The sequence below is a fragment of the Ambystoma mexicanum genome, chromosome 3p (assembly GCF_040938575.1).
Source record: "Ambystoma mexicanum isolate Mex_15411 chromosome 3p, UKY_AmexF1_1, whole genome shotgun sequence".
NCBI lineage: Eukaryota > Metazoa > Chordata > Amphibia > Caudata > Ambystomatidae > Ambystoma > Ambystoma mexicanum.
The window spans coordinates 294,393,591-294,465,679 of record NC_090925.1 but is presented as its reverse complement, the minus strand read 5'-3'; positions in this window follow the sequence as shown (position 1 = coordinate 294,465,679).

Below are 72,089 nucleotides of genomic sequence, written 5' to 3'. Positions count from 1 at the left end.
GACAACACCATCCTCTGGCTCCATTGCATCATCATCTGAAAAGTAGAGAGAAAAAAGGTCACTATACATGTTAGAAGCACACAACACACACACAAATAGACATCACACAGGCACCAAACACATCAAGCAGACATGTCACACACAAAAGAGAACCTGCCATGCATGCTGGGTCAACTTGACATTGCTTCTGTGATTAGGCATGTAGAAGGGTGTTATATCGCTCAGAAGTGGGTTGATGCAGTGCAGCAAATTTGTACGTTACTCACTATCTACATGTACAAGTACTTCATGATGTGTATCAGAAAATGTGAAGGCAGTGCAAGGTCAACTTCAGGCATCACGTGCAATGTACATGCAATGGGTAGCATGGCTACAAGCCAACAAGCCCTCCCCCCAAGTGCAAATGCAGGGATGCCTTGCATGGTATCAAAAGGATGACCATAGACCTGTGTATTGACAGACAGTGTTGACTAGCATCAATTGCATCATGTGAGTCAAGTGACAACACAGCAGATGATGATGGGACAGTAAGCAGGACACAGGATGAAACCTCCGGAGTACACCCACGTGTGAAGAAGACAGTACACCAGTTGGACAGAGTCATTGGGCATGAAACAGGCTGAGGCCTGTGACCCACACAGACTGTCACACCCTAAACATGTGTGCAACGCAGGACTGAGCCACAATCGCCATGGGAAGGCTGATGAAATGCCATGTAATGTAGGTCACCCTGGACACCTAATGATCATCCAGTCAAGGACACATAGGGGCATACATGGAATGCACATGGAGCATGAATGGCCACTCATGTCCCTGCGGAGCATCTGACATCTGCACAGTCCAAGTGAGACACCCTGCATCAAGTACAAAGGATGTACCACACAGCATATGTCTTGCAGGTTGGCTGGTGGAAGTTAGCATGTAGACAGGACGCATGAACAGGCAAGTACTTAACAGCAAAATTGATGCAGACCAGTGCAAAGGTGAAATTGGGGTGCAGAGGGGGGGTCGAGGGGCAAGGGAGCATGCATATGTGGAGTAGCCGCATGCAGGCAGAGGCCACATGCACGTCAGTCACGCTATGACATAGTCCCAGGGCTGAGAGGAAGGTCCCCCCAGGCTACATGCAGAAGGGCCAGTGAGCTGGAACATGGACCGGAGGGGCATCCTGGTGACCAGCATATGAGTAGGGTCAATAGTGGTGATGCGGACAGTCCTCGTCTGCTCCACATGTCCACCACCCTGCAGAGCAGCCATGCATCAGTGAAGCATTGCATTACTTGCACATCAGGACCATGTACACATGACATGTAGTGGCAGTCATGCACAACACATCACACAAGTAAAACACACATGTCCTCAACAAACACGCAGCAACACTCACTGAACTGGGCATCAAAGTCCGGCATCTCTCCCACTCCTTCAACCGATTCAGGTGGTATGAACTCCGCAACGAGTGGCTCGAGCAGAGTGAGGTCTTCCTCTTTAGGTGCAGGCCCACTGCCAGTCACCAGGGTCAAGTTGTAATTTGAGGCGCGCTTAGCCTTAGCGCTGCGTTTGAGGTCATTCCAACGCTTTTGCACTCTTGCGCCGTGCGCACCTCATGGCCGAATGCACTCACATGTTCCGCAACCTGCTTCCAGTGGGTATCACGGTGGGCAGCCGCAGTCTGACAATTAGGCCCCACTAGCATGTCACGGCTGTGGTCCCGCACATAGTCCACGAGGAAGTCCAGTTCCTGGTTGCAGAAAGGCTTCTTCCTCGACATGCAGGAGGTCGTGGCTGTGTGTGGGGTCCCAGCCTGTGCTGCAGGTGCAACCTTCCTCCTCTTGGATTGTGGTGCAGACCCTGGCTGGCAAATGCTGCCCTGATCAGTATGGCCAGTGGCACCGGTGGATTGAGCCAAGGGAGTGGCAGGTGGCGGGATGACAAAGGCCTGACTTGCGTCAGTGGCAGCTGGGTGCCCTCTAATGGACCCTGCGCAGCAACATCCGCTGTGGCAGGGTCATTGACCGTGACTGTCCTGGTTGGTAGACTCACAACCGGGGTGTTGTTGGCTGCATCTGCCCCTGCACTTGCCAACACCTGGCTGGTCGAGCAGCAGATGATATTACTGCCCCAGGAACACGTGTCTCGGTCAGGGCAGCCCTGCGTGCACCTATGGTTTGCCTCCTGCCCTGTTGGAAATCTTCCAAGGACTCTTCAGGTGCCAACACAGCCTGCGCTGGCAGACCGTGAGCCTGGGTGGTGGTGTCCACAGCTGCACCTGCAGCTACCACTACCCTTGGGCCCGTGGCAGTCGATGAAATGGACTGCTGGGTCACATGGGTGCCAGTGCCAGATGCAGAAGCTGCATCTCCCGGAACCACAGGGGGGGGGGTGGCATGACTGCACCGACACATGGCACAACATCGTGCACAAGTGGCACACCCCTGCCTCTTCCCCCTCTGCGGCCACCCTGGACACCCTGGAGTCCCCGTACTCCCTGGTCACCCCGGCCACGTCCCTGACCACGCCCGCCACGAGGAGTAGGCCCAGCTGAGGCGCCCCTCACCTTTGGTGGCCTCCCAACCATGGCACAGATGGCGAAGTGCCAATGGGAGGTGTACACCACAATTGTCCTGGGCAATTGGGGTCAAGGGGTTGGGATGCAAGATATTAACAGCACCCGTGCACCTGCAAGGCTGTATGTGACCCCGGTGATGAAGTGACGGGTCACGCAGCGCTCAGGCACCCCAAAACTGCACTAAAACCGTGCATGCAACCCCTGCAGCCTACGTGCGTGGAATTACCCTCTTGCAGTACACGGTGGCACCCAGGAACACGAAAAACACGTACGCGTGGGACAAGCAGGCTAATATGACCTCGAAAACGGGTATGCGATACACAGGGGCACCCGCAGTGGGAAAAATAGCATGCGCGACTCACCGTCAGACTAGCGCGATGATGAAAAACACGTGTAGGCAATACCCCCACCAAAATAAGAGATACGTCCTTAATCCGCTGTGAAGTTGTGATGGCTCGCGAAACAACACGAAGTAGCAACACACACGTCGGTCTCCAGGAAAGGCACGTACAGCAACCTGCTGGCCCCGCTCACCTTTAACTCGTGCTGAGGGAAACGCCCGCGCGTGTCACGTCAATTACGCGCTTAGGCCCTTTCCTCGATTTTACACACATTCACACACGGACGTGTGGTTTTTTCACGTGCTGATCCACTATGCACCCATGTTGAGGGAAACGCCTGTGCGCGCTACGTCACAGACGCGCTTACGCGCTAAGGGCCTTTCCTCAAATTACACGCTGACATGCACTTTTTTCACGTGCCAAATCACTCCGTATCAAGCTGGCCATGCAAAAACACACGGAAGACCACGCTCCTGCCCAAAAGGCCATTTTCCTGCCCCCAAGAGCCCCAAGCACACTCCCACCTGCCATCTGCCGCTGCCTGCCTGCTGCCCAAGTACCCTGCTATTTGGTGCCTGCACGTCAGCCATCTGCAGGGGTCCAGTTGCTGTGTCCAACCCTGCTGGAACAGAAGACTCCCGACTGGGATACCATTGCTCCACAGCCCAGCCCCAGGACCCAGTTGACCACCCACACCTGCCTCGGGGGTCGCCATGTCGGGGCAAACACCATCCGAGACCACTGGCAACCCCCAGCCAGAGAGGCAGAGGGCCACCAGCTTCAGTGAGAAGAAAGTTGGTGTCCTGGTGGAGCATGTCCTGGGGCATTATGATACCCTCTTCACACCATCGCATGCCGACAAGGAAGGACGGGAGAGTATCTGGGAGGACGTTGTGGTTGCCATCAACACGGAGGGGGTGGCAACCAACGACATCAAGCACGTCCAGAAGCACTGGGAGGACTTCAGGTCCAGGACCCTCAACAAGGCCCGGCGCCTCGAGAATGCAGAGGATGCAGAGGTGTGCCAGTTCCACCTGAGCAACATTCACATGAAGGTCCTGGAACGCATAAGCCCACGCCCAGATCCTTCGGAGGAAGACCCGTCCGGAGTCGAGCGGTAAGTGGCCATGCATTGCTGTGTGGAACAGGGCATGTTGCAGTGTGCTGGTAGTCAGCTACTTGCCTGTATGTGTAACATAGGCCATGTATGGATGTGTGTGCGCCGCGACAACATGGTAATGCATGTGAGACCAGTAATACGTGAACCACATGGATGGTGCATGTGTTCCAATGAGACATGGGGAGATGCATGCGGAATGCACACATGAATGCATGCCAGTCCCTATTCTTGGACATGGATGGGGTGTGAAGGATGGGTGATGCTCTCATGTACATGTATGGTGTGCATGTCTGTGTGTCTGAGAAGTGTGTGTGTGACTTTGAAACGCCATGGATGCATGACACATGTCCGTGACGATGTGTAGATTCGCTCATGCAGTGCGGTCACCGTTGTATCCACTGTGTCTGTGGTGTAGGAGCCATGATGCATGACCCTCCAGTGATGTGTGTGCATGGGATCAGTATGAGCCATGATGCATGTGAGTTTTAAGGCAACATTTTTGTTAACAGAGGCCCTTGTACATGGATGCTGATGTTGATTGCATGCGCTGTGCCTGTCTCTGCATGTGTGTTGCGTGCATTGACCCATGTGTTGTGGAGGGACAGGATGGAAGTGACGTTTGGCAGTGCCACTCATGTGTTATTGGTTCCTGTCTAGGGCACTATTGTACGGTACCCCGATGCTTGTGTTCTATGTCTCCCTCTACGCAGCGTCGAGTGAAGAAGAGGGCGGAGATGGCACTGTGGAGCTAAGCGGCGGGGATGCCTCCACCGGGCGGCAAGGCAAGGCCCAGCCACCCTCCCAGGAATTCCCATCATCCGGGAGAAAGGGTACTGGTGCCGCGTCTGCCACTACGGCTGTAGCGGAAGGGCCGGGTGAGCCCCCACAGGGGCTTGCAATGGCGGAAGATGGTGCGGAGACATCCAGGTTGGTGGTCTCCACAGAGGAGGAGGAGCCCGCTACTGAGCCGCACATGGGGCCTGGTGGGGGTAGTACCACTGGTGCGAGTGGTGCAGTCCAGGGCCAGGGTCAGGAGGCAGCACAGGTTGCCCGTCAATGCTGGGTGGGTGGGGGTCCTGGGGGACATGAGTCGGGGCCTGCTGGCAGGTGCCCGGCAATGCTGGGTGGATGGGGGTTCTGGGGGACATGAGTCAGGGCCTGACCCTCAATGCTGGGTGGGTGAGGGTGCTGGGGGACATGTGTCAGTGCTCACTTGTGCGTGGTGACATGTGGGCTGGCTGGGGGGCTTTGACAGGGTGGATGGGCTGCCCGTGGGGCATGGCCAGGGGTGCAGTGTGTTCCCCTGTGTTGTGGTCTGCCTGCAGGCCCTGGGGAGGGGGGAGAGGGCACACCTGGGAGGACGCACACTGGCAATTCGTTGGGGCACCCCCGAAATACACGTACCACGCTCGCACAGGGCCAATCGCGTGTGAAACTTCCCGTGCACCCCCGTAATACATGTACCCCGCTCGCACAAGAACAATTACGTGTGAAACTTCCCGCGCACCCCCGAAATACATGTACCCCGCTCGCACAAGGACAATCGCATGTAGAACTTCCCGCGCACCCCCGAAATACACATACCCCGCTCGCACATGACCAATCGCGTGTGAAACTTCCCGTGCACCCCCGGAATACACGTACCCCTCTCGCACAAGGCCAATCACGTGTGAAACTTCCCGCGCAACCCCGAAATACATGTACCCCGCTCGCACAAGGCCAATCGCATGTAAAACTTCCCACACAACCCCGAAATACACGTACCTCGCTCGCACAGGGCCAATCGTGTGTGAACCTTCCCGCGCACCCCCGTAATACACGTACCCCGCTCGCACAAGAACAATCGCGTGTGAAACTTCTTACGCACCCCCGAAATACACGTACCCCGCTTGCACAAGGCCAATCGCATGTAGAACTTCCCGCGCACCGCCGAAATACATGAACTCTGCTCGCACAGGGCCAATCGCGTGTGAAACTTCCTGCGCACCCCCGAATACACATACCCTGCTCGCACGAGGCCAATCGTGTGTTAAAACTTCCCGCGCAACCCCAAAATACCTGTACCCCACTCACACAAGGCCAATCATGTGCAAAACTTCCCGCGCACCCCCGAAAAACATGTACCCCGCTCGCACAAGGCCAATTGGCTGTAGACTTCCTGCGCACCCTGATATACACGTACCCCGCTCGCACAGGGCCAACCGCATGTGAAACTTCCTGCGCATCCCCGAAATACACGTACCTCGCTCGCACAAGGCCAATCACATGTAGAACTTCCTGCACACCCCCGTAATACATGTACCCCGCTCGCACAGGGTCAATCGCGTGTTTAACTTCCTGCGCACCCCTGAAAAACACGTACCCCACTCGCACAGGGCCAATCGCGTGTAGAACTTCCTGCGCACCCCCGAAATACACGTACCCCGCCCGCACAGGTCCTATCGCGTGTGATTCTCCCCGCGCACCCCTGAAATACACGTACCCCGCTCGCACAGGGCCAATCTCGTGTGAAACTTCCTGCGCACCCCCAAAATACACGTACCCTGCTCGCGCAGGCCCTATCGTGTGTGATTCTCCCCGCGCACCCCCAAAATACACGTACCCCGCTCGCACAAGTCCAATCGCGTGTAGAACTTCCCGCGCACCCCCGAAATTCACGTAGCCCACTCGCACAGGGCCAATCGCGTGTGATTCTCCCCGCGCACCCCCGTAATACACGTACCCCGCTCGCATTTGTGGTTGGGGGGCTGTATGCTGGTCCACTGGCCTGTGCGCCATGTACGGGATTTGTGCGCTGTTCATGGCACACAGGGAGGGGTTGGGGGCCGTAAATGGCGCTGCTGCAGGGTCGCTGCGCCACTCTGCACCATGGCTGGTAATGGATGTTAAAATCCATGAATAAGTTGTGCGCGGAAGTGGATTTTGGCGCACGTGGCTGGTGCAGATTTCTGCACGCGCACACTGTGCGCCAGCCGCGTGCGCCACTTGTGCGCTGAATTCTATGAATTACCCCCTGTGAGAGCCTGATTCCTGGAATTTTTTGCCTGGCGCAAAATGACTTTTCACTTGTGCAAAGTGAGTTTACACTGCCAACAAACATGCTGATTCATGGAAAAGTGCAAAGTGTCTTTTTGGCATGCAAGTGACTTTGCATGGCAAAAAGAGACACTTGGCTCTGTTCTTAATATTTTGGGAAAAAATCCATGAATCGGGCCCTTAGCTTAGTGTTCACAAATAATTGAAGTTACTTGCAAATTGCAAAGAATGGAGAACAGGTGCTATTGGCCCTTCCCTTTGACAATCAGGAGAATGCACTGTAATCCTCCCTAATACCCAGGTCCACACACCCTCCTCCCCCAACCTACCCTGACGCAGCGCAATCTGCTCCCTCGGTTTCCTCTCCTGGTTGCTTGTAAATCATTTAATGCCCCAGGGTCTGCCACCCCTGCCCGCCCCCTTGTTGGCTCGTCACTCCCTCACATCACCGTGTCCTTCCCCGTATGACTGGTAAAGCGCTCCGTTGCTTCCGTAAACTAGGTGCGCGCTCAATACATATTGCAATAATAATAATTCTAGTTTCAGATCGCAATGCTTTAACGTTTGTCAATTGTGTCCTCAACTTTTATGTTCACAAAACCCGTGTTTTTGTCGTATACTTGTTTAAAAGTGCACAACCTGCTGACTTGTAACTCAACGTGCCAAATGTACTTGTGACTATGAGGAAAACATTACCTAGTTGGTAATATGTTTACTCGATGCAGTAATTATGTTTTTATCACACATGTGTCTACGCAATGGTAAACTTATACTAAGCCCTCTACCCAAAGAATGCCATCCAGACGTACTGCATTTGTGGGCCTTTTGTGAAATATTGCTTACTCATCAGGAACTACTGAGTTTCTAGCCTCATTTTTCCCACTATGTGAGCCCACGCCTCTCGATGCTTTGAGCAACAAACTGTGGCGCTGCCCGATGACGGGCATAATAAACGGGGCGTTTCCCGGCCGCGCAGAGCGACCGGGAAGCCCGAACAGCAAGGACCTCTGTAAGGTGTCGTCCTTGTTAGTTGGGGGCTATGGGACCGCATGGGGGCATGGACGAACCCCCAACAGTGGCGACGAGCATGGGATACGATGCCCGGACCCGGCGGTGAATATTAATACAATTTTTTTCACAGAAACGAGGTGGATGCAACACTTCGTTTCTTTGCCGCGGGTAGTGCGTTACCCACGCGGCTGGCGGCCATTTTGGAACACAAGCTGTGGGACTTCACGAGGCTCCGGTTTCGGCTCAGAAGCGGCCCCAAGCTTAATTTTTGGAACCCCTGACAGCAGGAAGGCATACCTGCAGGAATATGTGCCTATTTTCAATTTTGGCTTTTTTTTGGGTTTACTACGTCGAGTGGAAGCAAGGAGGAAGGCTTTGGGCCTAGGATCTATATGACCCACACACTTTTTCCTCTTCTAATTTTTGGAACTTTTGAAGGCTGAACAGGTCATCCTCATCTCTTTCATCATCAGGCTGATGGACACACTCTGTTTCATCCTCTTCATCATCAAGGTGGTGCATCTTCATCAACAGGTGGGTGGCCATGCTGATTTCACCCTCTTCATCATCACAAGGTGCTGCAGTGACTGTGGAGTTTGAGTTGCGGCCCCGGGGTTCCATGCTGGGGTGCCTGTGCGCTCAGACTCATGAGTGACACTGAGGACCAAGGTGGCGTAGCGGCAGTTCAGCGGCCTCCTCCACCCCCACCACGTGCGCCACCTCAGGGGCAGTTTGTGCAGCAACCTCCACTTATTCAGGTGGCTCCTCAAGGTCTTCCACCTTTGGTACAGCCAGCGGCGGGGCCCGTTGCTCCACAGAACCCTCTGGTCATGGCCCAGGTGCGCACCCAAGCGGCTCTGCAGCCCATCCCCGAGTTTGATGTGTCGGGCCCACCATCTAGCCTAGGGCCCAGATGGAGAAGGTGGGTGGGCCGTCTGGACATGTACTTTCGAGCGGCCCAGGTGGTGGATGATGACACCAGGCTGGCTGTCAAGACCGGTGGGGGGTCTGTACTTCCGCTCTCTATATGGTAGAGGAGAGGCACAGAGGACCCCAGCCAAGATTCTCTAATACGGTAGCGATGGACGAGCAATCAAGGCCTAGCTTCTCAGGAGGTGATGCAGGCTGGTTCTTAAGTACAGTGTATCCCCAAGCCCCCCACAAAGGAATGTCCACACACTGTATTACTGAAAACACAGTCTTTATATAATTAATATTCAAGGGTTATGTACACTTATCACAACAACGCACTTTGTGCTCAGGAAAACCAATAATGATAAATATCTACAATTCTAAAGTGGTACCACTAATATTAGACCTCATTAAAGTGCATTCACAATACTGTAAAAATGGCACACAGATCAATAAGAAGGAAACCAGCAATAGAGAGAGGAGAGATAAAAGATGGTTGAAACAATAGGCAGAATACTGGCCCTAGCTACTGGACACAGTTCTGTGTGGAGATCCCCCCACCTGGGCAACCTGTAAAATAAAGGGATATGACACAAGCCCAGTCCATATATTGTTCAACAGTCTTATTCTCTCCTACAATGTTTTTACCCCCCCAATGTACCTGGTGGAGTCGAGTTCTTCGAAGAGGCGTCGACAGATCCTTCTTGAATGACCCCCTTTTAAGCAGGAGTCACGGATCGTCGAGAGGCGTCGAGAAACGTCGAAGACCTCGGGGTTCGGCGACGGGGAATCGACGGCCCTTCTTGAATGCCTTCCCTTTCAAGCGGGAGGCACGGGGCGTCGAACGTCCGTCGACAAACGAGGTAGAACGATGTCGAAGAGGCGGCAGCTTCGTCCGAGCGGTGCTCGTCGGCGTCGGGGCGTCGGCGTCCTGCAAGGCGGAGGTGTGCGGGGCACCTCGATGACAATAGTTCGGGACCGCAAAGATTGTAGAGACGGGAGCCCAGCAAGGGCGTCGAGTCGCTCGAGTCTTTGGGATCGTGAGGTGGCGGGAAACCCACCGGCGGATTCTCCTCGGCGCGTTGGTCGTCCTCGACTTTCTCCGGCAGGGCAAAAGCGGTCGACGGTGCGGACGAGGGAGTCCTTCGAGTCAAATGTTCTTAGGCAAGGAGCGGACGGCTCCGGTCGTCGGCGGCACGGCGTTAAGTGGTTCCCACGGCTGGGCAACACAACTTCGACGGGCCTCCAGCGGTTACACAGACCTGCGAACCCTGGTCGACGGCAATGGACTTCGACAGCGTCGAGGTCCGGGTGCTTCACTTCGATCTCCTCGGCGGTCCCGTCTCGGGTCGGCAGCCTTTCGAGGGTCTGACTTCCAGGGCGCTTCGGCGAAGATTCAGCGGTGCTCGATGGTCCCTCGGAGCACGGGAAGAGGGCGCCTAGCCAGGTCCTCTCTCGGGTCAGTCCTCGACGATGTCGACAACCTTCAGTTTCTGTCGAAGCAAATGCCACAGCAAGTCTTCTTCTTCCAGTTGGACGTCGAGGATCAGCAAATCCAGTTACTCTTGAGTGGAGACTCAGCTTCTGAATGCTTCTGAACAATTTCCAGTGGTGAGAGGTCCCCAGATATACTATTCTGTCTCTCATCCACACTGCTGGCACACACACAGCAGCCAATCACACAGAAGGGCATTCATGCAGTCAGTCAGCCAATCAGGCACACAGTGCATTCAGGCCACACTCCTCCCTTTCAGACACTCACAACAAGGAATGTGGATTGGGACAAGTACCCAGCCATTCAACACTACACACTGCATTCAGGCCAGTTTCGGGCAGGGCTGTCTCAGTCTTTGTCTCTCATGCCAGAAACCAGACAACCACAACAAGGAGTGTATATTGGTCACACACTCCATTCACCCAGGTCCCACCCACAGGAGGTACCCACAACATACAGTCACTGGGAAGGCTCCAGTCAGTCTAGCTGGGCCTTCACAACAACACCATATATGGAACTTCCACCCAATAGCCAGTCAGGGGGAAGGGACAGAGTCAGGGCTTCCCAGGACTTTGGGAAAAACAAGATAACAGGCAATAGAAAGCAAGAGGCCACAGGGGCCATCTTGTTTCCTATCAGGAATCAACTGATTCCAATGGCAGGGCCTGGGTATCCCAAAATGGAGGACACCCAGAGCACCTGTCAAATTCAGCATGGAGCTGCCACCAGCCCATACCCTGCTCTGTGGGCCACCCACAGGTGCCCAAAAACATACACTAGGGGCACAGGGTTGTACCCCTACCCATGGGTGCCATAAGGGTATCCCATGGGTCTGTTCACCAAACCAAAAGAGAGCTGCACTGCCAGGAGTCCCTCATGGACTCCTGGGCAGAAAACATGACAGAACACACGGTAAAAACAGAAAAAGGACAAGGATTCAGAGGCCCTGTCCCTCAGATGCATTTCCGGCATCACAGTCGCCCCCCCCAGACTGAGGTGGAGGGTGCCTAATCTCCCACGGGATAGACACCCTCATCCAGACAGTCAACATACCTTCTGGAAAGGCCATCTGCATTATCGTGACTCTTCCCTGGTCTGTGCTCTATGGTGAAGTCTAGCCCTTGTAGGCTAATCGACCACCTGAGCAATTTCGGATTCTCACCCTTCATCTGCATAAGCCACTTCAGGGGCTTATGATCTGTTTGGACCTTGAAGGTGGACCCCGTAAGGTAGGGCCTAAAACGCCTAAGGCTCCAAACTATACTAAAACATTCCTTTTCAACAGTAGCCCACCTAAGTTCTCTACCCTTGAGTTGTCTACTGATGAATATGATAGGATGTTCTCTCCCTTTGTCATCTAACTGGGACAAGACAGCTCCAATTCCGGTGTCGCAGGCATCCGTCTGGACGATAAAGGGTCGGCTGTAGTCAGGCGCACTCAACACAGGTGCCCTACACAGACTTTCTTTCAAGCCATCAAAGGCCCTCTGACAGTCTTCAGTCCAATTAACCTTCCTAGGCTGTTTGGGTGAAGTTAGAGCTGTCAGGGGTGCAGCTATGGTTCCATAGTCTGCCATGAAATTGCGATAGTACCCAGTGAGGCCCAAAAAGGCTCTCACCTGGGTTTGAGTAGTGGGAGTCTCCCAGTTCTGTACGTCCTGTACTTTACTGGAGAGAGGTTGGATTTGACCCCCTCCTACCTCATGACCAAGATAGGTAACTTTCCCCTGAGCTATCTGGCACTTGGTGGCCTTGATAGTGAGGTTAGCCCTTTTCAAGGCCTGCAACACCTTATCCAGATGTGTCAAATGCTCTTCCCAGGTGGAACTGTAGACGGCAATGTCGTCTAAGTAAGCCACACAAAAGGCTTCCAGCCCACTGAGCGCATGGTTGACCAATCTCTGGAAGGTGGCAGGGGCATTCTTCAACCCAAAGGGCATGACCCTAAACTGGTAGAGTCCCTCAGGTGTGGAGAATGCCGTCTTTTCCTTGGCATGGTCCGTCAGAGCTATTTGCCAATAGCCTGAGGTAAGGTCAAAGGTGCTCACAAATTTGGCAGCACCTATAGTGTCCACGAGCTCATCAGCCCTGGGCAATGGGTGCGCGTCAGTTTTGGTGACGGCATTGACTCCTCGGTAGTCCACACAGAACCTCCAATCCTTGGTACCCGCCGGGGAACTTGCCTTGGGGACAAGGACCACTGGACTGGACCAGGGACTGGTGGAGGGTTCAATAACACCCAGATCCAACATCTTGACGACCTCAGCCTGGATGTGGTTTTTGACGGTATCTGACATACGATAGCTCCTGCTTTTGACAGGCACACTGTCACCAGTGTCAATTTCGTGCTTACACCACGGTGTAAGGCCCGGTGTCAGTGAAAACAGAGGGGCATACTGCTGGAGCAAAGCCCGGCAGGCCCTCTGCTGCTCTGTTGTCAAATCGGGAGAGAGTTGTACTCCCTCCACTGAGCCATCCTGAGGGTTGCTATGCAGCAAATCAGGAAGGGGCTCACTCTCATCCTCTTCTTGCCCTGAAGCTAGCAAGAGACATGAGACCTCTGCTCGCCTGTGGAAAGGCTTGAGCCTGTTGACATGGAATACCTGGGGGGCTACCCCAGAGGCTCCCATGTCCACCAGATAATTGACTTCGCCCATCTTGGAGATGATCCTGAAGGGTCCAGTCCACTTGTCTGCCAAAGCTCTAGGCTTGGTAGGCTCCATCACAAGGATTTCCTGTCCCGGAGTCCAATCCACTTGCGAAGCTTTCAGGTCATGCCAGTACTTATTCAATTCCTGGCTGGCCTTGAGATTTGCTGTTGCCTGACCCATCATTTGTGTCATCCTCCGCCTGAGGCCTAACACATAGTCCCCCACTTGCTTGGCGGGACCTGGAGGGGTGGCTTCCAAGCCTTCTCGGATCAAGGCGAGGGGCCCCCTCACGGGATGTCCAAAGAGTAACTCAAAGGGGCTGAAACCAACACCCTCTTGAGGTACCTCTCTGTAAGCAAACAGCAGGCATGGCAGGAGGAGATCCCATTTCCTCCTTAGGGGCTCTTCCAAAGCACCTAGCATGCCCTTGAGAGTTTTGTTAAATCTCTCAACCAGACCATTGGTCTGGGGGTGGTAAGAGGTGGAGAACTTGTAGGTTACCCCGCACTCTTTCCACATGGTTTTCATGTAACTAGACATGAAGTTGGATCCTCGGTCAGAGACAACCTCCTTGGGGAATCCAACACGGGTGAAAATGCCCAGGAGAGCCCTGGCAACCACCTTGGCAGTAACAGTCCGAAGGGGTATTGCCTCAGGGTACCTGGTGGCATGATCTACCAAGACCAGGATGAACCGATGTCCACCTGAAGTGGGAGGGTCAAGGGGACCGACGATGTCGATGCCCACCCTCTCAAATGGTGTGCCAACCACTGGTAATGGCTGCAGTGGGGCAATGACCCTGCCTCCAGTCTTGCCAGACAACTGACAAGTTGGGCAGGTCCTGCAGTGGGACTCCACCTCTACTCCCATCCGTGGCCAGTAGAAATGGGCAGAGAGCCTCTGCTTAGTCTTCTTGGTCCCAAGATGACCAGCCAAGGGCACCTCATGCGCCAACTGCAGTAGGAAGGGCCTGTAAACCTGGGGTACCACCAACCTCTTGCGGGCACCAGGTTCGGGCTTAGTGGGCTCACTAACAAGGAGCTCACCCTCCCAATAAATCTTGAATGTCCTAGGCACTTCACCTTGTGCCTGGGACAGGGCCTGTTTCCTCAGGCCCTCGAGAGAGTGGCACTCTCTCTGTCCCTTACAGAAGTCTGCCCGGGAGGGTCCCCCTTCAGCTAACAAGCATTGAAGGTCGGGGTGCTCCTCTGGGTTAAGAACCTCTCCCACAGGAGAGTCTTCTGTCTCTTCTCCCACAGGAGTTGAGTTTGGGTTTTCCGCTGGACCCAGCCCGTCCGGAGCATGGATCCCAATGGGTGCTGTCGGAACAGCAGGAAAAGAAGGTGTTCCCTCCACAGAGGTGGCCTTCTTGGTCTTCCTTCTTCTTGCCTTAGGCCTCGCCTTTGGCTCGGGTACCTGACTCACAGCCAGACCCGGTGTCACCTGTGACCTAGTGACTGCAGCAGCAGTCATGGGAAGACCATCCGAGATCAACCCCAACTCTACTAGATCATTTCCTAACAGAATGTTAGCAGGGACATTGTCCTGAACCAGGACAGGAAGCTTTGCTGTCTTGTCTCCAATCATGAGTGTGACTAGGGCTACAGGCGATAATTTGGGAGGCCCACCAGCTAACCTGGTGGTTCTCAGAGGAGCACCTACATAGTCCTCTGGCTTGAGCAGGGTCCTGTCCACCACTGTCATGCTTGCCCCAGTGTCTCTCAAACCAGTAGAAGGCTGGCCATTCAAGAGGACACTTCTCAAAAACCTACGGGTGTTCTGCGGGATAGTTGCCAGTACTTCTGCGTACTGGTCCCAGGCCCCAAGGGACACTAAGGAAATCTCTACCGGAGCACCAAATGTGATTCCTGTAGAGGAGGGGAGGACAGTGGCCTCCACCTCAGCCACGGGGTAAGGGTAGGTCAGGCTGACAGCCTGTACTCCAAGTGCCTTACCTTTACACTTGGGGTCACCCCTTTTGTGATCCAGAGCCCCACAATCCCAACAAGTGCCAGGAGTGCGGGGTACGGTACTGGAACCACTGGGAACCTGCTTTGCAGCAGGTGGACCACTACTCTTATTCCCACCCACAGAGGACTTATCCCCACCAGATTTTTGGGTCTTAGGAGAGGAAGGTTTTGGTTTACCCGACTGTGATTGCTTTTGGGACTCCTCAGCTTTCTGAGAGGTCCCCTTTTCTTTGTCCTTGTCCTTCCCACTGGAGTCCTTAGGGGACACCCGGTGGGAGACCCACTTGTCAGCCAACCTAGCCAGCTTAAAGGGGTCCAAAATGTTCTGGTCAGCCACATACTGACGCAGCTCTGGTGAACAGGCTTCAGAAAAATGCTCAAAAAACAAGAGGTGGGACAACTCAACAAAAGTTTTCACCTTGTAACCGTCAATCCACCCCATCATGTTCATGTGCGCAGTACTCACCCAGTCAACCCAAGACACATTCTCTCTTTTCTTAAAATCCCTGAACCTTTTAAGGTATTGGGTAGGTGTCTTGCCAAACTTGGCAATCAAAGCAGACTTCATACACTCATACTGACCCCTTTCCTCCACACTCAGCTTCAGAATACAGTCATATCCAGTTTGAGGCACTCTGCTTAACAAACACTTAGCCCAATCTCTTTTATCTACATCATGAATTGCACAAGCCATTTCAAACGCTTCAATCCATTGGAGGATATCTGAACCCTCCACAAACACACCAACCAAATCTTTCATAAACTTGGTGGCTGGGGACCTGCCACTCTCAATTGGTCTAGCTGAAGTCTCCACTCTAGCTCTCTCTAGCTGGATTCTCTGACATTCAGTGTCCTTGTCTTTGAGCGCAAGATCCCTATTCTTGAGTTCCACTTGCTGTGCCAGCTCCTCTTTCTTAAGCTCAGCTTCTATTTCCAACTTGCGATATTCAAAGGCCAATTTCATCCTTAATAACTCAAGTTCCATGGAATTGCTGGGGTTTGGAACAGAGGCAGCAGGAATGGTGGCATTCCCAGAAACAGATTCAGCGACAACCCCAGGGGCAGAGTCCTCACTGGTTGCATCCCCCCCTTCATCAAGGGTTTCACCATCAGTCTGGTAGTCCACCAGGGCAGCTATCAGCTCAGCCCTAGACTTATCCACAAAGTCCAACTCCCTGGCTTCACAAGCACTCTGGAGAGCCTCTAAGCTCATCCGAGTCAATTTACCATTTGCAATGGGCTCCATTGCCTGTAATGCAGTTATTTGGTACACACCCAAACCTTAATCTAATAAAGTGCGGATATTTTGTAAGTGGCACGGTTATACACTGAGTCTTAAAACCATAAGCATCCCACCGCTGCCACCAGCTTGTCAAGACCGGTGGGGGGTCTGTACTTCCGCTCTCTATATGGTAGAGGAGAGGCACAGAGGACCCCAGCCAAGATTCTCTAATACGGTAGCGATGGACGAGCAATCAAGGCCTAGCTTCTCAGGAGGTGATGCAGGCTGGTTCTTAAGTACAGTGTATCCCCAAGCCCCCCACAAAGGAATGTCCACACACTGTATTACTGAAAACACAGTCTTTATATAATTAATATTCAAGGGTTATGTACACTTATCACAACAACGCACTTTGTGCTCAGGAAAACCAATAATGATAAATATCTACAATTCTAAAGTGGTACCACTAATATTAGACCTCATTAAAGTGCATTCACAAAAATGGCACACAGATCAATAAGAAGGAAACCAGCAATAGAGAGAGGAGAGATAAAAGATGGTTGAAACAATAGGCAGAATACTGGCCCTAGCTACTGGACACAGTTCTGTGTGGAGATCCCCCCACCTGGGCAACCTGTAAAATAAAGGGATATGACACAAGCCCAGTCCATATATTGTTCAACAGTCTTATTCTCTCCTACAATGTTTTTACCCCCCCAATGTACCTGGTGGAGTCGAGTTCTTCGAAGAGGCGTCGACAGATCCTTCTTGAATGACCCCCTTTTAAGCAGGAGTCACGGATCGTCGAGAGGCGTCGAGAAACGTCGAAGACCTCGGGGTTCGGCGACGGGGAATCGACGGCCCTTCTTGAATGCCTTCCCTTTCAAGCGGGAGGCACGGGGCGTCGAACGTCCGTCGACAAACGAGGTAGAACGATGTCGAAGAGGCGGCAGCTTCGTCCGAGCGGTGCTCGTCGGCGTCGGGGCGTCGGCGTCCTGCAAGGCGGAGGTGTGCGGGGCACCTCGATGACAATAGTTCGGGACCGCAAAGATTGTAGAGACGGGAGCCCAGCAAGGGCGTCGAGTCGCTCGAGTCTTTGGGATCGTGAGGTGGCGGGAAACCCACCGGCGGATTCTCCTCGGCGCGTTGGTCGTCCTCGACTTTCTCCGGCAGGGCAAAAGCGGTCGACGGTGCGGACGAGGGAGTCCTTCGAGTCAAATGTTCTTAGGCAAGGAGCGGACGGCTCCGGTCGTCGGCGGCACGGCGTCAAGTGGTTCCCACGGCTGGGCAACACAACTTCGACGGGCCTCCAGCGGTTGCACAGACCTGCGAACCCTGGTCGACGGCAATGGACTTCGACAGCGTCGAGGTCCGGGTGCTTCACTTCGATCTCCTCGGCGGTCCCGTCTCGGGTCGGCAGCCTTTCGAGGGTCTGACTTCCAGGGCGCTTCGGCGAAGATTCAGCGGTGCTCGATGGTCCCTCGGAGCACGGGAAGAGGGCGCCTAGCCAGGTCCTCTCTCGGGTCAGTCCTCGACGATGTCGACAACCTTCAGTTTCTGTCGAAGCAAATGCCACAGCAAGTCTTCTTCTTCCAGTTGGACGTCGAGGATCAGCAAATCCAGTTACTCTTGAGTGGAGACTCAGCTTCTGAATGCTTCTGAACAATTTCCAGTGGTGAGAGGTCCCCAGATATACTATTCTGTCTCTCATCCACACTGCTGGCACACACACAGCAGCCAATCACACAGAAGGGCATTCATGCAGTCAGTCAGCCAATCAGGCACACAGTGCATTCAGGCCACACTCCTCCCTTTCAGACACTCACAACAAGGAATGTGGATTGGGACAAGTACCCAGCCATTCAACACTACACACTGCATTCAGGCCAGTTTCGGGCAGGGCTGTCTCAGTCTTTGTCTCTCATGCCAGAAACCAGACAACCACAACAAGGAGTGTATATTGGTCACACACTCCATTCACCCAGGTCCCACCCACAGGAGGTACCCACAACATACAGTCACTGGGAAGGCTCCAGTCAGTCTAGCTGGGCCTTCACAACAACACCATATATGGAACTTCCACCCAACAGCCAGTCAGGGGGAAGGGACAGAGTCAGGGCTTCCCAGGACTTTGGGAAAAACAAGATAACAGGCAATAGAAAGCAAGAGGCCACAGGGGCCATCTTGTTTCCTATCAGGAATCAACTGATTCCAATGGCCCGGCCTGGGTATCCCAAAATGGAGGACACCCAGAGCACCTGTCAAATTCAGCATGGAGCTGCCACCAGCCCATACCCTGCTCTGTGGGCCACCCACAGGTGCCCAAAAACATACACTAGGGGCACAGGGTTGTACCCCTACCCATGGGTGCCATAAGGGTATCCCATGGGTCTGTTCACCAAACCAAAAGAGAGCTGCACTGCCAGGAGTCCCTCATGGACTCCTGGGCAGAAAACATGACAGAACACACGGTAAAAACAGAAAAAGGACAAGGATTCAGAGGCCCTGTCCCTCAGATGCATTTCCGGCATCACACTGGCAACCTTGCTGTATTCGGCAGGACCGTCCGTGCAAGAGATCTTTGAATCGCTGCCGCCTAGGGATGGATCATATGGTCAGGCGAAGGCTGCCCTGCAGGCTTACTTCTTGCCTCTTGCCAACACGGACTATGAGCGTTTTATGATGCTATATGCCAAGCAGAAGGACGATGAATCTCTGGACTCATTCTATGGCCGCCTGAGGCGTCTCTCCTTAGCCTGCGCCTGGAGGGATGCAGAGGACATGATTAGGACAATGCTCATCCAGGCGTGCTCATCAGGCAAACTCAGGCGCCAGGTGCTACGAGAACCAGGCTTCACGCTGCAGCGCATCCTTGAATTGGGGAGGTGCCATGAGGTGTCAGAGGCAAGAGCAACCAAGATGGAGGCAGGGTCGCGCCCCATCAAGACTGAGGAGGTATGTGCGATGTGGCGTGGCGGCAGGGGTGTCAGAAGGCCTGCAGGTGTTCCCCGAGAGAGGGCCGGAAGGGCAGGGGAAATTTGCATAAAGTGTGGATACGACCTGCCCCACCCAGCAGAGTGCCCAGCGGCAGGAAAGACATGTGGGCGGTGTGGCTTGTCAGACCATTTTTCCAGGGTATGCAAGGCGGCAACGCCTGTGCTGGTACCGAGAGGCCCAGGCCGGGCAAGTTTCACCCGCCAAGGTCGGCTGCCCAACGTCGCTCAGGTGGATCAGAGCGAGGAGGACGCCCAGGTGGAGGAAGTGGAGGAGGACGAGGAAGAAAATGTGTTTTTTGTCTCGAGTGTGGGGGTCCTGAAGAGTAAGAACAGGAGACAGCCAGGTGTGTAATCGAGGTGAATCAATCTCCCGTTCCGGTCCTCGTGGACACTGGGGCATCCGTCAATGTAATGGCAAGGGGACATTATGATGTTATGGACCAACCCCCCAAGTTGGCTGCACCAAGGGCCCGCATCTTTGCTTTTGGTGGTCGTCACCCTATTCCCCTGGACGGTGCGTTTGTGGCCAAGGTGGAGCATGATGGCTTGCAAATTAAAGCACGGTTCTATGTGACACCTGTGAGCACCAACACGTTGCTGGCTGTGCTGCAGCGGAGGCCCTTGGTATTGTCACTTTTGCGTACTCTGTCTACTTGGAAGACATAAATGACCTGTTAGAGAACTATGCAGCACTGTTCAAGGGAATCGGACAGGTGGTGGGGGAACCTGTGAGACTGCACATTGACGACTCGGTGCAGCCCATTGCCCTGAAGCATCGGCGGGTGCCGTTTCACCTTCGAGAACAGGTGGATAAAGAGCTGGATAGCCTGGTGGATCTGGACATAATAGAGAAGGTGGAGGGCCCCACCCCTTGGGTGTCCCCCATAGTAGTGGCACGAAAACCCAAGCAGCCCGACGCTGTCAGGATCTGCGTTGACATGAGGCTCCCAAACAAGGCCATCAGGAGAGAAAGACACCTCACCCCGACGATAGACGATATCATTGCAGAGGTACAAGGTGCTCGCTTCTTCTCGAAACTGGACCTCAGGGCGGGGTATCACCAGGTTGTCCTCCACCCCGAGTCGAGATATATCACCACCTTCACGACACATCGGGGGCTCTACCGTTACAAGAGGCTTAGTTTTGGTGTCTCCTCAACGGCCGAGGTATTCCAGAACATAATCCGGGGTGCCCTAGCAGACTTGGAGGGTGTTCTGAATATTAGCGACGACATCTTGGTGTTCGCGAGAACGGAGGTCGATCATCTACGGCGTCTGGCAAAGACATTTGAGAGACTGCAGTCCTTGGGCCTCACCCTGCACAAGGAGAAGTGTGAATTCCTCCGACCATCCATAGAGTTCTTTGGTTTTGTGTTCAAGGAGGGGGGAGTGTCTCCTGATCCCAAGAAGGTGCAGGACATAAAGAAGGCGCAGCCTCCGGAGTCTGTGTCTGAGGTATGGAGCTTTCTGGGCATGGTTACGTACTGTGGACGGTTTATCAAGAATCTTGCCTCCAGGTCGGAACCACTCAGGGCACTAACGAGAAAGGACACGATCTGGAACTGGGGTCCACTGGAACAGGCCGCGTTTGACGATATTAAGGGTGCACTGGCAGCCGAGGACATCATGTCCTTCTTCGATCCCATGTTACCATCGGAGATCATTGTTGACGCCAGCCCGTTCGGACTGGGCGCCGTCCTGACCCAGGTAGACCCGGATGGGGGTGTCCGCCCGGTGGCCTACGCCAGCAAGGCCCTGTCAGAGGCGGAACAACAATACTCGCAAATTGAGCGGGAGGCACTGGCGGTGCTCTGGGGATGCCGGCATTTCCGTCTCTATGTCCTGGGACGCCCGGTGACGGTTGTGACGGACCACAAACCGTTGCTGCCCATCCTGGCGGGGTCATCTTCCAAGCCACCCGCGCGGATTGAAAGATGGATGCTCGCATTGCTGGAGTATGGGGTCACTCTAATCTATCGGCCTGGGGCGAACAACGCGGCCGATCACCTCTCCAGACACCTGGGGGCACCCGGTGGAGGAGACCCGGACACGTGCACTGAGGAGGCCGAAGAACATGTCTGGGTGGTAGTGGAGGCGGCGACACCGAATGCCATGACTCTCCAAGAGCAGGAGGTGGCGGCAGCCAAGAATGAGTGCTTTAACATCCTGAAGCAGTCCATGCAGCACGGCTCTTGGAAGTCGGTGCTGGAGGCCGTGGCAGGGCGCACGCAGGAGGCCAGGACTGTGCTGGAGCAGCTATGGAAAGTCCGGGAAGAGCTATCATTTTCTACGTCCCGACTCCTGCTCAGGGGTGACCGGATTGTGGTGCCCCAGTCGAAGGTGGGTGACGTGATCGCGCTGGCCCATCGTGGTTACCAGGGTGCCGCCAAGACCAAGGCCCGCCTAAGGCTGAAAGTGTGGTTTCCGGAACTCGAGCACAAGGTGGATGATTTCGTGGCGGCCTGTGTGTGGTGCCAGGCGGCTTCTCCACTACAGCGAGAGCCGGAGATAGAGGTGATGCCTCGCGGGACGCGACCATGGGAGGTCGTCCATGCAGACTTCGGCTCCACCACGATGGGCACCCACTTCTTGGTCATAGTTGACGAGTATTCCAGATATCCAGAGGTGGAGTTTGTGGATTCAGTAGCGTTCGAGCACGTTGTGGTGGCTGTGAGAAAATATTTGCGGCCCATGGATTCCCTCAGACGCTGTGCTCGGACAATGGCTCACCATTCCAGAGCGGGAGCTGTTGCAGAGCTATGGGGTGGTGCACAGGAAAATCACTCCCCTGTAGCCAAGGGCCAATGGTGAAGCTGAACGGCTCATGAGGACCCTCAACAAGACCTTTAGAATTGCCCAGGGGCAGGGACAGCCATTGCAGAGAGCGTTGTACCAATTTCTGAGGGTCTATCGCACCACGCCCCACGCATCCACTGGAGTGGCCCCGGCGGAGGCCCTGTTCAGGCGTTGCCCGCGTGGGCTGCTACCCGAAGTGGGGGAGAAGGAACCGGGCATGATCGATGATCGGCAGGTCGAGGCGGACCGAAAGGCACGAATCGAGCAGGAGAATGCCCGGAGAGGGCTTCGCCCACAACGACTGGAACCAGGGGACAAGGTCCTCATTCGCAATAGACATCCACATGGAAAGCTCTCTCTCAGAACCGTTGGACGTTGTCGCGGTAAAAGGGTCCATGATAACTGCATCGGACGGCCGGTCTGCGGTCACTCGAAATGTCAGCTTCTTCAAGAAGCTACGGGATCCAAGAACTGACCCGCCTCCTGATCCCGATCCCGGTGAGCTCCCAGAGGACAATGATGAAACACCGGGCCTGCCTGAGTCTCCAGCCAGACCAACACCTGTGGACAGATCACCCGTGCCGGAGGTGAGCAGGAGGTACCCCCAGAGGGCTGGGCGAGGGAAACCTGCTCGCCTCATCGATTACGTACTTGGACATTTGGCTGAATACTGTAGCGGTAATCACTGTTGAAGTAAGGGGACCCGGGTGGCTGGTAATAAAGGGGTGTTTCCGACAACGGGGAATGTTAAAATGTTATTGTTATGGTGTATCGTGTGCAGTGCATAATTGTAGTGTGGGTTTGTTTGTTCTCCTGGAAAAAGGAGGAGTGTGGCGCTGCCCGATGACGGGCATGCACGCGGCGGCGTGACGTTGCACGCCGCCGCATGCAGCATAAATAAACGGGGCGTTTCCCGGCCGCGCAGAGCGACCGGGAAGCCCGAACAGCAAGGACCTGTGTAAGGTGTCGTCCTTGTTAGTTGGGGGCTACGGGACCGCATGGGGGCATGGACGAACCTCCAACACAAACTAGGGTCAGATTCAAGGGATACTCATGATATGGGGGCAGTTATGGGCGAATAATGTGCGGAGGCTGCATAACACCCATGGGCAGCTGTGGCTTTTCCTCCTACCGCTCTAAATCGACCGCGACTGGATAGTCCACAATATCCTATAATACAGCTTAACTAGAAAGCCGGCAAATTGATGTGACGCGCCTGCCATCTAGTGTACATTTATGTGTACTGAGTTAGCCATCGAAATGTAAAGAAAGCAGTCTATGGTACTGATTGAAAGTTGTTCCATACATAGTAAAGGGATCGTATAGCCCTTTTGTTGTTTACTTTGCATTCAGGTCTTTTAATTTTTCTCATTGAAAATTCAGGACTAAAAAAACAGAATGGAATGAAAGCAAACAGGAGTGGATGAACAACTAATAACTCAAATTTGCAGCGAGGCATCTCTGGCGCTGTATCTACAGTAAATATGTAAGTCTTTACGCTGCTGAACTTTTACTTAAAATCATTAAAGAGAACAAGTATGTGAGTCTGTTGAAAATGAGCACAACCCATCTGGACGTATTCACAGAGTGACGATGATACTGCACCGGATGATAAAATCCCGTGATCTGCTCTCCCAGGCACCACAGCCGGGCTGAACCTGAATGCTATCCTAAGTGGTTAGAAATCGCGCTTGGGACAAGGTCTTTGCTGTCGTGCATGTGCCACCAGGACCACTGCTGTTATGCTGTTTATAAGATAGTTTGTGAAACGAAAAATAGCTTTTTAAAAAAAAAAAATAGCACAACAACAGCGTTTCTCATTGCATTGCTTCGCTGGTGAAATCCTTTGACAAATTGCTTCATTGGTGTGTGGTGGTTCTTTAATACTCAGTAATGTTTAATTTCCATTTTCTGCAAGCAAACGTTTCAGCACTCGCTACAGCCTTTTCGAACTCGACTAAACTGGTCTACTAAATTAATTGGTAGTCAAAGTTATAGACTGGACCATTGCCATTCATTCAGACATTTACAGCACTTTGGATAACAATGCCCCCTTATCTATTTTCCTGTTAATGGGGTCTTGATAGAATTATTATTGTCCTTGTTGTATTGGGTAGGATGAAAATTGGCTTCATTCCTCGCAATTACTGGGGCTGCATCTTTAAATTTACCCTGACCATCAGTGCCATCTTGCAATTCTTTATGTGCGTGTTTGCGATTTTGCTGTGCTCCGCGGAGGCCTGTGTTCACTGAGTGAACAAGCATGGCATTCTAACCTGACCACATGATCAATGCCTGACGTGTAATCCTTCCCTCTCTTGGATACCTGGGTAAGATGTTTCTTTTAGGAGTTTGGCTCTCGGTGAACTGTCCAATTTAGTGTCAAGGGCTGCCAACATGCATAGCCCCCTCGTGGTGTTTTCCTGATTTTAGAATCTCCCCTGAGGACAGCATAGTGTCACGTCTCATAGAGGGTGACAAGCCCAAGTGGTTCAGTCCCATAAACTTTCTGGGAGATGCATCTGGTAGTGACCCGGACCACTCTGGTTCGTCTCATCATAACAAAGGATGGGGAGTGTGGCTAAATCACCGCCATCAATACTCTTAATGCACCAGAAATGCACCCAAAACACAGTTAGCAAATACAAGCAGAATAAACCATAAACCTAGGGGGGGGCGTGGCTTGGCGCTGTGAGAGATGGGGGCCTAGTGTGTAGGCTCAGCTCCAGTGGACATTTAAGATTATTATTAACATTTACTAATGTATCCACTTAACTTATTAATTGACTTCCTAGATGCTGCTTACCCGCCGCTGTGATTCCGAACATCGAAAAAGCTCAGTGGAGGTCCTGCAAGCTGCTCCTCATCAAGGTCTTCTTCCTGGAGGCTGGGCCTTTCAAGCTGCGTCATTCTATGGGCCGCGTGGCTGACTGATCCTGTCAGCTGTGCGGCAACGGAGACAGGCGCGGCCTGCTTCTGGCAACAGGAACCCTCTTCTCCTATAACACAGTATTTAAAGTGGAAGAAACCGTTTTTCTGTTTATTTCTTTTTCAAAACGGAAAGAAAAAGAGTGGTACTTACATTTAAAACATTTACGTAACTTTTAATAACCCTTGATAAGGAAAGGGGGGAAAACAAGGAAAGAGAGGACAAGAAAGAAGAAAGGGGAAGCAGGGAAAATATAAAAAGAAGAAAGAGGACAGTGGATAAATAAAGAAGAGAGAGGAAAGGGAATAGAAGGGAAAGAAGAAATTAGAAAAGAAGAGTAAGAAGAGGAAAAGAAAGAGAGGGCAAGAAAAGGAGAAATAATAACAAAAGGGAGAAGAAAAGAAAGAAAGGAAAAGAAAAAGAAGAAGCAAGAAGGGGAAAGGAAGAAAAAGAGAAAAGAAAGGGCAGAAGGAAAAGAGGAAAGAAAGATAAAAGAGAGGAGAAGAGAGGAAAAGAGAAGAAGGGTAAAGAGAAAGGAAAGAAAAAAGAGGAAAAAGAGAAGGAAAAGAGAATAATATAGGAAGGCTAACTGATAAGAGAACAGAGAAAAGAAAGGAAGAATATTCTATTAAATTGCAGTATGACAACAAAAAAGTGCAATCCAAGGATGGATCATCTTCATCATCTGCCTCACTCAAAATACAAAAAAGCAAAGCTCCTCCACCTATAGAGAACTCAATTGACCCGGTGATGCCAATGATATTGTTAGAAATCAGAGCTCTTAAACCTTTATGGAGGATTCCAACGCTAAGCTACAAAAGCTGGATAGTAAATGGTCGGTATTTCAAGCCAGGATGAATGAAGTTGAAAGGAGGGTTGGGAGTGCAGAGGATATTTCCAATAAAGTCACCTAATTGGAAGCCACAGTGTTAACTCTCCAACAGCAGACTGAAAATCTTGAAAATCGAAATAGAAGATATAATCTTTGTGTTTATTCCTGAAGGAATTGAAAAAGACAATCCTGCTGCCTTTCTGTATATGTTCTTACCTCAAGTTTTTAGCCTCTCGGCCTCAATACAACCTAATATCCAAAGAGCACATCAAATTGGTCCTCTCAGACCCTCTCGAAACACCAATAACCTACCCAGGACCATGATACTAGCTCTTCTTTACTTTACGCATGTCACTCTTATTATGGAAAAAGTCAGACAAATCAAAAATTTGACTTGGGAAGGAAAAGTAATGTATATAACTCAGGATGTAGGCAACACAACTGCAGCAAGGAGAAAGGAGCTCCTCACCTTCAGACCAGCACTTAGGCAGCTAAATGCTAAATACAGCATTGTACACCCTGCCACCCTTAAAGTTACTATAAATGGACAGACCTCAACATTTCAAAATTCTGCGGATCTACGAAGGTATATCCAATCTCAGAAAAGGAATGACATGGATACGTCACCTTCAATCACCTGAAGATGTTATTACCTATTATTCCACTTTCTCCACCGGAGCAGGGTTTCGGCGGGCCTGAATCTTCTTTCGGCTCCCTCCCCCCATTACATTTTTCTTTTACTTTAACATGGGCTGATGTGGCTTTTGTTTTTAAGCCACCTTTTCATTTCTAATCCTTAACAATGACTCTCGATTACCTAAGTCCATGTTATACCATTTGGTTGTGTCCCTTTCCTTATGTTTCTCTCCCTCTATGTCTTCATCTGTTTTGCTGGATGCATTACTATACCCTGTACTAAATTGCCACATCGTCTCACTTTATTGGTACCAAAATGTTTGCAACTTTCTTATTGCTTTTTTCTATTTCTATCATATGGTCAATAGATTCACCATTGCATATTCATGTGTCATAATATAGTCTCTTGGAACATTAAAGGACTACATAATCCAATCAAAAAGACAAAATGTATTATCTCATTTTAACAGATTAAAGCCTTCAATTGACTGCATTCAAGAATCAATGAGAAGCTGCTAATCCTAAGAAACATTGGGTTGGTCAGGTGTTCTCTATTGCTGCACAAGGCAAAGGAAATGGTGTCATTACTTAGGTTAACAAATCTCTTAAATGTAATGTTCTATCTAATGAATCTGATGATATGAGAAGATGGGTTTTGCTCAAACTCTCAATTAATTCTAGAGAATATTCCATACTTAACATTTATGGCCCAACATCCCCTGAACTTAATTTCTGGAGGCAACTCAGAGATCACATACTCCAAGCAAATCCCCACAATCTGATTGTGGCGATTGCAATCAAATCAAAGACCCTTTCCTGGATAGGAAATCTAGTGTCCGCTTCACCAATACTACCTCTCATAAGCAATTCATTAATTTTGTATCGGAATTAGGTCTTAGTGATGCATGGCGCCTATTTCATCCTACTGACTCTGACTTCACGTTCTACTCTGCACCCCATAAATATTTTTCAAGACTAGATTACATTTTCATACCTAACTCCATGGCAAATCTTCTCCTAAAAGCCCAAATAGAATCCATCACGATCTCAGATCATGCTCCAGTTCACATCCAACTACAATCTCCCAGTAACTCTAAGCCCTCAAATAGATGGCGATTCAACGCTAGCTTACTGAACGATACCTTACTAACAACCTTTGTTACCTTACAACACAACAATTACTTTGCTGTAAACAAAGATCAGGATACCTCCATTACAAACAACTGGGACTGCTATAAGGTAATATAATGATATAATCAGAGGTAAAATGATCTCATTTGTAGCCAATAAAAAGAAAAAGCTAAAGCAAGAGTCGGAATCTATTCTTAGACAGTGGAAACCATTAGAAATTCTATTTGGTAGTACTAATGTCATGACCCTTAACCCTGGCCCTCACAGGCAAGTCAGCCTTCCAGTTAGGGCCAGGTCAAAGGCCTTAAAACCTTATCCAAGACTCTCTTGGAGTCAGTCCTGGCACCTTTGGCGCCAGGCTCATAACCATCATGAAGACCAACATTAGAATGGGACTATTTACTTGGGACTATTTAACTTGGGTGGTTCAGCCAACATGGAGGCACACACATATCTCAGTTACAAGGAACTGAGCTATGCGGTCTAGTCTTTAGGGTGTGGTAGGCCTGGGACTACTTTTCCTGGACTACTTTGGGTGTGGTAGGCCTGGGACTATTTTACCTGGACTACTTTACCTGAGACCATTTAAACCACAACCAAACAGCAGAACACGCTTCGTGTTATTCTGCTGTGGGCAGCGTAATGCTCACCGTGTCCAGTTCTTGATGCCAGTTTACCTGAAACCAAGGACCGGCAGAGAGAGAAAGAACACTACGAAACTTAACTGGAATAGTATCCTGTCTTCAATCCATCACCGACTTCAGTTCCACTCACCTGAAGGTACGAACTCCATCATCCGGCACTGCATGCATCTTGGAATACCATAACCTGGAAAGAGGAGGAAGAAAGACATCATTAATACGCATTTACTCACATTTCCTCCCGAGCGAAGAAAGCCACACAATTCTTACCTGGGTAGTCATCTCCTGGTCAGTATCATTACTGGAACATCTTGGCGCTCGGCGAGGAACAGCGCAACCTGCAAGGAGAGAATAGACACAGGTTAGCAATGTAAAAGGGGAAACAGCGCCGCGCATCGCGCATTACTCACCGGACAGCATCGCGCTCACCGCACTGTCACCTACCGGCCCATGCTCATCTTCAAATTGCATGACAACACCAAAATACCTTTCCATACCTAAAAGGAAAGAAGCAAGACATTATTATTCGAACTAAGAGGAACATTAGAACTGCATATAAAGACTGTAAAGCAGCAAACCTATGGAGTCACAGCAGGCCTGGATTCCCACAGGGGGCTTGCACCAGTGAAGTAACTTGGTCGCTGCTCACCCCCCACATCTACACGCCCCTGCCACGATGAGCAGGACGGAGAATCCATCTTTTACAATATTAAGACCCATCTTTAACCAGAGGCCTTACCAAGGAACCGGGAGAGGGTTTGAGTGTGTAAATCATCCAACCAGGGCTGGGTGGCGTCCCTGTGGATACCAGGTGAGCGTAACAACTAATTCACCTATGATTCTTAAAGAAGTCTTAAAGTTAATATTTCAGTATAATAAAATTGTAACTCAATATTTGTGTGCAAATATGCTCAAATACAAATCAAAAATCTACCAACTCTCCAATAAGGCGGGCAAATCGTTAGCCTCTTATCTTAAATTCAAAAAAGAAAAATCTAGAGTTGTCACCATGCAGGATCACTTAGGAAGCAGAAAATGCTCTGATACAGATACCTTCACGGTCCATACCCCCAAACATCAGGTACAGACCACCCTGCCCAAGGCCTTGGGTCCCATGGGGGCCTTGAAGGCCCCAAGGAATCTTGCAGGGGCTTCCTGGAGTCGGTCCTGGCGCCTTTGGCGCCAGGCTCATACTGACATCATCAACATGGCACGTTTCAGACCCAGAGAGGCACGTGCGAACCAATATGAGGCAGGGTGAAGGGATTATTTGCCGTGGGACTATTTGCTTGGGTGTGGTTGCTGGAACTACTTTCAGAAGACTATATAAGCCACACCCTTCATACAGAATACGCTTCCCGTTATTCTGCATTCCTGCAGCGTAACGCTCACCATGTCTGCAGCTCCAGGCCAGCCATCAGCCACGCCCGTCCAGTGGTCTCGAGCTACCTGCAAAGAAGAGTGAGAAAGAAGAGCAGAACAAGATACTTACCAGTCTCTTTATCGCGGCCGCTCGGGAGTCCACGCTTCTTCAGAACTGAAAAGGAAAGAACATCAGATTAGCCGTTCTTCATCGCAGTTCAGCGCCGCACTAATACTTACCAGCGAATTATCGGAACGTCATCACTCGATCTCCGCTTCATCTTCCGATCGCCGCTCCGGGACTGCCGCATCTGTAAAACATAAAGAAGAAATCAGGTTAGCAGAGCAGTGTGAAGGCTTCATTCTGACTTATAATCCTGTACGAGGCAGCTCTCACCTGTAGGCAGCAATCCTCACAGGCTCACAATTATTCATCACGCAGCCTTTGTTCAGGAGATTCCGCACCTGCAGAATACAAAAGCAGCAGGTTAGTTGTGCAGAAAAACAGTATCGGGTGGAAAGACTTTTGCATAGCACTGGCGCAAATCTTACCTTGGGAAGCCAGCTACCAAGAACCTCGCTCCATTGTATGCACGAAGAGGGAATCTGTAAAGAAAGGTACAGAGTGAACTTTTGCAACTTGAACTCTTAGCTATCCATATCTTTGGAATAAGACTTACCATAGAGTCACATTTATCTGGAACTTTCAATAGGATCAGTGAAGTAACTAGATCCTAGAACTACGACGCACCCCTGCAAACAGTGGCAGGACGGAGAGCCCGCTATTTGTAACTCAAAGGTGAGATATAGCGGGGTGGTGCAAGAGGACGCCACGGGTGGCGGGAGCCGCCCACATCCACATGGTTGGGTAACCTGTGATTTACCTTTCTAGGCAAGACTGCTTTCATATCGGAGGGGAGTACAAGACACCACTCACCACCAGATCATCCAGCTCCGTTCGGCGCCCCTGGGGAGATCAGATGAGCATAACAATAACCTTCAAATTTTCTCAAATTCTACTCTAAATTGTACTCCTCTGAAGCTCCTCCCAATACACCTTGATTGATAATTTCTTACTTAATATACCTAGAACCAATTACCCCCAGATAGATCTTAACTCTCTTAATGCCCCTATTACTCCTGTGGTTAATTCTTCAAGCCATTAAACATCTTAAAAAAGGTAAAGCTCCAGGGTCTGATGGCTTGCCTACTGACTTCTATTCTCATTTTTCCAATTTATTAGTTTCTAAACTTACTAACCTTTACTCTCACTTTATAACAGAAGGGAAGGTGCATGGTTCTTTTCTTAAGGCCATGATTTTTGTTTTCCCTAAACCTAATAAAACTCCCAAACTCCCTCAAAGTTATCGCTCAATTTCCCTCATTAATACTGATTGATTTTATGCAAACATTTTAGCCAACACACTCCTTCCCTTTCTTCCCAATCTCCTTAAGTAAGATCAAGCTGGATATGTAAAGGGTTGAGTGTCTTCCTCTAATATTAGACTTTTTTCAGACATCACATATTTAGTTCACCAATCCAAGGATCCCCATGCTGCAAAAGCCTTAGATGCCGAAAAGGTTTTTGATAGAGTTGAGTGGGATTTTTTATTTAAAACCCTAAAATGGCATGGTTCTGCCCCCTTTTTTATCCCTGATTAGCGTACTTTATTCAATGGCTAAATTTACAACCTTTGTAAATGGCCAATTCTCTTCCTTTTTCCCTCTATCCAGAGGAACACGTCAAGGCTGCCCTCTTTCTCCAATCCTTTTCATTTTAGCTCTTGAACCCTTCTTAGAGACTATCAGACAAAGTGATAATATATTAGGAATCTAATACCAAAACCTTCATATTAAATCAGCTGCTTATGCGGATGATGCTCTTATATTCCTGAAAAATCCAGAACAAAGTGGTCCACACCTTTTACAGACTATCTCTAATTATTCTAAAGCATCTGGTTATAAGCTTAATATTGATAAATTGGAAATCCTTCCCCTTAACAGATACTGTTTGCTACATCATACACTATCCTTGGGAATGGAATGGTGCCCCCAAGGCTTCAAATATCTTGGAGTTCATATATTCTCTTCTATCTGTGACATGTGAAAAAGAAATATAGATATCATACGAGCCAGAGTTAATGAACTTGTAACATCATGGTCCCCCCTTTATCTCTCCTGGTGGGGTCCATTAGAGTCCATAAAGATGATGATTTCTTTCATAATTCTTTACCTTTTACATATGCTGCCTATTTCCTTTCCCCTTTCCTTTGTTAAGTCCTTAGACACTTGCCTTCTCAAATTTCTACGGGGTAAAGGAAGACGTAAAATATTGCTTAGGAGTTAAAGAAACCCCACTCTATGGGTGGTGTTAATTTTCCAGATTTCAGGAAGTATCATAAAGCCTTTGTTATTAAACAAATACAAATGTGGTTTGTTCAAGAAGAATTGGAATATGCTTCCAACTGGGTGCGTCTGGAAAAAGCAGTAGCTTCCCCAATTCCCCTATCAGACATCTACCTTATTAAAGTAAGAACAAACTTATGAAATTCTCCTGTATCCGTCAATCTGTACTTTATCTTAAACTATATATGTTCCCATCCCTTACCAAATGATCTGACTTTACCTCCCCTCTTATTTGGCTTTACCCTTTAATTAAGGTGAAAGGAAAATCGATACTGTGGAAGCCATGGCTACCTAGAAACATCAAATACTGTAACCAATTCTTTGTACATAACATTCCTACTACTTCTAAAGACTTTGCTGTCAAATGTCATCTTCCTGCATCTGCCATGAAACAATATTTGATTGTTATTGATGCTATGTTTGAGAATTGTGATCAACTGATCAATAACTCCAATACACCTGATGTACTAAAATTGTTTTATTTACTAAAACCCAATTGTACTGCATCTTTTTTTATAAATCTCTTGTGATGACTTCAGCAACCAGTCTTCTGCACAATGATTGGAGAGATTATTGCACACTGCCTGACCTTCAACTTCACCGGCCCCCCAGGGGAAATGCATTTCAAAGATCACTTCATCAGCCAGCCTAACCAAAACCCTATTTCTTCCACCTTAGGGCATTTACTACTCCTGTTTCCCTTTTTAAATGTGGCCTTTTACCTAATGACCTTTGTTGGAGTTGCTCACTATTCTCAGGTTCTTTCAAACATATGTTTGTTGAATGTCAATATGTTAAACCCTTTTGGATTTCTGTCTGGCAAATGATCAAACTCATTTCTAAAACTCAACAATACTTTTGTTTTGACTTTCTTATCTTTGGGAGCTCCATCCTACAAACTGTAGTAGCCAACGAACATACAAAAAAACATTTTGATTTATATCTCATGGTTGCACTACAAACCATTACTTCAAATTGGAAAAGTCTGCAACGCATTCATTATAAGTGTTGGTGGAATGATATCTGTAATATCCATAGGCTGGAAAATTGTATAGCCTCTTCTCCTCTATTATGCAAGCATAATGTGAAATGGCAAACGTTTCTTGATTTTTTATCTAATACAGATAATCACTAATACTATCCTTATGTGTTTCCTTATTCCCTCCCCTCTTCTCCTTTTGTTTGTGTTTCGTCCTGTTTGTAATGTTAGTTATATATCTAGTCTATTATTGCATTATTGTTTTGTTATCCCCTCTTCATTTATTTTTTTAAAAAATGTGCATTTGTTGTTGTTAGCAAAACCACTTTATTTATACATACCTGATATTTTGTATAACTCGTCTATACCTCCTTAAATGGTTTTGCTAGTATTTACTTCCTACTAATTGAAACTTGTCATTTTTATTGTTAATGTTATTGAATATCTTGTATGTTGATTTCTCATAATAAAAATCTTTCAAACTTAAATAAAAAACATAAACCTAAATAATATGATCTGCCTGGTTCTATCTTTCTAGTAAACCATAAACTATGCAGGATTTAGTTTGCATTAGTGATACAACGCAAACACCAGACTTCAATCAATAGAGGGACACTTATCAGAATAGTAGTTTGATTAACTTCACATATGTTAGAGAGCAGTTCGCAAACATAGGCAAACATTAAAGTGGTATTTTCCAATCAACTTCCATTTACAAATACTGAAGAATAACAGGTGAGTAGCCTTATGTTATGTAACACTGTCACATGTTTAGGAAATCAAAATAGTGTAGGAATCTGGGAGTTACACACTACGGGGGTGAGGTATTAACTGGTGTCCATCACCATAATTTCCAAGTTACTTAAAATCATCCCTCCATAACCATAATCTTTTTAGTCCGATTAATGTACAATCTGATGCGTCAACAGCTGACAGAGATCAGAGATCCAGGCTGGTCCTTACCACTGTAATGGTAATGACCATGGAAGTTCATATACATGACAGGGACTGAGAGACCATACACTAAGATAGATCCCGTGGGGTGTAACTTGTAAATGTTCTTTCATGGCATCAGGTCTTTTACTTCTAAAGTGTGTTTAGTTTACCACGGGCAGCAAGAATCTACACAAAGCAGACACTGAGAGCGCTCCTTCTAGCAATCTCTCCTCTCTTCCAGGAAAACTGCAAAGTTCTCCAGAGTTCTACAGGGATCAACTCAGCCAGTATTCAATCTGGCTCTTGCATCTAAGTGCTAGAATGCCAATTTCAACAGACCCTTCCTGAATGGCGTTTGGATCCCTCTTCCAGGACTGCTACAATCTCTCTCTTTTCTTGAAATAGGCCTATCTCTTTATGGTATCCCCAGTGCTCCTGCTTGATCTCCTTCAACTACATAGGGTTAGCCTATGTAAAGACATGCACTACTCCCCTATATGTAATCATTGATGTAAACATCTCCTATTGCTTGTCTATTGGGATTGGTTGCTCAGATTATATGTGACATCAAAAATGGCACCCCTATTATCTCAGTTTCTAGTGGTATAGTGTGTGCCTCGTTCTCTCAGCTTTCCGCCTCCCCTTCTCTTGGGAGAAAATAACATGTTCAATTCATACCTCCTCTCAGTAAAATGGCATCACCAAAAGCATATTTTGTTTCGATAAATATGAAGTTACTAAACATGCATGTGTATGGACTTGACCTTCTGAAAAATATAAGAGTTTGACTTATCAACGTGATCCGTTTTCCATCATGCAATTTAGATGAATGTCAGATGAGCAGGAATAAAGTTATCAAAATGCTTCTCATATTTTGAGATATTTGGAACTTGATGTAAGACTAACATCTCTTGGAAGTCTTCATGCTGCAGATGTCAGCCTGGCCTTCAGCATTTATCTGGCAACATTGGTTGAACACATGAACATTTCTAACTTGTGAAAATAGCCATTTTAAGGAGTATGTATATAAACAAGTTCTACATTTTGTTTTCTTTCCAGCACATTACAGCTTCATGAATGGAATGTGCTATTAATAACAGATTCTACGAGTCTGTTTCTTTGAAGATCAGAGTCATTCCCTCTCCTGGTAATAACATCTTGCCCACCCTGTCTATCGCAGGGCATTATCAGGGGCAGGTGCCAGGCTTCATCACAATGCAGAGGTGTCATTTAACCCTCTCCAAGCTTCCTTATCTTTAGCTGTTTGGAAATGCTGTCACGTGGAGTCATTGCACTCTAGAGGAGTTTAGACCTAAATTATTTCAATTGTGTGAACGCACGTTGGGTTGAATTTCCTTATTTTCTACATTTTCTGTCCCCATGTGCTCCTGCTAGTCAATCCCGGAGGAGTGTAACGATCCTTCCTTCGCACATTACCAGTGGGAACACAGCTCAGCTCAAAGGATGAATACAAGTTTTGAGCCGTTCTCGTGAACTTCAACATATGTTTTGTTCCTCGGGGAAAATATCCTGTTTTGGGGAATAGTCTGTTGCTTCATCGAGAAACACACACCCGTTACCACTAGTGTCACCCCATAACAAGAGTTTTTCTGTTAAATGTAAAATAACGAACATCTGATTTAGCCTGCAATGTATACATGCAGAGAATACGAAATAGGAATATCTAAATGTTCTTTTTGAACGAATAAAAATGTTGTTCTGTTGTTGTGTTGAAAAGTCTGCATGTTTGTTTAGGCAGCATCCTAAGTGTTGCACAAGAAGGAGTCAGCACAGTTTGCTGTACTGTTCATCATCATCATCATATAACTGTGGTTGCCTTGTCACAAATAAGCCATGAGAAGCATTTATACAGCGCTCCGAACCCTGACCCACGATGTGTGGTGCTCATTTATCAACCTGGGAAGGATAAAAGGCTGAGTTTGGCTCTTCTGGGATACGAACCTGCGTCAGAAGGCTCTGCACGGATATCAAAGCAAGCACTCTACTTTCTGTGCCATCAGTCCTTTCCACGGGAAATGGTTTGCTGACTCTCTTATACATTGTAACAGATTGGACACTGTCCTGCCTGCATTAGGGAACATTGTGAGGTATATTAAGAGTGTGGCTCACTCTCTTGGGGCCCTTCTGATGTACTGAGAAGACCTCTCCAGGAAGCTCTCCTTGGTCCTACGCTCGGAAGTCACGAGGCCCTCTAGACTCCACCCCTCCACGGGCAAGACCCAAGGCTTTGACCTTGCATTGAACATCAGTGGGTCTCAGCAGTGCTCACCACTGGCCAGCTGAAGAAAGCCAAGCCTTTGGAATAGCCGGCACCTCCGGAAGGTGGAAGAGAACTGCTCTGTGCCCAACAGCTTGTGATGCTTAATAAGGTCACCCATGTCCTGCCAGAACGCTGAGCCTGGCACTGGGGGAGAGATAATAATTCCACGCATATGATGAATAAAAAGAAATTAGAGATCTCAACTTATTGCATTTATATGTATAAAACAAAACGAAATTGCATATCCCTACTAGATGCATTTAAAAGTTACTAGATGTATTTAAAAGTGCCTTCAGCAATTTTTGTCCTCTAATTAAATTGAAACGTTCTATGTCTTACTCTGCTCCTATTATATGACATATAATTAAATGTACCCAATCACCCTATGATTGTGCAATGCATGTTGGCATAACATAGCAGTGAATATTAATGTTTTAAAACCTGTGCATAGTTTGTGTTCATTCTTTTGATTTAATTTCATTTTCATGTCTTCATTTGTATATGGGTATGGTCGCAATGTGCTATTGGTTGAAAGCCCTCGCAGGGACCGAAGTCCAAGCTATGGGAAAGTTAGGAGGTGCAAGTTTGCGTGTGTGCATAATGACCATTAAAGGTCATGAGGGCTTGGCCGAGTCCCTGCCAGTCACCCATGTCTAATTGGCATGTGTATGGGGGAGAGATGTAGCCTCTGGAAATTAGCAAGGGGGTGTGTGTTAGAGGATAGTCAGTTATTTGTGTCGCTAAGTTCAAATGTTTTGTCATGGAAGGTAGCTGCATTCTTATGGAAGAAGTATTGTGCAAAGTGTCATTCGAGTTATATGTGAAAGCATATGTGTGCTGGAGTGAGGCAGCGCCTTTCGCTAATTCCAAAAGCGCAGAGTGAGAGAGGAAAATTACATTGGTTATAATCAAATGAAAATGTATGAAAAACATTCTTCAACCTTACTTGTCTGCAACTAAATCTGTGTGAGTTAGAAAGGTGCATTGTGTGTGTGTCTTGAGTACAATACTGAGTTGTGTGGATTATCAATAGGGAAATCTAAAAGAAATGCACAGACCAACAAATACATAAACATAATGAGTACATCATTTGTCGAAGGACGGATTAGTAACGCTTTTTGACACAATCTAGAATTCATCTCCCTCTTGCGAACCGCTGATGTCCCAGTATCTGATGGGGCAGAAACATTCAGAGATGTACAGTACAATCTGTGGCTAGAACAGACAGCCAACCCTGCATGCACAGCAGTATTCAAGTCTATGCCACACCACGGATGATCATAGTTGTACAGTTGGATTGTTAAAACATAGCCACAAAACAAATAATTAATTAAATGTAAGACCATGGCTCATCAATATGTGGCATGTCACACGGATAGACCCTTGCATCCCCTCTCATCAGAGAATCCTCATGTCCTTGGTAACTACTGCATGCAACACGTGATCCTATGCAATTTGGCCTCCGGGGCCATTTTAGGATTGTGGGTCAATTCATCCTTGGTAAACCAGTCCAGGTGAGGCCTCTATTTGAATTTTCGAGTGACAGGATAGAGGCCTAAAATATAGTATTTACCATTGTATTATATCAGGTTTTGCCTCTTTTAAAAAGACTTTGGGCCTCATTAGAAGTTTGGAAGTAGCCTTGCCGGTAAACCGGCAGGCTGCCGCCAAACTTCAGAAGAATTCCGGCGACCGCGAACAGTCAATTACCGGGTCATTACAGCCTTGCCGGACCCGGTAATTTCCCTTTCATGGGCGCCGGAACGGAAAGCTCCCCATTCCCATTTCAGCCCCATAAGGCTGAAATGGGAATGGGGAGGTCGGATGCACCCGCACAGTTATAAACGGTGCCGGTACACCCGACATGCTCTGCTCGCCGGTGCCATTACGGCCGCCAGGCCAGTCCTGGCGGCCACAATGGCACCCGCGAGCAGAACTCGTAGTTTGCCAGTCTGGGAACTATGGTAGGGAACCGGCAAACTTTTAATGAGGCCTTTCTATTGAAAGAATACATCCCGGGCGGGCACTTTTGTTTGAATCGACTAATTACATATACATGCTCAAGCTTTATTTCAGTTTCCACCATAAACCCTTTCCATACATATACGTGAAGCAGTATCCAGTAACAGAGTTGGGCAATTAATATCCAAAAACCCCAAAATAAAATCATCATAAAAAGTAACGCCAGAGATCATATGACCTCGAACTTCTTTCTCCTAAAAAAGGCATTTGATAAAAAAAGTTGGCATGACACGGTTAGATTACAGTAACTTGATTGCTTCTATTCTAGTTCTAATACGGTAAGAATTAAGAATTGGTTTGAGCCGCTTGCGTCTAGGAACTTCATATGAAGGGCATTGAAACATCCGATGCAATGTGTCTTCATCACGTCGTTTGCAGAGGGGGCATTGAGGAGTAAAGCCAGTGCCCCATTGATCTGTAAACGGGGCTAGTGGCAATATGCCCAGAGGGAATTTCGCATATAAGATTTGTTCACGTCTTGGACAGAGAAAATCATGATAGAGTTCCATGCCCAGTACGGTTTTTACTGCCATATGTTTGGATGGCAGATGGCGAGAGAAGCATACATCTAGTTTATCTTTTGGAATGAGGCCAATCTTTAAAATAATTCTTTAGACTACCTCAAGATAATGGGCCTCATTACGACTCAGGCGGTAAGGGTTTTACGACGGCGTAAACAGCGCCGACCCTTACCGCCTGAGTACGAGGTCCCTTAGCGCCATGACGGATTTAACACCTGCTTTTAGCAGGTGTTAAAATCCATGGCGCTAAGGGACCATGGAGTTAATTACGCCACCGTAACTTACGGTGGCGTAATTAACGCCTTCCCCACTCCCATTATGCCCTATGGGGCAAAAATGGGAATGGGGAAGGGTAAATGGGGATTGGGGACTTACCGCCCCGCCAACCTCGGAATGGGGCGGTAAGTCCACCAACCACCATGGCGTAAACGTAGTTTACGCCATGGTGGTAAAGTCACGGCCCAGGCGGTAACTTACCGCCTGGGTCGTAATGAGGCCCAATGTGTCAAATTTGACGGGTTCATGCCAAAGGATTTCTAGACCTGTCTCATAAAGCATACGCCTAACATATTTAAACCAGGGCAATGAGTGTCCTCAATGGTCTGCAGAACACTGTGGATACCCTCTCTATAAAGAGTAGGGCTTACGAGTTCCAGATCTTTAACCAGAAGGGTTTTAGCATTATTTCATATTTAATCTTCTTTTGTGTTGTTTTTTTTTTCTACACTGCACTACAGGAGCCTGGGCGGTCACCTGAGGCTCGGATCCACGTGGTTCCTTTGTTTCACCCTATCGCCACACTGCGGCATGAAGGCAAGCCCAGAAAGGCTTTTGCTACTGCGAGCAAGCTTCTGTTTGTCTCATCCTGAAATTGGGGTATTATCTGCTACAAACTGTGCCTTGGCCTGCAAAGTAGCCACTATGCTTTGCGTGGCTGAAATAATTGTGTAGTAATTAGTAGCCCATCTGGGCTGTACGTTTGCCGGCTGGTCACGCTTCCACCAACATGGTCGACACGATCTGCACACCAGCTGTGCATCTGCAGCCCGGCCTTTGCCTGCAGATATTGGCCAGTGTGGGTCTCTTCAGCACCAATCACAGGAGCGGGCAGGCGAACGCCAGCCCCCCGCCAAGGCCCACAGTAGGCCCTGTCTATCCTGCCCTCATTTCTTTTTCCACTGCACTACAGAACTTGGACCATCCATTGAGGTTCTGCTCCACGTGGTTCCTTTGTTTCACCCAATCGCTGCACTGCAACACGAAGGTAAGCCTAGAAGGGCTTTTGCTACTGCGAGCAAGTTTCTGTTTGTCTCATCCTGAAAGTGGGCTATTATCTGCTACAATGTTTGCCTTGGTCTGCAAAGTAGCCACTATCCTGTGCGTGGCTGCAATAATTGTGTAGTGATTAGTAGCCCATCTGGGCTGTATGTTCGCCGGCTGATCACGCTTCCACCACCATGGCCGAAACGATCTCCACATCAGCTGTGTCTCTTCAGCCAGCCTTTGCCTGCAGTGATTGGCCAGTGTGGGCTTCTTCAGGACCAATCACGGGAGCTGGCAGATGAACGCTAGCCCCCGCCAAGGCCCAAACTATGCCCTGTCTATCGTGCCTTTGTTTCTTTTCCCGCTGCACTACAGGAGCCTGGACCATCTCCTGAGGCTCCGCTCCATGTGGTACCTTTGTTTCACCCCATCGCCGCACTGTGCCAAACCTTAAAACGCTTTCCTTCCTGGACTTTCACCTCCCCTCCCACACACCTGTACTGTTATGCGCTTTACCTGTTTTGGCCTTAAAAGAAAATCGTTTTTAGCTGTGTGCACATCCTGATTCTTGGTGCTGTTTAAAAATCGTGTTTAGCTGTGTGCACATCCACTTTTCATGAGAATGTGTTGACAAGTACACCCATCTGTTCTCTGTCTAGTCTGCTATCTGTCCTCTCACCCTCTTCATCTCAGTGGCGTAACACAAAATGTGGGAGCCCCCCTGCAAATCATGCTGAGGGGGCACCCCCAACTCGCCAACAAATCACTGGTTGCACCAAACTCTGGGCCAGCATAGATTATCATGCTTGCGAAATATGCACGAACATGTTGCTGAAGGGGTATGCCGCACACTGCACTAGAAGAAATATATAAATGTGTTTTAATGCAATATACAGCACACTTTCTGAGAAAAATTGCCTAAAAAGCCAGAGTGTTTGCAATTGTTTTGTAGGGTAACACCAATCCAATAGATGCAAGTCACAAACAGTGCACAGGAACATTAATACTTTGCTATTAAAAATGCCTTGCCACATTTAAAAAAATGCCCAACTGGCTACGCAATGTAGACCAGTATAGACACATTATATTGTTACATTAAAGCATGCCAGGCCACATTTAGACATACCTTCACTGGTTGCACCAAAATGCCAGCCGAAGCAATAACACTCATCAAGAAGAGAACACACATTCAAGCCTGTGGCCTCTAACAACACGGCCATCTCTTTAAAATCTGCAAGGAACTGGTCAATCCTGTTGCGGTCTTTACCTCTCCTGTTCCCTCCAAGGCCCTATGTATGGCTCTGTCATCTTACTTCTCTGCTAAAATTCAGGATATGCTGTCCTTCATCTCCTCTTCCTCTCCCTCTTCCTCTCTCCGCCCCCTTTTGGCCATCTCTACCTCTATTCCTCCTTTCTCCTCTTTCTCTCTGACAACTCCTGACGAGGTTTCTAGACAAGTCCGATCTATGAAAGTGTCATCCAAACAGGAGCTCCCCTGCTCCTCCAAAACCATCAAGGACCATATTGACACCCTTGCTCCAGCCTTGGCCGATTTCTGTAATCACTCTTTTGCCACTGGAACGTTCCCCTCTCCCCTTAACCACTCCCTTACGCACCCACTCCTCAAGAAGCCATCTACCAATCCTGCCTGCCTGGGAAACTATAGCCCAATCTCCATCACCCCTTTCCTGGGCAAACTGTTGGAAAAGCTGGCCATCTCCCAGCTTACTCTCCACACAGAATCTGTTGGTTGTCTCCATGACCTTCAGTCTGGCTTCAGAGCTGCCAGAGGCACGGAAACTGCTCTCCTGAACACCTTTAAAGATCTGCTCTCTGACCTTGATTCCAGCATTCCTTCTGGCAACCTGCTGGTAGCACCGGCATGGTTACCGCCAAACCCGTAATGAGGCCGTTTCTTCTTGAAGTCATTCTGACTTCATAAAGAACTTATTTCCGTTAAGGACCAAACCATAACGGAAATAATTTCTTTGTGAAGGCAGAGTGACTTCAAAAATAAACTATTTCTTTTTGAAGTCATAGGGCTCGATGTCACCCCATGACATGGAGGCCTCGAGCCTAGCGTCTTCCATGCCATGGGGAGGGCAGAGACCTCGGACTTCAAAAATAAATGTTCTTTTTGTAGTCACTCTGCCTTCATAAAGAAATTATTTCTGTTACAGAAATAATTTCTTTATGAATGAAGACTGAATTCAAAAAGAACAAAACATATTATTTTTTGGGGACAAAAATTATTTTTATTTCTCCAGTGGGGCCCCCTCCCAGGACATGTGCTGGTGGGCCCCCCACACTGCGAGTGGTGCGGGTGCCCCTGTTACGCCAGTGCGTCATCTCCCATTGTGCTCACATTGTTCATTGTTAGGATACTGTTACTGGTTACCCCCTCTGCCCTCTGCCCTGTGCTCAGGTTTGTTATCTGCTCCGTCACCCCCTCCCTCATTTCCCATTGTCCCTCTGTGCTGTTATTCCCTTCAGCCCTACACCCACTATCCCCTTTGCTCTGCGTGTTCACTGTTGTCTGTGCACATTACCTCCCCCCCACCTATTACTCTCCCCACGCCTCTGTGGCCTCAGCCTGGTTAAGTGCACTTCACTCTCTGCAATTTGCTATGGCGCGTTCTCTCCTATCTACTCAAACTACTTCTCTATCTTTTATCCTTCACCCCTTACTAAGTCTGGCAGGAAGAAACTCAAGATGGACATTGTAGGCTCCAGCCCAGGCCTTCCTATTGCAGACACCTATGTCACTGCCTCTGCCAGACAGACTCTCATCGACATCCTATTTGTTGTTCCCTCACCCGACCTATGGACTCTCCATATGATCGCTCTTCTCTCTCCTTTCTCTTCCTCAACCGTTAATGGTGGCACCCACTGGGAGGTCCTTCTTGCCCTCTTCTCCACCTCCAGGGTCATCACCGAGGTCTACAGCTAGGGTACTATCATGGTACAGGGTCGTCAACCCAACCTTCTCATTCTGCACCATCTCCTTTGGCATCCCTGTTTCCCTTGTCAGCTGTACCCACCTATCTCCCTTGCTGCCTCCTAACCACCCTTCAACCCTCGCCATGGCCTCCTTTCCGCCACCCCCCACTTTGACAACCTTGTCAGCATCCCCCGCTTTGGTGAACCTGCCACCCACTAACACTGTGTATGGGGCTCCCCTGCGCACTGCGGCCCCTCCTGTGATGGCTCCCTTCGCACCCATTGCAGTCCCAGCTCCCTTGCCAGCCTTGACTCCTCTGCCCCCTTCTACCTCTGTCCCTCAGACACTCTCGCCACTTATGGGGGGGCACTGTCCCTTGCTTCCCCCCTTAAGTATTTCACAGATGCCAATCTGCTTCACATTGCCACGCTTAACACTCGCTCAGCTGTCAAACACTCCTCTGACATCTGCAACCTCCTTGAACTAGATCTTGATGTTCTTGCCCTCACAGAAACTTGTTTCAGGGATAGCTCTGTCAAGTGTATTGAAACACATCTCCCAGAAGGCTACAAGATGATCTCTCTCCCTAGACCAAACAGACCAGGTGGGGGAGTAGCTATGATCTTCCCTAAGTGGATCCATGTGTCTGTCATTCACACTCAGGCCTACTCATCCTTTGAGTGCCTGGTCTGCAGGCTCTCCCTCTCTCCCAGCTCTTCACTCCTGCTGGCCACCTTCCTCTTCCAGAATGGGCTGACCTGGCCTCCTCTCTCCTTGCCTCCTTTTCTCAACTCCTCCTAGTGGGTGATCTCAACATCCATCTTGACTCACCTGATTACTCAGGACCTTTCTGCAATCTTAGCGACTCTCGCTCTCTTTCCATCTTACCCACTGGCCCAACGCACACCACTGGCCACACTTTGGATGCTCTCATCTCAAATGACATTGCTTTATCTATTCCTCTCACTACCTCTCTCTCTTGGACTGATCACTCTCTTCTCTCATCTCACTTAAAGCTATCTTCTCCTCTTGCACTGGTTAACCTGACACTGCCTCCCGTTTACAAGGTCATCTGACCCATGAAAATAGTGTCAGTAGCCACATTTGCTTCTACCTACTCTGCTCCTTCTACTCCTGCTGCCGAATCCCACCCTGACACAGCCCTCTTACTTTAACCTCTCCGATTCCAACACTCTTGATATTCCTACCCCTGTCATAAGGGTACCACTGAAGCCTACTAAAAAGTGCAACTCTTGGTACGACTCCAAACTGACCACCCTTAAACGCAAGTGCAGGGCAGCCGAACGGAAATGGGGTTCCTCAGTGAGAGCATCCTCTGACAAACTGGCCTGCCACCTCCTGCAAAGACAGTATAGACTCTGATTCTGCTCCAGGAAAAGAGTCTTTCTTTAAGCCTGCATCTCTGCAGCAACCAATACCACAACCAAACTCTTTAAAGTCATCAAGGAACGAGCCAATCCTACTGCAGCCTCCTCCTCCATTGCACCCACCCAGGTCCTCTGCTCTGCCCAGGGTGCACACTTTGCCTCAAAAACCCAGGATATCTATCCTCTCTCTCTTCTGTACCACCACATGCCCCAACATCTTTTGTTCCGCCCATGGCCAGCCCCAACCCTCCCCTTCTTCTCTCTTCTCTCTTCCCTGCCACACCTGAGGAGGTCACTAGAAAAGTCCAGTCTATGAAAGCCTCCTCAAAACCGGTAGATCCCTCTCCCTCCAAAACCACCAAGGACAACATTGACTCTCTCGCCCCAGTCTTGACAGACCTCTGCAACCTCTACTTTGCCACTGGGGAATTCCCCCCTGCTCTTAAGCACTCCCTTGTGCACACTCCCCTCAAAAAACCTTCTTCTGACCCCTCCATTCTGGCAAACTATCATCCGATCTCTATCACTCCCTTCCTGGGCAAACTCTTGGAGAAGTTGGCTCTTTCTCAGCTTACTCTCTACACTGAATCTGTTGGTTGCTTCCATGACCACCGGTCTGGATTTAGACCATCCAGAGCACAGAAACTGCTCTTCTGAACACCCATGAAGATCTGCTCTCAAATCTTCAATCTAACTCTCCCTCTGTCCTCATTCTACTCGACCTCTCCTCTGCCTTTGATACAGTGAACCAAGACACCCTGATTCCACGTCTCTGTGATACCCTGTGCATCACTGGTCAGGCCCTGGCGTGGCTAACCTCCTTTCTCTCTGACGGCCCATCCCAGGTGGAATTGGGGTCCTTTCTCTCCCCTGTCACTCAGTCTATGAGCAGTGTCAACCAGGGATCTAACCTATCCCTGATTTTTCAATGGGTACATGATCCCCTTGGCCCGTATGATAGCCACCTTCACCTCCAACATTCAGTGTTACGTGAATGACATGCAGCTCTCCTTCAGGGTACCCACTGCCTCTTCCTCTTCCTCACTCATACCTGACTGTCTGCAATTCAGTCGTGGTGTACTGCAAACAACCCCTGCCTCAATGCCACTAAGACAGAGATTGTCCTCCTATGGACCCCTACTCCCACCTTCCCTCTTTCTCTCTGGCCAGCCTCCTTGGCCCTGCACCTCCACCTACCAACGAGGCAAAGAATATGGGGGTCATCTTCGACTCCACTCTCTCCTCGTCTCACATCATGAACGTCTCTAAAAGTCCGACTACCAACTGCAACTTCTCAGAGGTATTCTACCTTTCCAAACTTTCCTCCAGAGGCTCACCATCTCCAGAGCCCTGGTCCTCTCTAAGCTGGACTACTGCAACAGCTTCTTTCTCAACCTTCCTTCTTATACCCTCCGTCCTCTTCAACTCACTCAGGACCGAACCACAAGACTTATCTTGGCCTCAACCCGGGGACTGCATCTCTCTGGTGCTGAAATCCCTTCACTGGTTTCCCATGGCTGCAATGATTACGTTCAAGACCCTTTGTGTTTTCCACAAGGCTTTCTGGGGCCTGGGCCCACTCTATCTGCAATGCTCTCTTCATAAATACTCTCCATCCCGAGCCCTGTGCTCCTCTTCCTCCAACTCTCTGCAGGTGAGCCGCTTCTCCAAGCAGAGACTTGGGGGGTAATCTTTATCAACTGCAGGTGCCTCCCTCTGAAACAGCCTCCTTGCCTCTCTCAGTCTTGAGCCGGATCTCCTTTAGTTCCGGAAACTCCTCAAGACTTTCCTCTTCGACTCCTCCTTCTCTATCAGAGGCAGAAGGTGCACTAAAAGGTAAGCCCGTTAAGCATTGTATAGGTTTATTCTCTGTCACCTACATTTTAGACCATGGGGCATAGTCCCATAATTCTGCCCCACAAGTGCTACCTTTAAGTGCTTGGGCATTATTTACTTTCATATCATTTAATATTGACTTACCCCCAAAATGAGATGAAATGTTAACAACAGGCTGTCCCGTTTAGCCACTCTTAAATTGCTTTTCTCTTTTTGGGCTGTCCATTTGGAAATAGTGACTCCCAGATATTCAAAAGCCAAAACGGTGTCAAGTAAAAGATTATTTAGGAAGAATTTGGGGGAAGGTCGATGGCTGCAGCCTGCAGGTTGGCATAACATTACTTCTGTTTTAAATATATTCATAGCCCGCCCCTCGTCCCTACATATAGTCGCGAAAACACAGAGTTGCTGTTGTAATCCTGTTAGGGTTTTAGATAAAAGTACAGCGTCATCAGCAAACAGCAACAAACTCTGTTTATTTTTGCCTAAGGCTTGTGCATCTGTTGCTAGGGAGTTGATGGTAGTAGCAATGTCATTGATAAAAAGTAGCAACAGCAAAGGGGACCGCACACACCCTTGCCTCACTCCAACATTGATGAGTACCAAATCTGAACTTTTGCCATTTGGGCCCCATCTTTTACTTGCATGGTTGTTAGAAAATAAGGACTGTAACAATGGGAAAAACCTCGGCGGAATATTTAATGCAGCAATAGTCTGTCAGAGCACAGGTTGTGGCAGTTGTAGGTTGATGAAAGCCATATAAATGGCTTGTCCTTTCAATTTTACAAATTTCTTAAGAAAAAGAAACAGCCAAAAGGGCTAGTCTAGTGTTGACACCGCTTTTACGGAAACCAGCCTGTGCAGCTGAGAGGATTTGATGCTTATCGGCCCATTCTTCCAGTCAAGAAAGCATGATTTTGGCATACATTTTAGCTAGTGAATTTATTTGAGATATGGATCTATAGTTTGAGGGTAACACTCTATCTTTTCTTATGATTATTGCCCCTCTCCAACTTGGGGGATGGATACATGTTCTTTTTTATTGCATTGATAAATTGTAATAAGAAAGGAACCCATATATCAATATTAGACTTAAAGAGATCTACTGATAAATTGTCAGGGCCAGGGGCTTTATTATTATGCTGTGAGAGTAAAGCCCCCTAGACTTCTAAAGCAGAGAAAATGAGAAGGTTTGGTAAATTAATCATATTGGGTTCCGTTGCATAATTAAGGATTCATGCAGGCTGTGGCTCAATTGAATTCATGGCATACTCTTCAGAATTAAAGGATTGGCAATGAGCATGCCAAACCTGGGCCGGAAACTAATTTGATAAATAGCCTTTATCATGTCTTAGGCCAGTCCTGTTTGTAAACCAAAAATCTCAGGCATTATGCAGTCTGGCTGCGTCATTTAGGGCTTCCCAGTGAGCTGTCCTAAAGTCGGCTTTCTTCCTTTCAATTACGTTTTTGAAGTAATTTCTTTTACCGATTATGGCTTCTAGCTCTCTTCCTTTACTAGCTTTTAACTTCTGTAAAAGGGCAGAGTTTGTTTGCCTGAAAAGCTCTAGTTATAAATTATATGCGGCCTATTCCTCGAGAATGGCTGCAGGATGGAGTATATTACTGGTAATAAAAGGGGATTGGTATCTGTTGTTCATCTAACAGCTTTTAAGTTAGAGGTTCGCTCTAATCTCCTAGATAGCCAATGAGAAGTTGTAGCACTCGCACAGTTAATAGTAGAGGACAGTTTACCTATAAAGGGATCATGATCATAAGTCTTCTACTACGCGGAATGATGTAATCAAGCTCCAATGTTCTACATTAATCATAACATAGTCAATTAAGCTCTGCTTGGTTATAGTTCTAAATGATGAATGAGCTGGAGAATCATAAGAAAATCAGCCATTATAAGGTCTTAATCCATGTGACTAGTGTGGCGAGTCAGAAGAAGGATGCAAACACTCAGAGGACATGTTTCACAATATTTTAATAAAGGAAAATGATAAGGCCTAACTTTCCCTAGAACTATGGGAGGTTCATGCCTATGTTACTAACTACGGTGATTGTCTGTCAGTCATGAATGTCCAAAGAAATTACTACCCTAACTGACCCTACCACTGTGAAAACTAATTTAGGTCAGGAGAATGACTCCCTTCTCCTGAGGGTTACTTCTAGTACCAGTCCGTATGATTCTTCCCTAACATCGAATCTTCAAATAGTCTCTCATAATTTCCTGAATCATTCTCTGTAACTCTTCAAATGAACTATTGACTATTCTCTACTCTTTGGGAACCTCTTTTTTTGTAATATCTATATTCTTGTTTGCTGGTTTCAATGTATCCTTGGAAATTATTATTTCCATTATAGGCTTCCCCGCCTGGGCAATTATATTCCAGCTTGTTGTGGTCTATTCGACTTTTGTAGATACTTCAATTGAAAGATTCCTCTGAACTCTGGCTCATAAAATGTACTTTATTTTATATAATGTTCTTCTTGTAGAGGATATTGGGTTTCTTATCCCTTTTCCCAGGGTAATGTTGTTGTACACTGTCCTTTTATCTCAAAAGTTAGATTCTTAGCAATTCATGCTCCTGTTTACCAGTATTTTAAGTTTATCAATTTTAGGTTTAAATTCGACTCGCGACTTCTACGGAGACAAGTTGTCGGTATGTTATAATGATTCCCTCTGGGCCTCCCGTTATTCCCGTTCTACCTGTTACCTTCAACTTTTAAGAAGAACCTTCTTGGGGTACTATGTCATTTCATCGACACCAGTTTGTTCGACGGATGTCTTTATGCAAAAAAAATTAATCGAAAGTTTTTACAATGCTTTATATGCCCTTCCCCCTCCCCAAAATAAATTTGATCGTTTTTTCAGCAAAAACCTTTCATAAAAACACCTGTTGGAAAAACGGATGTTGATGAAAGGACGTTGTACCCTTCTTGGGAGCCCTGTACCTCAGGGACCTCCTTTCTTGTCCCACACTGCTGTCAGTTTCTCCTCATTGGCATTTTCTTGTTCCTTGTGGCCCCTGGGTCTCTCGGTGCCTGAGCAGACACCCTGCTGCCTTTTGCTTACGGTGATGTCAGCGATAGTTTGTGTACCGACTGTCCACCACAGATCTCTCGTGGCCTCGCCACCACCTTCCTCTGAGCTCCTGCCCTGTCGGCTTCTCACTCTGGAAACTCACTGTGGCTCTGGCGTCCCATTGAGCACTTCCGTGCGAGTCTCAGACTCACAAACGTCCTGCCTTCCGCTCACTCCACCTTCTTTGATTTGTCTGACTGGATTACGGGACGTTCTCCAGGAATGGTTGGATGTTCATCAACTGTAATTTCATTAAGTCAATATCCAGTTTAAAATTATGCAATAATGAGTTACAAGCATTAAAAGATGAGCAATTGGTTGTCTCGGTTGGCACAGTGTTAAAACCTGAGGTATCATTTTTTGTATTGACACTACAGTTCAGAGGATCAGTGAGTGAACATACTGATTCTACTAGGGGGGGGGGGGGGGGGAATTCTGGTAGAACAGTGGTTCATGTTAAGATAATAGATTTCACCCCCATAGATTGATGTTCTTGTCGGGTGTTTGCATTCAGATTATTAGAAGTTATATTTTTGGGACAAAGATCTTGAATTTACAACCCTCTTGTTGACCAGCCTCCAGTGATATCTCTTTCATATCAGGGGCCAGGAGTTTCTTGGTGATGTGTATTGGGGATTTCTGAGGCTTTTGCTGTGAGACCAGAGTAGAATCATGGGATAAGGGGTGGGATTCTGCTTATGAGGATACAAAAAATCGATCAGCATATTGGCCTTCATAACAACGAGCAGGGTTAATGGTAGAAAAATAGGGGATAGTTTAGGGGCAGGTAGATCTGTGAGTAAAGATTCAATTTCTGATATGAGAATATTAGTCACTTTAATTGGTTACATAAAGGTTTTTTTGTTGATTTGATTGGATGAGAAATCATGAGGGGATTTTCTCTTGGACATATCAAGACGAAAAGGGAAACCAACGATTCACAGAAGAAATACCAGTGTATTATATTACAAAAATATCCAATTTAAAAAGATAAAAAGATTATAATTACATATGTACACAGACTGAAAATGTGGAACCCAGCTATCTTAGAAATCAGCTATATAAATCGGTGAGTTCATAATATCATTAAGTTATCAATCACTATGCGATAATCACAATAAGAAAACAAGTCTCTCGATAGAGGCAAGACCGATTAGCTTGAAGGGCTTTACACAAGTCTGTCTCCCCCTCTTCTTGTCACAGTAAGAAGTTGATATACAGTTGTTGGGCAAAAATGTCAGAGAAAGAAATTGGGTGGGGAGGAGGTAACTTTAATTTATTAGATAATCCAATTGATTGGGAGGAAAAGTGTTTCACCCAGTTCCACATGCATTTGTCAGGAAGGGCCATCTGGGAGAGTTGCTGTGCATAGGAACACCTGACCGGCGTGGAATTTTACCTAAGTCTGTCTCTGCTACCCCTCATAAAGAGGAACGGGTTGGTATATGCAGCAAGCAGTGTTGTGAATGAAAGTTGGAGTACGCAGCAGTAGATAAGCAGGGTCACATTTGTGGGTTGCTTAATGCTTCTAGCCAAAGTACTATGAAGCAGGCATTGGCGGGATACACCCAGACACTCACCTTGTCAGTCAGCTCCACCGGATTCAAGAAAGGGCTCAGAGAATAGCCCCTTTCACCTCTCACTTGCCTCGAACTGCCAGGAACTGCTGCACCCTTGGCCTTAGCGGGCTTTGACACTGCAGGGGCCCTGGCAAAGATAATAGTAGAGGGGACAGAGCTTCAAGGATGGCATTACTCTGTGGTCATTCTCTACCACCTGGGCTCCCCAATTGTCAGGAACTACGGCTTTCTTGGTCTTAGCAGGTTTTGCCACTGACGGTGTCCCAGCAAGATTGGTAGTAGGGGGTGGGGCTTCAAGAACGGTGTTACGCTGTGATCATTCTCAACCTCCTGGGATACCCAAATGCCAGTAACTGTAGCACCCTTGGCCTTTTTATGGGCTTTGCCCCTTCGGGCATCCCGGAAAGATTAGCAGTAGAGGGACAGGGCTTCAAGGATGGGATTAAACTGTGGTTGTTCTCCACCTCCTGGTTCCCCAGCTGCCAGGAACTGCAACACTCTTGGCCTTAGCAGGTTTTGTCACTGCAGGCGTCTAAACGAGATTAGTAGCAGAGGGGCTGGGGCTTCAAGGATGGTGTTACCCCATAGTTGTTCTCCACCTCTGGGGCTCCCCAGCTTCCAGGAACTGCAGCGCCCTTGGCCTTAGCATGCTTTGACGCTGTGGGCGTCCCGACAAGATTAGCAGTGAAGGGGGTGTGGCTTCAAGGACAACATTACACCTTGGTCGTTCTCCACCTTCTGGGCTCCCCAACTGCCAAGAACTGCAGTGCCATTGGCCTTTGCATATGCATATGTATACGTGTATGTGGGGGGTAGAATAGCAGTGGGGGGGTGAAGGAGGGTGTGGTAGGAGCCGGGTGTGAGGGGACCCCATAACAAAATAAATTGTAAAATTCAGATCGACAAAATTGCATGACCAAACTGCAGACTTTCAAAAGTTGTTTTGCTTTGCTGGCCAGTTCACATCTCCCAGAGCCCAAGGCTTACCATGTCCCTGTTATTGTTATTCTTCAGGAGGCACTGGTCCATTTGGGGAAAACAGGGGCTGGCTTGGAATCCCAAATGTTACCTTTGTGCTGGAAGGGATGGAGCAGAGTCAGTCTCACTATTGTGTCACATACTGCCCCCTAGCTCTGCTGCCCTTTTAGAGAAAGCGGCATTTCATAGGGAGCAGGTCCCCTGGTGCAATCCCCATTCATACACATGGTTACTTGTTTCCAGAATTCGATCGGACGTTGCTACAAATGTTGCAAAAAAATAAACTGCAAAAAGACCTTCATTACCACAGGTACTATGAAATGAATTTCCAAAATCTTTTCTGTCAGCAATAAACAACTGGCTTTTCAAAATGGTGGTCAGAGACATTTGAACAGTAAGTTCAACCTGCAAAATCAGGAGACCTCCCAACATTACAGAAAGGGGTGACTGCAATCAGAAAGAGCAAGGGGATAAGCTTACCGTTCAAACATATTGGCAATTCCGAGAAGCTGTGCAGTTTCGGCAGCTGGCTGACGCTTGTAAACAACCAGGAGGACTATGTCAGCAACACTCACATATGAAGTGCAACTTGTCATATGATTGGCTCAGACCGAATCACAGTGTCCATTCAAAGGCATTGGCCAGTTGGAATTCAGGGGGTTAGCAATTTCCCTACAGGCAGTTCACCTCTCAGAAGGGCCTCTTCCCATCCTTGCTCCAGTATGAAGTTGTTACATCGCCAGGTTTTTTTTCGCTGAGTTTTTTGCTGAAGAATGTTGGTTGAACAAATTATTTGAAAAATTTGGTGGGGGTAAAGGGATATAAGAGGTACGGGGGTGGGGAATAGAGACTAGATAGTAGGAAAGGGTTTTTTGGGGGGAGAAGCACCCAGATACAAAATAAAACAATTCAATTAGTTATTTTCAGCCAAAAAAATTCAGCAAAAAACACCACAAAAATAAACCTGCGATCTAAGAACATAGAACCGTTGCTACATGATGAGTTATGATAACGCCCTGCAGTCTATAGCGCCCAGGGTATTTTTTCCTAGGGGTAGGAGAACCTAGGAATGACGGTAACACCAGTTATTGAGCCAAATGTTATAAACGATATATGCACAATAGTCTGGCATAATAGGCCAGACATTGTTATTCTTAAGTTAATGTGGGTTTCATGGCTCACTCAAGGCTCTCACATTGATGTAAAGCTATGGCAGTCTAGAAATATATGCAGAGATAATTAAACCTCAATGCAGTACCAATGACACCAGGCACAAACAGCCTCATTGATAGCAGGATAATAATACGTGCCCAAATTCGTAATCAACTGCTGCGTTTTCTAGTAAGAACCTGGTAAAGGGCAGTATAATATCAGTTATGGACAGTTATGTACCCACATGTTCATGAAAGACGTGTCATTTTTAGGAAATGCCACGTTGTACTGGCAATATGTATATCAAACATGTTTGGGATCCTCGCAAGCTAGAAGGAAAGGCTCCTATTAGGACCCTAAGCAGATCATTAGTTACTGGAGGCACACACAGTCTTCACGTGGAAACCATACCGTGGTTTCATGTTTTGATGTTCCAATAAATACTTTATGAATTTGCAACATATAGCCTGACTCACAACGGTCTACACTGGAGTGAAAGAGGAGTGGCCCGCGTAACCTGTTCCATTATACATGATTCACGCTACACCTAGTTTCCTCCATTGGTTACACACACACATGTTTTCATGCATACATGCACACAGGGCTTTAAGTGGGCCATGGCTAGCCAGGGCATTGCCCCGGCTGGCTCAGAAATATGGGTCTGTGGTGGGGCCCTGCTTGTCCGGACCTCCTAATGCCCGCTGGCAGCCCTGGTCGCTAGAAGATAAGGCTTTTTTCTGAAACTTCAGAAAAAAATGCCTTTTCTCTATAATGGTGGTGCTGGCACCTTCAAGGCATCCCTTTAATCAAGAGATGCCCATGGACCAGTGACTCAAAAACTACGCCAATCTGCTCACCTGGATACTTGATAGAGGTGTTTGACGTGTCCCATTGACGTGGTCTTTCTTGTGGCTTATTCTTGGATGTCTTGCGACCTTCAAATAGAAAAGGTCTGTCTCTGTTAGAGGCCACAATGCCCACCTGATGAGATAGAGGACAGACAGAATGTTCCTCCACAGGGACAGCCTAATGGGAGAAAGCCAAGATATGGCAGAACCCCCCCCCCAAGCCCCAAGGTGTAGCTGCTGCTATCCGGTTCTGGTTTCATTACAAATGCTGAATTAGGTAGGAACAGTATGCCAGTAGCAGTTGAAAACGTTGAAGATGGAAACAACAGATAGGAGCGGTGTGAGTGCTCCAACACTAAGTGGTCCAGAGTCTTCAGCAAGAGATTGCAATGGCGTAGATCAAAGGCTACCAGATAGTATGAGGTAAGGCAAGTCCTAATGATCAAGAGCTGCAGGTACAGAATGAGGCAAGAGGCAGCAGCACAATGGCAGATGAGCGAGTAGAACACAAGAAGGCTGCAGGAAGCGAAAGGAAGTACCGATGTGGAGCAACAGTAGCAAGGAGGAAAGGAGAAAAATGTGGGGAGAATCACTGAAGGAGTGGGCGAGTAGGCTCAGAAATGTAACAGCATGTTATGCCGTAGTGGAGGCGGTAGGGTTGCAATGCGCCATGTCGAATACCTGATCCATTAATATCAGAGGCGGGAAGACGCCATCTTGGAAAAAGACTAGAACATTACCAACCTTCTAGTTAGCGTTGTGGCACACTGAAATGGCCGGGTCTCCAATGGAGCCATCACTTCCAAGGGGATCAAACTGTGACACAGTACCACCATTAAAGAAGAAAAGCTAAGGCAGCTGGAAGTATATGCCTTTTATTTCTTAAAACCTGAAACTCCCGCTCATTCGCAGGAGTTTCATGCTTTAGAAAAAAAAGTGCTGCTGCCCCTCGTCAAATGCCTGGCGATGGGGCAGCACCACCATTAAGGCTGAAAACATGTGCTGCTGTCGCCTGCCAGGCATCCTTTTTGGCATTAGATGTAGGGATCAGCACCCTCTCCCACAACAGGGAGATGGTGCTGATCTCTACAAAAGGCTACCTGGCAGGGGAGCCTGGAGCCGATTAAGCCTCGGCTTGTCAAGAGAGTGTGGACTAACTAGGCCGGCAGGCGACCCCTGCCGTTAGGCCATGCCCACACGATGAGCCCCGGCTTGCTTTGTCGGGCCACTTATGGCACTGCCCTCACACATAAATGCAGTCACACATGCATGCATTCAACCATTCCTCGATGTTCTCCAATCTCTCAACACCATCAGCGCACCAGCTCTCCACAGAACACAGAGCGTGAAAGATGAGTGCTTGGTTGGACGGTTCAGTGAGTTGAAGACAAAGGGGAGCTAGTGCCTCAATGTGGTTGCTCATGTTTTGAGCTAAATAACGCCTCTGATGCACTTTACCTTTGTTAGGCTCTAGCGTCGATGCTTACAATAGTGGCCTCACCTAACACCTCCGTATCCCCATTGTAGTTATTATATTTCCGCCCATGGATGTTAGGTATTTAATGTGACCAGTGACCTAGAGTTTGGCCAGGACTGCCACTAATAGGGGTGGGACCAAGCCTGATTTGCATATGGTTTTTACCCTTTCTGTAATGACTTTGCAAGGTGAAGCACAGTGGTCTTGAGGGTTACCCAGAGCAACGCCAGTGGTTAAGATTCATTCAAAACCTTCCAGTCATGCCTTTTCGGCTTTAGAATGACATGAAACCTTCTGCCTGCTGATCCTTGAAATGTCAAAGCTGAAAACAAGGCATTATGGGAGATGTTCTAATTGGAATCAGCCAGTGACTCTAACAGTAGGTCAAGTTAAAAAACATTATCTCAAAATGCAGCACACGTTTTGAAATCTTTCAAATGTCAAAGGTCTGTACCACCAGGTGGCACCTTATATTTGAACAAATATTAACTTTGATTTGATGGAGCATCAGTTTGGTCATTTCAGTTTACTGTGTATGCTCATGGGATTATCCCCAGATAGGGAATTGCAACGATTCTGCATGGAACGAGTCGGTGGCAATGTACAATGTTGGTCGCACAGCCCAAGCTGAAAGCTGTGCATAAGAAGCACTGCAGCATTCATTCAGCAACAGGGAGGAACAGCGTCTTTCGCTTCTTGGTTGCCGATATGCGTGTTTTTATTTTGCTGTCGTCGAATGCACCCTTGATTAGTTTTGGCCATTAAGATGCACCATCTATCGTGTCTCCCTCTGTGGAGGCCTTCAGGGTGGGCCTATGACACCGGCGCGCACTGTGCTGAAATGAGGGACAGGAGCCAAGATGAACATATGCTCTTATCTTTATTTCTCACATTCTGCCGCAATCGCGGCAAATCCACTTTGTGAATGCGCGAGTATGCATAAACCTGATTTGTTCCCTCTGGCGTGACGATGCTCCTCATCACGCTGTGTTAACCCTGTGAAGGACACAACATCTCCCTCTGTCGGCAAACAAAAACTCTTACTCACGGGTGACTTCACATCTCTTCAATGAGACTTATGGGTCTTGTGATACACTGCTTGGGCCTCATCAACACCTCCGCAGGCTGCTGTTCAGTCTCTGTCGAGGCCATATTCTCCTTACTAGCCTTTGCTTAAACACCTTCCTCACGCTCTTTCTCCTCTTCTCTGTAGAGCCAGAATTGTGGCACATTTCTCGTGATCACCCGGCCCGGGGACCGGGCAGTCACCACAGACCCTTTGATCTGAGTCATGACAAAGGGATTGGGATCAAATCTGGACTCTGACTTCCGTTCTTGCTTCTGACAGACACGAGAACCTTGTCTCCCGCATGCAGTGTTGAACACTTTGCTCCCCTGTTCTCATCAGCATACTTTTTCATCTCTGGTGAGTTCCAATAATCCCGGAGCATGCTGCACACCGCCTGGTTCAGCGACCTCTGACTCAAAGCATTCTGTAGCAGTACCTTTTTCAAACTACCCATGAATTTTTCAATCATCCAATTTGGTTGTGGCCATACAGGCGTGATTTTCCTATGGTGTATGCCCATGTGGTTCATGAATCAGGCAAACTCCCAGCTGCTGAATGGAGACCCGTCATCTGACATGAGTGTCTCAGGAATGCCTCATGCTGAGAATATGATGTCCAGCTCGGGGGTGATGGTGCTGGCTGCTGTGGATGAAATAATTTGTACCAGAGGGAATCGAGAGAATTCTTCCAAGATCACCATCCAGTATTTCCCTCCACCAAACGGCCCAAAGAAGTCAATTGCGACAAGGTTCCATGGCACCTCGGGCAGCTCGGACATTGGAGCGGCTCCGGTTTGATTGACTTCGACATGCACTGACACAGATGGCCTCCTTTCACCATGTCTTCCACTCTGGAGTCAATTCCTGCGAACCACATTGTGTCTCTTACCTGGCGCTTAGTGGCCGTCATGCCACAATGTCTTTCATGTGCCATGTATACTAATTGCGTTTGCAGGTCGGTGGGTATGACGATCCGCCTTCCGCGCATCAAGAGGCCCTCTGCCCTCTTGTTCTCTTCACCAAGGGACTCATTTTCCCTCTGTGTGGCCTCTATTATCTGGGTAAACTCAGACCTCTTTTGCAGGAGACTAATCTCCTCACTTAGTGCACTTTGGGTCTGTGTCACTAGCTCTGAATCCAATTCCGCTTGCCTCACATGTCCCTTTAATTTTTCATTTTCTACCCTCATGTCAGTCAGTTCCTTTTCTCCAGGTCTGTCTTTAACTGGCACACATCCTGGCACAGGGCACTTTTTTCCTGAGAAAATGTACTATTCTGTTCACTGAGGTGATCTCTCTACCATTTCATAGCACTCAAATTCTGGCGCTCCTGCTCAAATTCCACCTGGGAATGGACCTCCCTTATGGCCAACCGGCTATTCTCCTCTTTCAATTGCTTAATCTGATTTTGAAATGTGCACATGTCCTCTAAGCAGGCCCTATTGTGCACCACATGTTGACTCAATTTTTGTTGACTCTCAGGTTCTCAACCCCTTCTTGGCATTCCTCTCTCAGTGCAGCAAATTGGGATTATCGTCTCTAAATTCATTTTCTGATGGCAAACTAACTCATTCTTTAGCTGCTGAATCATGTTTTCTCATTTTAATTCAGCATTTTGACTCTGTTGCACTTTCTCTTCTACTTGTCATAACTCTCTCTGTGCTAGATCCAAACGCTCAGATTGATTTTTCACAGAGGCTATCCTCTCCTGGTATCTTTCTTCCATGATCATCATATGGAAGTACATATATGCTGTGAGCTGAGCCATTTTAATTTGCTCATCTCTGGTGATCTGTGTCATATACAAATCTGTCAGTGCTTGATGTAACAGGCAATTATCCCACCACACATCCATATTTATAGAAGTAACCTCCTGCATCATTCTAAATTGCCATGCTTCATGCTCTTGTTCAGCCCATTCACCTTTAATTAACAATTTGCATAAAAGGGGCTTTCTGGCCATGTTAATTTCTATGGTGCTTATTAAGAAATGTGTTCTGCACCTGATAGGTTCTCTATGAAAGGGCAAAATCTCAACCCTGCTTCTGCTTAGCTCATATTCACAATATTTTATTTACACAGACAGCCCTGAACTCAGGGTGCACTTTTGGATGGTGCCTTCACAATGCAGCCCAGCTTTCTATCCACTAAATGTAACAATATCTTCAATGACTAGTCTGCTCTGCTGCACTGTTACGGGTAAAAACACTTTCCTCAATCCCGGATGAGCCCCCAATTTGTCACAATTTATTACACGGCACAAGCAAGTCAGGGATCTCCTTCCTCTACAATGAATGTGGCGCACAACAAAAATGTTTTTATTCCCACAATACGGATCCTTTCTCCAACCCGTCTCGCACCCAACTGCCACAAACACCCCGTGTCACAATGGACTAGTAACCAGGCTAGTGTGTATCAATAAGATACTTATTAATTTATAACTTAATGTCATATTAGAATCAACCAATTACAACCGCCACCAATGTTGTGGCAACACAAAAATGTAATGACTTCTATTAAGCGACCAGGTTAAGCTATACAGTCACCAATACTTCATTTTTAATGACCAAACAGAAGAAGAAGCATTCAACACACAATGATAGCACAATAGTTAAGCACTCCCCTTTGACACTCAACACCCAAACATCAATTGGACTTGATTCCTTTTAATGGAAGGCAGTGGCAGGTAGTAGGAATAAAGGGGGAAAATCAGTTTTGGTGTGGTGCCCACGGAAACAATATCGGGAGCCAGCAAAGAAGGGGAACATTCTGTCATGACCCTTGCCCCTGGCCCTCACTGGCAAGTCAGCCTTCCAGATAGGGCCAGGTCAAAGGCCTTAAAACCTCATCCAAGACCAACATTAGAATGGGACTATTTACTTGGGATTTTTTAACATGGGGGGGTTCAGCCAACATGGAGGCAAACACATAGCTCAGTTACAAGGAACTGAGCTATGCAGTCTAGTCTTTTGGGTGTGGCAGGCCTGGAACTACTTTACCTGGACTACTTTTGGTGTGGCAGGCCTGGATCTATTTTACCTGGACTACTTTACCTGACACTATTTAAACCGCACCGAAACAACAGAACATGCTTTGCGTTATTCTGCTGTGGGCAGCGTAACGCTCACTGTGTCCAGTTCTTTGATGTCAGCTTACCTGAAACCAAGGATCTGCAGAGAGAGAAAGAACACTATGAAACTTACCTGGAACAGTATCCTGTCTTCAATTCATCGCTGATTTCAGTTCCACGGACCTGAAGGTTTGAACTCCATCATCTGGCACCGCATGCATCCTGGAATACCATAACCTGGAAAGAGGAGAAAGAAAGACAGCATTAGTAAGCGTTTACTCACGTTTCCTCCCGAATGAAGAAAGCCACACAATTCTTACTTGGGTAGTCATCACCTGGTCAGTATCATTGCTGGAACATTACGGAGCTCGGTGAGGCACATCGCAACCTGCAAGGAGAGAAAAGACACAGGTTAGCAATATAAAAGGCGAAACATTGCGCATTACTCACCGGACAGCATCGCGCACACCGCGCTTTCGCCTACCGGCCCATGCGCATCTTCAAACTGCATGACAACACCAAAATACCTTTCCATACCTAAAAGGAAAGAAGCAAGACATTATTATTCGAACTAAGAGGAACATAAGAACTGCATATAAAGACTGTAAAGCAGCAAACCTACGGAGTCGCAGCAGGCCTGGATTCCCACAGGGGGGCTTGCACCAGTGAAGTAACTTAGTCGCTGCTCGCCCCCCACATCTACACGCCCCTACCACGAAGAGCAGGATGGAGAATCCACCTTTTACAATAGTAAGGTGAGGAGAAGGCCCAAGGGGAAGGAAGGAGTTGAGGCCAAGGAAGGTGGGAAAACATAAAGACAAACTGGTTTTGAATCCAGCTCTCCTATATTGCAGACCCATCTTTAACCAGAGGCCTTACCAAGGGACCAGGAGAGGGTTTAAGAGTGCAAATCATCCAACCAGGGCTGGGTGGCGTCCCGTGGATACCAGGTGAGCGTAACAGAACGCAAAGCCTCAATGATATTATCCACCTGGGCATCATGGAGACTTCAGAGACTGACCAGTTAGTTCAGTTGTTGGGACAATTACGCACTGAAGTACATTCAGCCAGGCAAGAAACCAATATTCTTAGGAGGGATTTGATTGTTACTAAGGATCGTACCGACTAAATAAGTAGACAATTGCTCCAATCACAGGCAGGACAGACCCCATTACCTGTTAACATTCCGCCAGCACCTGTACTAACTTCTTCCACCAATCCAGTACAAATAACCCTTCCTGGGGCAGTTCCTTTAGGTCCACCTGAACGATTTACAGGGGACCCCAAGAAGTATGCAACGTTCATGAACCAGTGTCCTCTTCATTTCCTTTGCGGACCTGGGGCTTTTCCTAACGACCAAGCGCGGGTTGCTTTTGTGTTGTCATATCTGAGTGGCAGTGCTGCGGATTGGTCGGTACCATTGGTAAGTCAGGATAACCCATTGTTACATGACTTTGGGGGTTTCCAGATGGAAATGGAAAAACTCTTTGCTCGTCATACCCAAGGCCAAGCATTAGACAATGAACTTTTGTCACTCCGTCAAGGAAGTCAAGACTTGCTTACATATATAGCAACATTTAACAGACTAGTCGTTGTAGCTGGGTGGCATGAGGAAAAAAGGACCACACTATTTCATCGGGGTCTACGAGGGGAACTAAAGGATGTCCTTGCTCAAATGGTTAACCCACCTAAAGACTGTGGAGAATTCATCAACCTTGTGGTGCAATTAGATCACAGATTACAAGACCGAAAAAAGCAGAGCGGATAAGGTTAGACAATCGAGCTGTGTATGTCCAGTCAAAGGATAATGTTCCACGTACATTGGAAAACACGGTAGAACCCATGCAAATCGGAGATGTACGGCCCCTTTAAACAAAACTGAAAGAGACAAGAGAAGGCAACAGCAATTATGCTTATATTGCAGAAAATCAGGCCCCTTCCTCAAGGAATGTCCAGTGAAGCCACCAAGGAGAACTGTTGAAGCCACAGAGAAGGAAGATAATAACAAGGAGTCGGAAACTACCAAGCCCGGCAAGCATAGAGGTCAGCTTGTCGAGCGAGAAGGGTGAGACACAGACCTCACACTTTTGCATTACCAGTAATGTTGACCAACAACCGCCTCGGATGCATGCTGTGGAAGCATACATAGACAGCAGAGCAATTGGAAATTATGTAGACCAAGATCTGGCAGTAGAGATAGGGCTTCCCTTATGCTCTAAGTCGACTACTATAAAAGTTACTACTGTTGATGGGACAGAAATAGCTTCCGGACCAGTAACCCAATGTACAGCAGCACTAACCCTACTGTGCCAGGATGGACGCCGAGAATCTATTGCATTCGATCTTATTAAAACTCCTCAGTTTTGACTAATCTTAGGGATGCCATGGTTGGTAGCTCACAACCCTCTAATAGATTGGCGTGCCAAGAAGTTGGCCTTTTCCGATGATTGTGCTCGCACCTGTTATTACCAAGAAACGGGGAAAACAGACTTATGTACATCCGCTACTCCCAGTACGGCGGTAATTGTACTAGGTGTGACTAGTACTCTACCAAATGAACACCAAGATTTTCAAGACGTGTTCCAGAAAGAACAAGCCAATACTCTACCACCGCACAGGCCCTACGATTGTCAGATCAACCTCATACCTGTTGCGCAAATTCCTTGTGGTCGAATCTATGCACTTACTGAACCAGAAAACCTCCATTTGAAATCTTATCTTGATCAGTACCTGGCAAATGGATTTATCCGCCCATCTAAATCACCGCAGCCAGTCCCTTATTCTTCGTACCAAAGAAGGAAGGAGATTTGAGGACTTGCATCGACTATCGCGCATTAAACCAGATCACAGTAAAAAAATGCTATCCACTGCCCCTTATTCCCTGATTCTTCCCAGATTTTTCCCAAATAGGCACCCAATTACATCACTATTGAGAAAAACAATAACATTTTCCATTGGACCGAAGAAGCAGAGAAGGCCTTTCAAAAATTCACTTCTGCTCCAGTTCTACGGCATCCTCGCCCAGACCTTCCTAATATAGTTGAAACAGATGCCTCTAGCATGGCTATGGGAGCTGTTTGATCACAAAGGGACCCAGGAACTGGCCAGTTGCACCCTGTGGCCTTCTGGTCACAAAAATTCTCACCTCCCGAACTCAACTATGCTATCACAGACAAAGAACTCTTGACTGTAAAATTAGCTTTCAAGGCATGGCGACACTATCTCCTTGGTGATAGACATACTGTCACGGTCATAACTGATCATCGAAACCTGCAATACCTAAAAATATCAAAGGCTCAATCATGCCGTCAACTGCGGTGGGCTCTTTTCTTCGCTAAATATGACCAGGTGATCACCTACCGGCCAGAAGTCCGAAACAGAAAGGCTGACGCCTTGTCCCACATCAGTGTTGATGAAAAGGTATACATAACTCCAGATCCAGTAGCCATCATTCCAGAAGACAAACTCCTGGGTCTTATGACAACATTGACACAGGGTGAACTCCAAAACAAGATCCAACTCTTAATGCATCCCACTTTCTCACAAGAGTGGTGTACTCAAGGAGAACATTACACCATTAAAGGCCAGTTACCATATTTTAGGAACCGTCTATACTTGCCAAGTAAAGATTTACAAGAGCAGGTTATTTCGGGTTATCATGACTCCCTGATTGAAGGTCATCCTGGAATTGCCAAAACTCTAGCTAAAGTAAAACAAAACTATTGGTGGCCCACATGGCGTAAAGACATCATACAATTTATCCAATCTTGCGGTGTGTGTGCACAAAACAAGTCCCAAAAGCAGAAACCAGCTGGTCTTCTCCAACCATTGGAAATTCCTCCCGCACCATGGCACACACTGTCCCTTGATACCATTACAGATCTACCTCCCAGTCAAGGATTCAACACCATCTTAGTAGTTGTAGACTTGTTCTCTAAAATGGCACACGTTATTCCTTTGAAGGGTCTTCCAAATGCATCCAATTTAGCAAAAGTATTCCTGGAGGAAATCGTACGGCTACATGGCTTTCCATCGGTCTTGATCTCAGATCGAGGTAGTCAGTTCCTATCCAAGTTCTGGAGAAAATGCTGTTCAATGGCCCAAATTGAAATTCGACTATCCACAAGTCACCATCCTCAAACATATGGCCAAACAGAAAGAACAAACTAAACCCTGGAGCAATACTTATGTTGCATGATACATCATGCAACATAAGACTATTTAAGCTGCAACCATTCATCCTGTGTTTCACGTATCACTCCTGAAACCGGTACAACCCGGTACTCGGGTTACAACACCACCAAAACCAGTATTAGTTGATGGAGAGCCAGAATTTGAAGTAAAGGATATCCTAGACTCAAAATACACCAGATCCAAACTATACTACTTAGTTGATTGGAAGGGATACAGCCCTCAAGACAGATCATGGGAACCTAGTGAATACATTCATGTACCTCGCTCGATTAAAAAGTTCCATTACCCAGCCAAACCAGGACCAGGCAGAAGTGCCACCATGAGAGGGGCCTTGGGGGGGAATGCTGTCATGACCCTTGCCCTGGCCCGCACTGGCAAGGCAGCCTTCCAGTTAGGGCCAGGTCAAAGGCCTTAAAACCTCATCCAAGACTCTCTTGGAGTCAGTTCTGGTGCCTAAGGCGCCAGGTACATACCCATCATGAAGGCCAACATTAGAATGGGACTATTTACTTGGGACTATTTAACTTGGGGGGGTTAAGCCTACATGGAGGCACACACATAGCTCAGTTACAAGGAACTGAGCTATGCAGTCTAGTCTTTTGGGTGTGGCAGGACTGGGACTAGTTACCTGGACTACTTTGGGTGTGGCAGGCCTGGGACTATTTTACCTGGACTACTTCACCTGAGACTATTTAAGCTGCAACCAAACAGCAGAACAAGCTTGCATTATTCTTCTGTGGGCAGCGTAACGCTCACCGTGTCCAGTTCTTTGATGCCAGCTTACCTGAAACCAAGGACCTGCAGAGAGAGAAAGAACACTACAAAACTTACCTGGAACAGTATCCTGTCTTCAATCCATTGCTGACTTCAGTTCCACTCACCTGAAGTTACGAACTCTATCGTCCGGCACCGCATGCATCCTGGAATACCATAACCTGGAAAGAGGAGAAAGAAAGACATCATTAGTAAGCGTTTACTCACGTTTCCTCCCGGATGAAGAAAGCCATGCAATTCTTACCTGGGTAGTCATCTCCTGGTCAGTATCATTGCTGGAACATTACGGCGCTCGGTGAGAAACATCGCAACCTGCAAGGAGAGAAAAGACAGAGGTTAGCAATATAAAAGGTGAAACAGCGCTGCGCATCGCACGTTACTCACCGGACAGAATCGCGCACACCGCGCTTTCGCCTACCGGCCCATGCTCATCTTCAAACTGCACGACAACACCAAAATACCTTTCCATACCTAAAAGGAAAGAAGCAAGACATTATTATTCGAACTGAGAGGAACATAAGAACTGCATATAAAGACTGTAAAGCAGCAAACCTACGGAGTCGCAGCAGGCCTGGATTCCCACAGGGGGGCTTGCACCAGTGAAGTAACTTGGTCGCTGCTCGCCCCCCACATCTACATGCCTCTGCCACGAGGAGCAGGACGGAGAATCCACCTTTTACAATATTAAGGTGAGGAGAATGCCCAAGGGGGAGGAAGGAGTTGAGGCCAAGGGATGTGGGAAAACATAAAGACAATCTGGTATTGAATCCAGCTCTCCTATATTGCAGACCTATCTTTAACCAGAGGCCTAACCAAGGGACCGGGATGAGGGTTTGAGAGTGCAAATCAACCAACCAGGGCTGGGTGGTGTCCCTGTGGATACCAGGTGAGCGTAACACATTCATTTTTAGAGCACAATGGAATAATTGGGGTTTTTAATGATGTATTACAACTGATATGAGAAAGAAATGGAAAGACAGGGAACTCACTTGCTTATACTTAGAAAGGCAGGCAGGGCTTTTAGAGAATACTAGTCAGCATACAAGGGAAAAATCGGTTTTAGGATATGCAACACATGGGCAATCGGAAAGAAATGCAAGAGGAACAGAATTTGAAAATCGTTTTTTGGGATATGGATCTCAATGGGAAAAAATATGCAAATGGGATTCGTTTTTACTGATGCTTAAAATGACAGGCAAGCTCTGGGAAATGGGGTAGCTCCCAAAAGGAAAATCGTTTTAAGTTAGGGTGACAGATGCAATGGGAAAATACAGCTGCAGATGGAAATTCATTTTTCAGGGCACAATTGAAACACAGGGACACATTTGTTTGTCAGATCACAATGGGATACATTCCTTTGTGCAATACTTTATGACTATACCAGTTCACAAGGCACTGGGAAAAGATGGTTGGTTTTAAATTCCAAAAATACAAATCCAGTGAAATAAAGGGGGAAATTAATTGATTTGCTTAAAGATATATACTAAGGATTTACAGAGGCAAATGGGCATTCATCAATGGGGCAATGACTGAAATATAGGCAAATGGGGATTTTGTAAGGGGGAATTATCTAATGTAATCCTACAAGAATACTGGGTCTACACAATATATGGTTTCCGGGGTTTAGTTTACTTACAGGAGAGGTCTGGACTGGACATCAGGGAGCATCAGAGCACCACTGCTGGGACAGCCAATGGTGTCAGTCAGGTATTTCCTCTTTCCTCCAAGGGGTCCCAAGTAAGCTACTAGGTCTCCTGATTCCTCTGCAAGGTTAGGCCTCACTGCTAGTACTGGGATGTTCCTCCAGTTTTCCAGCAGCAGCTCACCTGAGTGGTAGTGACGACTGTCTGAGGTGGGGTGACTTATTTATAGGGCAAATTACATCACTAATGTGTCTTAGTTCCCGCAGAAGGGATTGGTTCTGTGTTACTAGTCCACTCCCATCTGCGTACTGATGGGTCCAGAAAATGTGGGAGTGCTTTGGGACACCAGGGGAGGAGACCACTCCATCATCTTCCTTCGACAGGGGGGCTTGATCTGTTTGAGGGACATAGAAATCTCATTGCATGACAAGTGCCCTTAATCTGCATGATTTGACAAATATGAATGCATTTTTGAAACCTATACTTTACTGCGAGTCAAATGACACTACTCAGGAGTTTGGATGTCATTCGTGTGCGGAGCTATATTTTTTCTTCATTTACTCCAGAATTATACCAGTGAAAAATGTGTCCCTTGGTGGGTGGCATATGAATCATATTTTACATGTCTTATCAAATGTTTTCATCACTGCTAAACACAATAAGGCCCCTGTCACCTTTTCCTGAATAACATCAGTTGTGTGTACCTTACAAAAATCATTTTTGGATGCCCAGAAGGTTTGACACTTCCAGAAAGCCTACAATGAATAATCTGGGATAAATATTGTCAGTTTTACATGATGAAAACCATTTCTCCCATCTTACACAATGGACAGTCAAACCCACTCATTGGCCCTGGCCCCCAACTTCCTGGAGCACATGACACTAGCAGAGGTCTGTGGTTAGAATAGCCTGTACATTCCAAAGGCTAATGCCCTGATAATGCATGTTTTTATTGCAGTTTGTGTGGCCTGGAGTCATACAACTGGAGAGCAGAACTGTCTTTATCTCGTCCACACCTCAAATTTGATCTCTACAAGTATTTAAGTTGTATTTTTAAAGGAAGGACCTCATGTTTGAAGTGAGCCAGGACTAAATCCCTATGACAACATGGGCCTTGGAATCTAGTTTAAAATTTGAAGAAATCACAAGCAAAGAAAAACCCATGGACTTCCCCCACCTGGCCAAAATGGCCTTTTAACTGCATTTTCACTTTAAATGAACTCTTGGAAATGCACACAATTGTCACTGAAAAGTTGTCCCCTGAATACAACTGTTAAAAGAAGAACATCATAATTACATTTTTTAGTGGCTTTGGTGAACATTGTCACTTTAAAGGAAACACAATCGGACATTTGATTCATGTCAACGGTGAAAGAAACTCCATTTTACTGCAGCTGCCTAAACCCAGTTCAGCCTCCCATTATAGATTCTATGCATGGTTGTTTCGTATGTGCTTGGCTCATGATAGACAGAAACAAAGTTCACATTTGAAAGTCTTGCACACATTTTGATGAACATTACTTTAGTTTAAAGGGAAACAATTGAATTACTCATTTTATTTCATATTCATGACAGTTAACCATCTGCTTCACTGCATCCCATTGAGGGTTCTGTGAATTGTGGTTTCTGAGAATGGTACTTCAATTTGCAATAATTTGGCAAACCTTGCCATGTGTCCTTCCTTTATGCCAGGCAGTTGGCATCCTTAAGTATCTTTAGGTTTTGAGGCTCAATTTCACTTCCTCTCGCTTTGATTTCATAGCCTCATTTTCCACATTATTCCAGCACAGGCCTTTTACTTAGGGGCATGACCCCCACTGACTCTGGCCTTTTATTTATGGCATCCAGCGGCTATTTCATCCCACACTATGACAGCCCTCATTATTAGTGAGCATTAAGGGTGCCAAAATGGTGCTAAATCACATACATTCTCTGGGGTTGTATTGGTGTTTCTATGGAAAACTTTAGTACAGGGCGCATACACACCCAGGCATAGAAAGTGTTAAGTTATAGACAACGTACTTAGAGACAAGATGGTAAGGCCCATTACTGGACGGTACCACAGGTCTTTGCAGCTCCTAGCTATTAAAACCTCAATTTTCCAGTCATCAGTCACAGGTAATGTCTTCCCATCTACTCATCAATGGCCACTACGCATCTCTGAAGATTGATGGCCAAAAATACCTTACAGTTGTTCAGGCAGAGAATGATTTTGAGGCTGAATACAGGTGTCTAAAAGAAATGAGCACAAATGACCATAACATATGCAATGCAAAGATACAAAAACCAACAAACAGGGTCGATCCATATAGAACAGCCACTCCATTTAGTGGATTTAGAGCAAAGTTAGTGCCTGGAGCATCTAAAGTGCTGTGAAAATGTGTTGCAGGCTTTTGTGGCCACATTGAAGAATTCATGACTTCCCTTGACAGAACTACTTGGTGTAATACCCTTTGCTGACCAAGTCTCAAACACGGAATTAGTCAACAATGTAAAATGTCCTCCACTAAGAATTAACAAAATCTAAAATAGCTGGTGATATCAGCTGTAATCACCCAGGATGTCCTCAATCACTTGTTGGCACTCTGAACCATTCCAGAAGAGACTGCCCATTTACCTATGAGATTGATCCTTCCCGTAAAGCAGACCAGCTTAAAATGCCAGGCAAATTCCCTTTGAGCAAGATGGTATCAGTTCTTTTGATTTTTATCCTACTTGTGTCTAACATGACAGTAGCCCATGCACTTGAATAAAGTTGTATCAGAGAAAGGAGAACAAGGGCATTCAGCATGAATATGCAATCAGCCCCCCATCCGGGGCTAGGCAGGACCGAGCGAAGTAAGGACCTTGGCAAGGGTTGTGTGCAATTATCGGCCAGGTCAGCCCCCGATAAGGGGGTGATAGCCATTTGGTCCACGGGGTTCATCCGGGGTGCACATTTCTTATTTTCTTTCTCGTAGGAGGCCATATGTGTGCAAGACCATTCACCCGAGGAAGAAAAAAGATATAAAGAGGTCTGCTGCCATAGGATAAGGGATTTAGTCACTTTTCCATTTCTATGGTGGCCTCAGGCAGGAGGAGCACTGTGACCAGAGCTCAAAGCTCTAGTCCCACCAGTAAGTGAGAAGGAATGCAAGGGATGTGCGGGGGGAAGGGTGAGGTTTGTTTTGGGTGGTGGAGGGGGGTGGGGACATGGGGAAGCAACATGGGGAGGCTCCCTGTTACCTCCTCACAATCAAGATGGTGCCACCTGCAGAAGGGCTGCGGGTGGCTGGTAAGAGCAGGTGGTACACAGTGTATTCTGGCCCACTCTTCCTGCCACCTGATTGGATGAGCACCCTTCCCTGGGTGCAAATTCAATTTGCGACACAGCTCTCAATAATTACCCATATCAAAGGCTGTGTCGAAGTCAATAGACTAGATACTCAAGTGATCCTGACATCCTCACACTCTTTTCAGTGTGCAGTGTCAACCCCAGTCATTCAGGGAGTGCTGACAACCCTGGCCGAAAAACCAACTGCATGAAAGACATGATGTTATCATTCCTAGACATTTATTTGGCTGGTGAAACAAATATCTAGCCCTTAGCTTGCCAACTGTGTTAAGCAATCTATTATTGCCTGGAGTCTCATACCAACCCTTTTCTGTTCAAGGGCACCAAGATGATTACCCTCCTGGACTCTGGCATGTTTCCACAGATAATTATCTCTTGAAACAAGGAGAGGACTATAGAACCACATTGAGACGCGCCATAGCCCTTTTGCATTAAATGTTGTTAATTTTCTTAACAAAGGCAGTATTGCTAAAGCCAAGGGTGTGTCCTTGGATCAGACAATGACTAGAGTTTAAGACATGCTGTCATATATTTTAGAGAAATGCATCATCCAAGCCAGTTCACCTATAGCACTCTCCTTCCACATGCAATTACCTATCCGGTTCAAAAACCAAAGCTTGAAACTTTGAAGAGTCTCAGCCTTAATTACCTTCCAGATAAATGTGAATTGTTACATGTGTAATGTTTCCCGTAATTCTTAAGGGAGTTTTCATATGTTTGTTTAATTTCATGATCAATCCAACATCATAGAGTGAGGTCCACCCTTTCTAGCACTCACTACACCCAAGGCACAACAAACTGCTCTCTTTAGTTCCCAGGTTTTCATGGCATGTGATGCAGCATTGAAACTAGGGAACCTTTTGATCCTGGATTATACCTCCACATTTTTCGTTACTCCCGATTTACGACCATCTTAATAGTTCATCATACATGTCTTACATCAATTCATAGGTTTTCATTGCTACAGTTTGTTAATATCCACACCCCTCTTTATGAGGTAGACATGTTTGGTAACACGTTAGCAAACAATAAGAACCTCATTGAAGCGCCCGTTAATGCGGAGTGGTTCATCACAATGAATCCAAGTCAATGAAATGTCAAATGCCAAGCGCAGTTGTTAGCAATCCCTTCCCAGCTGCTGGGTTACCTGTACATCTGCCACAACAGTAGAAGAAATAATCTAATAATGAGACTCTCTTGCTCTTACCTATACCGCCCTTACTAAACAATAGAACAATTATTTTACAATCCCGCCCATAATTACTACACATCCTCTCGGGCATCATAGACAGGGATACACCCAATAAGCACCAAGCAAGGCTACATCGCCATTCCATCCACTGACTGAGCAAACACATGGATTCAAATCTGCCGCTGTTAATAACTTATTCGTAGGATTTCTTTCTCTCCGGTTCTTCAAAAATCACCCACCAAGATCACTTTACAGGGATGCCATGTTAAATGAGTAAATTGGGGCATACAATTTGAAGATCCATGGATTATGTATATAGAGTGTGTAATTTAATGCAGATTTTCCATTTAATATCTGTGGACTCATGCTAACAATGGCTCCCTAGACACCCATCATCTTAGCAATTCCAGTTACCAACCCCCCTTTAATTGTCACCTTGCTCAAGTGGCAGAATATTGAAGTGGTAGAAACCTTTCTATATTACAGTCTCCTGGAACCGATTTCAAAAGAGACCATACGCCGTCCGCCTCAATATCCTCCCAAGTTTGTTCCTAGGCCACACATGTTCTAAAAAAATCACTTTTGATCATATCCATGTCCCTTAGTATCAGGGTAAGTCACCACCTCAAGCTGTAATGAACCACAAAGTCAGTATTCGCCCTTTCAGCATTAATAGGAGCCTTAGAAGCGCCCCCTTCTACTGTAGCATCACAAAATAGTCCCAAATAAAATCGGCCTCACAATGAATTGCAACATTAAGTCTGTCTCCACATTTGCCTTTTTATTTATAGCCAATACCATAGTCCAGATGTTCTAAGACCATCTCGAAAGGCTGGGTCATTTATTGTCAGGGTCATATAAACAGCATATCCAGACTGCCTAAAACCTCTTCAACCTGGAGGAATATGGATAGTGAGAGAGCTGATTTGAATTGTTCCCAAGATATTCAACCACCACCTCCCATAATCCCTTTTAATGAGGGTGTCAGGCCTTCGGAACTGCCAGCGCAACCAACCCCAAATTGGGGCTCCGTCAAGGAGAACTTTTAACCCAACCCTTCCATCTCCTGGTAGTACAAACAACCCAGGGATGGAGGGATGGACCAAAATGCAACCAACCTGCACTTCTTCCATCTATACCGTAAAGGAACAGTATCGGTATAGGCTCTCCCGTCCTCCCACACCCTACGTTAAAAATAACTCTCAACATAATCGAGTTCCAGCTTGAAAAAATAAACAAAGTTCAGGCAAAGAGTTCCAGTATAGAGGTAATCCAGGAAAATGCAGATAGGCAGAAAAACCCGGTTGGTACACAAGTTCAGCCAAACAGGTTGAGGCAAAGTCACTTCAAAGGAAATCCAACAAATCCAAAAGTGACAAGAACAAGAGCAGGAAACTATCAGGCCAGTGAAAACGTGGAAAGAAATATGCACAAATTACTCTTAGGGAACCGAAGTACACCTGAGAAGCGCTG